The 57,046-nt window shown below is 28.5% G+C and overlaps 9 protein-coding genes and 1 pseudogene across 12 annotated transcripts; all 10 read left to right on the forward strand.

Annotated features, from left to right (window-relative positions):
* The first annotated feature begins 697 nt into the window (after positions 1-697).
* Positions 698-2,442, forward strand: LOC112639135 (annotated as a pseudogene).
* Positions 2,443-10,976: 8,534 nt separating this feature from the next.
* Positions 10,977-15,332, forward strand: LOC105259435. The gene is made up of 4 exons (XM_011271358.3): positions 10,977-11,152; positions 11,602-11,770; positions 12,224-12,437; positions 14,629-15,332. The coding sequence occupies exons 1-3, from the start codon at positions 11,020-11,022 to the stop codon at positions 12,423-12,425; spliced, it is 504 nt and encodes a 167-aa protein (XP_011269660.1). The 5' UTR covers positions 10,977-11,019; the 3' UTR covers positions 12,426-12,437; positions 14,629-15,332.
* Positions 15,333-16,175: 843 nt separating this feature from the next.
* Positions 16,176-18,934, forward strand: LOC105259434. The gene is made up of 4 exons (XM_011271354.3): positions 16,176-16,332; positions 17,504-17,633; positions 17,934-18,162; positions 18,744-18,934. Exons 2-4 carry the CDS (start codon positions 17,552-17,554, stop codon positions 18,793-18,795), a joined length of 363 nt encoding a protein of 120 aa, XP_011269656.1. The 5' UTR covers positions 16,176-16,332; positions 17,504-17,551; the 3' UTR covers positions 18,796-18,934.
* A 7,318-nt stretch (positions 18,935-26,252) lies between these two features.
* Positions 26,253-29,866, forward strand: LOC105259433 (sex-determining region Y protein-like). Of its 3 annotated transcripts, XR_002192933.2 has the most exons (6): positions 26,253-26,539; positions 26,907-27,316; positions 27,539-27,942; positions 28,194-28,262; positions 28,374-28,420; positions 29,646-29,866. XR_002192933.2 is itself a non-coding variant. In XM_025412163.1 (5 exons), the coding sequence occupies exons 1-4, from the start codon at positions 26,449-26,451 to the stop codon at positions 28,225-28,227; spliced, it is 939 nt and encodes a 312-aa protein (XP_025267948.1). In that variant the 5' UTR covers positions 26,253-26,448; the 3' UTR covers positions 28,228-28,262; positions 29,646-29,864. The 3 variants fall into 3 exon arrangements, 2 of the variants coding, with proteins under 2 accessions (XP_025267948.1, XP_011269655.1); XM_025412163.1 differs by lacking the exon at positions 28,374-28,420 and having other exon boundaries at positions 29,646-29,864; XM_011271353.3 differs by lacking the exon at positions 29,646-29,866 and having other exon boundaries at positions 28,374-28,534.
* A 1,653-nt stretch (positions 29,867-31,519) lies between these two features.
* On the forward strand, positions 31,520-32,825 carry LOC105259431 (glycine-rich cell wall structural protein-like). The gene is made up of 3 exons (XM_011271351.3): positions 31,520-31,717; positions 32,225-32,471; positions 32,651-32,825. Exons 1-3 carry the CDS (start codon positions 31,624-31,626, stop codon positions 32,670-32,672), a joined length of 363 nt encoding a protein of 120 aa, XP_011269653.1. The 5' UTR covers positions 31,520-31,623; the 3' UTR covers positions 32,673-32,825.
* Positions 32,826-33,277: 452 nt separating this feature from the next.
* LOC105259430 lies at positions 33,278-35,019 on the forward strand. Its single transcript, XM_011271350.3, has 6 exons — positions 33,278-33,568; positions 33,699-33,741; positions 33,985-34,112; positions 34,237-34,468; positions 34,653-34,779; positions 34,872-35,019. Exons 1-6 carry the CDS (start codon positions 33,374-33,376, stop codon positions 34,957-34,959), a joined length of 813 nt encoding a protein of 270 aa, XP_011269652.2. The 5' UTR covers positions 33,278-33,373; the 3' UTR covers positions 34,960-35,019.
* Positions 35,020-38,509: 3,490 nt separating this feature from the next.
* LOC105259429 (EF-hand calcium-binding domain-containing protein 1) lies at positions 38,510-40,632 on the forward strand. The gene is made up of 4 exons (XM_011271349.3): positions 38,510-38,820; positions 39,334-39,451; positions 39,696-39,949; positions 40,403-40,632. Exons 1-4 carry the CDS (start codon positions 38,510-38,512, stop codon positions 40,623-40,625), a joined length of 906 nt encoding a protein of 301 aa, XP_011269651.1. The 3' UTR covers positions 40,626-40,632.
* A 922-nt stretch (positions 40,633-41,554) lies between these two features.
* LOC112639136 lies at positions 41,555-43,052 on the forward strand. Its single transcript, XM_025412117.1, has 3 exons — positions 41,555-41,605; positions 42,032-42,925; positions 43,044-43,052. The coding sequence occupies exons 1-3, from the start codon at positions 41,555-41,557 to the stop codon at positions 43,050-43,052; spliced, it is 954 nt and encodes a 317-aa protein (XP_025267902.1).
* A 2,640-nt stretch (positions 43,053-45,692) lies between these two features.
* Positions 45,693-47,297, forward strand: LOC105259428. The gene is made up of 3 exons (XM_011271348.2): positions 45,693-45,818; positions 46,318-46,350; positions 46,763-47,297. Exons 1-3 carry the CDS (start codon positions 45,771-45,773, stop codon positions 47,249-47,251), a joined length of 570 nt encoding a protein of 189 aa, XP_011269650.1. The 5' UTR covers positions 45,693-45,770; the 3' UTR covers positions 47,252-47,297.
* A 1,486-nt stretch (positions 47,298-48,783) lies between these two features.
* LOC105259427 (TBC1 domain family member 5 homolog A-like) lies at positions 48,784-49,966 on the forward strand. Of its 2 annotated transcripts, none has more exons than XM_011271347.3 (3): positions 48,784-48,873; positions 49,101-49,289; positions 49,615-49,966. In XM_011271347.3, the coding sequence occupies exons 1-3, from the start codon at positions 48,844-48,846 to the stop codon at positions 49,888-49,890; spliced, it is 495 nt and encodes a 164-aa protein (XP_011269649.1). In that variant the 5' UTR covers positions 48,784-48,843; the 3' UTR covers positions 49,891-49,966. The 2 variants fall into 2 exon arrangements, with proteins under 2 accessions (XP_011269649.1, XP_011269648.1); XM_011271346.3 differs by having other exon boundaries at positions 49,570-49,960.
* Positions 49,967-57,046: the final 7,080 nt, after the last annotated feature.

The following is a 57,046-nucleotide window of genomic DNA, read 5'->3' on the forward strand; positions in this document are numbered from 1 at the left end:
TATAATATAATATTGTATAATATCGGGTGTAATATATTTTAATAATCAATTTTACTACTTGATAGATAGAAGATAGATTAGATAGACTAGATTAGGATAGATAAATAGATTAGAGAGAGAGAGAGAGATCAAAACAAAAACTTATTATATTACAAATTTATTTAAATATAACAAACGTTTGCGTTACTTATGTTATCGACATTTCATGTACGGGCATGGATACAACATCCGAACAATTATGTTACCCATTAAAACATTTCGTAAAGATTTGAATACGTTTAGTTCATGTTTATTATTTTTTTTGTTTATAGATGCATTGCTTTCAGAGAATCGCCTAGAAAAGCAGACTATGTACAAAACAGTGAAAAACTAAAACAATTTGTTGTTGTTTATAGATTTTAAAAAAATTGTCTTGTCGTTATGCTACATATTTGTAGAGTTTGTAAATAATTGATAAAATGTTCAATCTTGTAAACAATGGTAACGCCAAATGAAATATATCATTGTCTCTAAATCATTATATGTAATTAACATATTAATATGTATTTAAAAAATTAATTATCAATTTAATTCTAAATAAAATTGTGAAATTTTTTCAGGTTATATATTATTTTTAATATTGTTTAATTTATTGCTTGTCAGTCATTCACATTTATTAAAAATAGTCACTTTATTAAATAATGTAGAAGAAACTCCTATGTTCTTTGCAAATAGTAAGTTAGAACTTTTATGGATATAGCATTTTAATAATAGTTTATATTTACAGGTAGAAAATAGTTTGTATTTCACTGTGCTTTTGTTCTATAGGACCTGAAGATGAATTATGAAAGGGTGTGACAAGTATCAGTAATGAGCAGGAAGACAGAGGTAGAAGAGTAGTGAAAAGAGAAACCTAAATAAGGAGGCAAAATTATTGGCCATGGGAAGAATTCCGATACAATTTCCTGGTCTTGAACACTTCTGTGTTTAGAGGAAAAGAATTAATTTCAACAAGCTAAAACTGCTTGTAAATCTTGAAAGAAAGCAAAAACTTCTGAAAATTACCACAAAGTTCAGACCAGAACCAATGCAAATAAAATTATCGCCATTGGAATGTGGTTGGAGGAGTGTTACAATGGATGGCAGAAGCATTGAATCAGATCTTATTGGAAAAGGTTAATATTTATGCTATTACTGGATTATAATGATTAAATTACATACACATACAAAAAATCATGTGATACGATGTCTATTTTCAATTTTTTTTTTTGATGTTTCAGTTCTAAATATTAGAATCTTATATAATTAATATCTTTGTTTTCTGCAGATACATTTGAAAGTTTTGAAACCTGAATTTTGGAAAACAAAATAATAACTTGTATGACCAGTAATTTAGCACGTAAGACTAGAATCAATTCATTTATAGTAATTGGGAATGGAAATGGATTGGCTGGATTTGCGTTATCAAAAGCCAAAGCATCCCTAAAGACGATTAAAAATAGGGCTGGTCAAAGATTAATGAATATTCCTACATATAAGGAACACACTGGTAAGAAAATACTTGTCAATACTATATAATATACAATTTATTTCTTCTCTTTTAATATCACTTTGTATTTTTCAGTGTTACATGATTTCTTTACACAGTTTGAGAATATAAAAATATTTGTAAAGAAAATTTATGAAAGATAATGGGCTTGTTTGTCACCATGCGATAAAAGAAGCATGTTGTGAGATAATTGGCATAAAGGATATGTATGCCAAAGTACAAGGAGGAATGTAAAAGCATTCTAAACCGTATTGGTTTATTGCAATAGGTGTGAATATAAAGTATTTAAAGGCATATTATACTTTTTATTTAATTTATATTAGAAAGAAACATTTTTATTTATAAAAATATATATACATATATATATATATATATATATATATATATATATATAAATATATATGTTAGACATAAAGCTAAAAAAACGTTGATTGTGTCAATCAATTAATTAATTGTTTTATTTAATTATCAATTTATATATGTATTATTAACAATGATTTTTTGTTTACTTAAACTTTATAAGGTTGTACATAAGAAACAATCTTTTTTATTTAGTATTTCAAGCATATTTTCATAGAAGTTTAATTTAATTATTATATTATTAAAAATATTGAACAAAATAAAGAATTAAAGCTGGCTTTCTCTGTAGTCTCATGGCAGATTATATCAGTAATCATACTTTAATTATTGCAATATATCATGAAACAAATCAATCTCAAAATAATGGAAATATTTGCAGAAATATCAACAATTTGCAGATGAAAAATGATAGCATTTAGTCAAAGTTAAATCAGAAAATGGGAATTATCCAATAGTACTTGTTTCACCAGCGCAAATCAGAAAACCAGAAGTACCGTCCAATAAGTCTCTCGATTTTATGCAGTATGTAATGGATAAAAGAATGGTGTTGAAAAAGAAGAAATTACTGCCATTCTTTACTAAACTTCCGTCTTACAAAAGAAAATTGGAATGTTGGATTTGAACGAACGAGAAACTCCGATGAAACGAAAATACAATTGTTAGCGAAATTTGGAAAACAGCATTTTCTGACAGAAAAATATCCAGAGGCACAAACATTTTATAAACGAAAACCACGCGAAGATGAAACAATAGAATAAAGAAGCCGTATAATCATTGTACTTTTATGTATAAACGTTTCACAAAATAAAATCTTTATAAATGAAGTGTTACATTAGAAATATTAGTATAAAATTAAATATCCATGTGAGATTTAAAATTTTTTGTCCTTTTTTTTCTTTGGAATTTTTTGTCCTTTTTTTTTGGAATTTTTTGCACTTTTTTTTCTAAAGATTCTTTAAGCGAGAACTGCTTCTTTCGCAAGACTATTGAACAATTTGAATATTTGATGTTTTTTTAGTAGTCTAAATTTCGTGAAAAAATTCGAGAGAAAATTAGATTTTATCGTATTACTGCACATATCGATTAAATGCTATATCAAATATGTAGTGTAAATATTTTAATTTTTTTGTATACGATCTATTTTTTATAATTTTTTCGTACACGATTTATTTTTTATTCTATCGGTTTTCATAGTGATGCACCTTGAACATTTTACTTCATATATTTGCAATAAAAAGATATTAAAGCAAATTATTTTGCATTTATTATTCTAATTTTTATTTAGAAAGAATAAGATTTAAAAAGACGTATGAATTTTTTCAGATTTTTTTACATATTTCTATTGAAAAAAACGCATCAGATAAAACTGACTTTTCTGTACATTTTAAATGTGCCAAAAGATTTGCTATTTATTCCACTTACTGCAATAATGTACATTAAAAATGACAGATCTATATTAAAAATGACAGATTAGTAGTATATTTAATAGTTGGAAAGAAAGAGAGCAGAAATGAAAAGTGCATCTAGAGAATTTAAAAGAATAAAAAACAAATCTAAAAATAATACATAAAGATTAATATTATGTATTTTTTTTCATGAGGAATGTGGAGCGCACATTTATGCATTTATTTATTTAGATGAGATTTACTTTAGAGCACATTCAGTATTCAACTTTAATTTTATTTTCTCTTTCTTACGATATATAAGTATAACATAATTATGCAAATGCTATCATTTTTGTATACTTACAGTGATACAGAAACAACATTACGAGTACTTTATTTACAGATAACATCTGTATAATAAAAAAAGCACGAAAAGTCTAATGGTGAAAAAAGGATAAATATTGTAGACCAGCATAAGTATCAACCAATTATTCCACCGCTCTGTTTCATTAGAGTTGCAATTTTCTTTTATAATATCATGAATATTATAAATAAGATAAAGATTTCAGTACGTTTCAAATAAATTTATATATTTTATGTATGTAATACTGAGCACACATATTAAAAGATGATAATATCGCAGTTATAATAAGATACAATCCTGGCAATGTAGCAATGTTTGGATTCTGAAAATAATTTAATTTGATTTATTTTTGAGAAATGCACACAATACTTGAGAGCAAATTATTTTTGTGCCATGTATTACCTGTGTAAAATTCCACATACAGTATCATATTGTCTGCGATATATGAAAAGCTTCATCGATGACATAAATGATTGAATATGATTGAGATATAAGAAAAGTACTTGTAATGTAGTAATATAGTACTTGTAATGAATAACGTTAATGTGGAATACATAAATATTTTATATTTTAATTTCATGTAATCGAGATGAGATAAGACACTCATGATTACTTTAAAATTGTGTCCACAAATATCATGTAACTTCAATAGCTGCACATTCGTCAAATTAATCCTATTACGTTAAATGAATCACAGCAGCTTGTTTTAATTTAATCTATCCTAACCAATTATATTATATGCTCCTCATTAAAATGTGTAAAACTGTACGTCGCACATTTAATACGATTAATATACTACGTAATAAAATGTAATACACTAATGAAATAATTAAATATTATTTTTGAAAGCATGATACAATCCAGGCAGCATACGCTTGTATTTACATTCGATATCCAAAGACACTGAGAGGTTAGGTTAGGTTAGGTTAGGTTAGATCAAACAAATTTATCGTTTAACAGTTGGCAGCCCTACGAGATAGGCTCTGCAGCACTGCGCGCGCGTACAAAATAAATTTGAAATCGATCTAGCACAACCATCTTCACACGATCGACTTTATTTGAATTGCATCAAATCGAATTATGATGCCGATTTGTCCGAATGTAATTCCGGACATCGCGATGCTGTATAAGCGTCGAATGAGTACAAATTATCACGCAAATATGATAAATCAAATCTACTCACCGGCTGTTCCACAGGCCGCTCCTCCTTGGACAGTTCGCTCGCCTCGGGACGTCCCATTCCGATCTTGATGCACACAAATCCATACGATATCATCAACGCGAACGCGCGATACTTTATTCGGCACTCCTGATATTCGCTTGCATCCGATAATCATCATCAAGGGCGCGAATAACGCGACGCAACTTCGCTCCATCTTCGCAATGACGCCATCACTGAATATCGTCCAAAATCGCTGTCGCGCGTTTCCATCGACACACTATAAAAGTCGCGCGATCATCCTTCGACACTCTCGACGCTCGTTCACTCGCGATATTCGTTTAAAAACGGTTAAAAGATGCAAAAAATGCGGACGTACGTACGATCCGTGTAACTGCGTATGACTCCGATTCACGCTCCAACATGGCGGCCGTATGACGCGTTTGACGTAGCAGTGACGTAGCAGTGACGAAACAGTCACGTGCCAACATGGCGGCCGAACCAGTGCGCATAATGATAAATATATAAAGATGGAATCAATTAATCATATTGGTCGTATATGTAGATTTGCCCGAAGAAATAGAAAAAAAATTGAGATATATTTTTAATTTCTTTTTCTTTTAGTAAAGGATGGAAATGTCTATTCATAGGCTTGTTCTTTTTTTCCTCTTTCGCGCAATTTCGATTCAATATATAACGTAGAAAATTCATAGTATATTATGCTAATGATATGAATTACGAATGATTCGATTGTTTTATCGCGCTTTTCTAAAGTCAAATCTTATAATATTTACTTTTGCATTTTAAAAGACTGAGAGCGAACTAAATAAATAAATAAATAAATAAATATATGATGTTGAGAAAAAGAAAAAGAAGACTCATAAATAAATAAATATATAAATGTATAATAAAGATTGATATTAATATATACATATATATTGTACGAACTTGTATGATCTCAAAATCTTTATCTTTTATTCCGTTACTCGAATACTTGTACGTTAACAGATTTAGGTTACATACATTGCATGAAGCTTCGATATTTTGCAATCTTACCTCATCTCAATTTGGAGAAGCACGTGCATTCTTTTCGATAAATGTCCGAACAAAAATATGTCGCGCTTCAAATTAATAAAAGTCACTCGATACTGTGCACCATTCTAATCATACGAAATATATTCGACGATTTTTTTTGGATCATTGTGTTATCGGAACGTGCGATCAGGACGATTCGAAAACGATTCATATACAGAGTTTGAAGAGATATCCAATGCACGACAAATTATACTTGCGTCGATTAGTATTCATCAATACCGAACTGTTAATCGCGAATACGTACAACACTTTCACACATTTTTTTCGCAAAGAACGATATACGAAATGCAATATTTCGCGCCTCGCGTTTCACTCATGCGGCCATCTTTCCTTGCTGTTTAGTATCGCCATCTGCATTCGCGTTAAACGCCAGAATTACGTAGTCTAGATACTTCGACTGCCGGTAAAGTCATTATTTTGTGCATGTCGGTAAATTGTTAGAATCACGTCGCGCAAGAATGATTTTTTTATTTGTAGTATGATAAAATATGTAATTAAAAATTCATGTAAGAAACGTATTTTTAATCAAATTACATATGCTTATTCCGTTACTCTAATACTTGTACGTTAACAGATTAAGATACACACATTGCATAAACCTTCCAGAGAAAAATATCCAGAAGCACAAATATTTTATAAACGAAAATCATGCGAAGATGAAACAATAGATTAAAGTAGTCGTATAATCATTGTACTTTTATGTATAAACGTTTCATAAAATAAAATCTTTATAAATGAAGTGTTACAATAAAAATATTAGTATAAAATTAAATATCCATGTGAGATTTAAAATTTTTTGTCCTTTCTTTTCCTTTAGAATTTTTTGTACTTTTTTTTCTAAAGATTCTTTAGAAAAGCGAGAACTGCTTCTTTCGCAAGACTATTGAACAATTTGAATATTTGATATTTTTTTAGCAGTTTAAATTTCGTGAAAAAATTCGAGAGAAAATTAGATTTTATCGTATTACTGCACATATCGATTAAATGCTATATCAAATATGTAGTGTAAATATTTTAATTTTTTTGTATACGATCTACTTTTTATTCTATCGATGTTTTCATAGTGATGCACCTTAAGCACTATGCTTCATGTTTGCAATAAAAATATATTAAAGCAAATTAATTTGCAAATTTATTATTCTAATTTTTATTTAGAAAGATTAAGATTTAAAAAGACGTATAAATTTTTTCAGATATTTCTATTGAAAAAAACGCATCAGATAAAACTGACTTTCCTGTACATTTTAAATGTGCCAAAAGATTTGCTCTTTATTCCACTTACTGCAATAATGTACACTAAAAATGACAGATCTATATTAAAAATGATAGATCTATATTTAGTAGTTGGAAAGAAAGAGAGGAGAAATGAAAAGTGCATCTAGAATTTAAAAGAATAAAAAACAAATCTAAAAATAATAATACATAAAGATTAATATTATGTATTTTTTTCATGAGGAATATGGGGCGCACATTTATGCATTTATTTATTTAGATGAGATTTACTTTAGAACACATTCAGTATTCAACTTTAATTTTATTTTCTCTTTCTTACGATATATAAGTATAACATAATTATGCAAATGCTATCATTTTTGTATGTTTACAGTGATACAGAAACAACATTACGAGTACTATATTTACAGATAACATCTGTATAATAAAAAAAGCACGAAAAGTTTAATGGTGAAAAAAGGATAAATATTGTAGACCAGCATAAGTATCAACCAATTATTCCACCGCTCTGTTTCATTAGAGTTGCAATTTTCTTTTATAATATCATGAATATTATAAATAAGATAAAGATTTCAGTACGTTTCAAATAAATTGATATATTTTATGTATGTAATACTGCGCACACATATTAAAAGGTGATAATATCGCAGTTATAATAAGATACAATCCTGGCAATGTAGTGATGTTTGGATTCTGAAAATAATTTAATTTGATTTATTTTTGAGAAATGCACACAATACTTGAGAGCAAATTATTTTTGTGCCATGTATTACCTGTGTAAAATTCCACATACAGTATCATATTGTCTGCGATATATGAAAAGCTTCATCGATGACATAAATGGTTGAATATGATTGAGATATAAGAAAAGTACTTGTAATGTAGTAATATAGTACTTGTAATGAATAAATTAATGTGGAATACATAAATATTTTATATTTTAATTTCATGTAATCGAGATGAGATAAGACACTCATGATTACTTTAAAAATGTGTCCACAAATATTATGTAACTTCAATAGCTGCACATTCGTCAAATTAATCCTATTACGTTAAATGAATCACAGCAGCTTGTTTTAATTTAATCTAACCTAACCAATTATATTATATGCTCCTCATTAAAATGTGTAAAACTGTACGTCACACATTTAATACGATTAATATACTACGTAATAAAATGTAATACACTAATGAAATAATTAAATATTATTTTTGAAAGCATGATAAAATCCAGGCAGTATACGCTTGTATTTACATTCGACATCCAAAGACACTGAAAGGTTAGGTTAGGTTAGATTAGATCGAAAAAATTTATCGTTTAACAGTTGGCAGCCCTACGAGATATGTTGTGCAGCACTGCGCGTATATAAAATAAATTTGAAATCGCTTCTAGCATAACCATCTTCACGCGATCGACTTTATTTGAATTGCACGGCATCGCATCGAATTATGATGCGGCGCCGATTTGTCCGAACGTAATTCGGGACATCGCGATACTGTATAAGCGTCGAATGAGCACGAATTGTCACGCAAATATGATAAATCAAATCTACTCACCGTTCATCGGCTGTTCCACAGGCCGCTCCACTCGCTCGCCTCGGGACGTCTCATTCCGATCTTGACCGCACACGATATCATCAACGCGAACGCGCGACACTTTATTCGGCACTCCCGATATTCGCTTGCATCCGATAATTATCATCAAGGGCGTGAATAACGCGACGCAACTTCGCTCCATCTTCGCGATGACGCCATCATTGAATATCGTCAAAAATCGCTGTCGCTCGTTTCCATCGACACACTATGAAAGTCGCGCGATCATCCTTGGATACTTTGGATGCTCGTTCACTCGCGATATTCGTTTAAAAACGGTTAAAAGACGCGAAAAATGCGGACGTACGACGATCCGTGTAACTGCGTATGACTCCGATCACGCGCCAACATGGCGGCCGTATGACGCGTTTGACGTAGCAGTGACGTAGCAGTGACGACGCAGCACGCGCCAACATGGCGGCCGAACCAGTGCGCATTCGTTTCTGCTCATGGCCATTCCTGCGCGCAACTTTGATTTCTAATATTGTCTACGGCTTTAATTAATAGCACATAATGATAAATATATAAAGATGGAATCAATTAATCATATTGGTCATATATGTAGACTTGCCCGAAGAAAGAGAGAAAAAATTGAGAGGTATTTAAATTTTTTTTTTTTAGTAAAGGATGGAAATGTTTATTCATAGGCTTGTTCTTCTTTTCCTCTTTTGTGCAATTTTGATTCAGTATATAACGTAGAAAATTCATAGTATATTGCATTTATTTTTATATATTCACAACTATAATATTCGCGCGATCATTTTTTGACATTTAATACTCGTGTACCTTGTTCTCGGTGTACACTTTTAAAAGAATAAAGAGAATTATATATAAATGTAAATAAATTGTCCGAAGAGAGAAAAAATTGAGGGATATTTTTAGGTTTTTAGTAAAGGTTGGAAATGTCATGATAGAAATGCAAAGAAAGAATATTTCATATGAAATTATTATGTTTAAAATAATAATTTTATATGAAATACAAAATTAAAAGTTACATTATAGAACCTGACCTTGTAAAAACGTAATAAAACAATCAAATAGCAGACAGAGAAAAGACTAATTGTAAAAGGTTTCATGACCCACTTTTATATATATATATATATTTATATATATATATTAAACAAGAGCAATGATCCATTTTTAAATTCCTGAGAGCGAACCGCTCTCTGTGGACAGAAATGTGAACTACGAAACCACGAATATTCTCAGAGGATAATATATAAGGTGCACAATTCTTGGTTCTGTTCCCTGCTAGGTGAACGAAATCTGGAGTGGCTTCTGCTAGGATGCGCTTCACTGCGCAATCGCGAGAACCTTTCATTACTGAGTTATGAATGGCGAAATAGCAATATCAAATATTATTTTTGAATTTTATAAATAATGTTTTCTAAAATTCTAAACAATATTTCATGCAAATAACTGTAATATAAAAATTATAATATAACCTTTTCTATATTTTATAATATATTTTCTTCTTTACATGTAATTATACAATTATAATAATAGTATTATAAAAAAAGAATAAAATAGAAAATAATGAAATTTCTCAATTTCAAAATTTCTCTTATCTTTTTTAATTTTATTAAATTTAATTTTTTTGTTGTTTTATAGCTCAAATTTAATTTTTATTTCTAAACAAATTTGATATAAGAAAATCATGTAAAAATACTCGATTGACATATAGAGAATTTCAAGATAGAACGATTTATAAGAAAATTTAATAAAAGCAAACTCGTATATGGGCAGTAATTCTATAATGACTAACAGAATAAATATAGAATAAATATAGAAAACTGTATTGATATATCAATTGATATTATAATTACAATTGATATATATATATATATATATATATATATATATTAATAAAATATATTAATAAAATATATCTTATATATATATTAATAAAAAAAAGAGATTAGTTTCTTCTTAGAATACTATGAAAAGCATATATATAACACAACTCTATAAGAGACTGGAGCTGCAATATTTTCAAATGTTTGATCAAAGTCAAACTCTCGCATTAATATCTCTATTAGTATAAAGATTCTATGTCGCATACACGTACATGTATGTTAGTCTCCGGCCTACTTCCGGCCGTCCCTGGAACGGAAGGTCGTCCACTTTATGAAGACCAATGACCATTTTTTAACGCATGGAAATAGTGATATTATGAAACTGTAGGTGACTTCCTTGAATTTTGACAGTGAAAGGATTTCCTATAAAAGCATATGGAATGAAAGAACAGCTTTGAATCGTTTTTAAGACGTTCGACAATTAAGAGTGGTACTTTCGTTTCACGATGAAAAAAAGTCTATTTTTAATAATAGTGCTTGGTGTATTTTTTCTGAAAGAATCTCTCGGCAAACCGATAGAAATGTTAACGAATTCTGATGTGCTAGATCCAATAACTGTGAACAATGTATCTGAAATTGGTTAGTGATTAAAATTTAATTGACAATATTATTCAAGATTTTTTACAATAAGCAGAGTATTTAAATATAATTAATTTACTGAAAATATACTATAATAGTATATTATAAATTATAATAATAAGATTATTTAATTTGTAATGGAGAGATTTCTTTTATATCTTTATATAATGATTATAAATTTATAGTAACACGGAAATGTTTCTTTTTTTAAAAAGAAATTTTATATTTAAAAAATTATTTTAATTATGAAGACAATACACAAATTTATTTAATTTTTCTATGTGATATTTATATAAACTGTAAGGTATGTACATAACGATAAATTTTTGTTAAACAATAATATTTTATTTTTTTAGTTGAAAAAGTTGTGTAATATTAATGATTTTGTTCTGACACTCAGATATTATTTAAATATTAATATAAATAACAAACTATTACATGTTATCTAGTTGCTACGAGAGAACAGAGATCTCCACAATTTGGTTTGTTAAACAATTATGGTGACTATTCTGATTACGATGACAATGTACGTTATTTTCCTTTCGGAAATAAGCGAAAGTTGCATAAACCATATCATCATAGGCCTCATGGATGTCGCCGTTTCGGCTGCGATGGAGGGTATATAAATATTATCGTTTAATAATCACATTTATAATTGTTACTCGTAATTAATACTATAATTATATTTTTTGTCAGTAATTTTTGTAAAAAATAATTACTACAAATTACATACAAATTAAAAATAATTACAAGATATATGTTTTGTTTAAAGTATCTAATTTTATATTTTAGAGAGAGAGAGTTATTTAAACATTTCATGATTTCTTAAAAGCTAATTAATACATCATACATATAATACTTTTTTCAATAAAATTCTACATTATAGATGTTACTTTTGAGAACAATATTTGATTTATATTTTATAGAATATATATCAAGTTGAAACAGCAATAATGAATTCTTTAAATATGATGAGAATTAAATTAACATCTTTACAATTTTCCACAAATGTTTATAATTGAATAATGCAAGAAAAATAATCGTTTGCATCCTACTTTCTGATTCACGCAGATGGCAGCCGAACTATGGTAACCATCATCATACCGGACAAGGAGCATCTTTCGCTTCAGCATCAGCTGGATCTATAAGTGGAGGTGGTCCTTATGGCGGAGGACAGAGCGGGGCTAATGCACAGAGTGCGAGTTTTAACATCGGGCCTTTCTCAGCTTCGTTTAGCGCTGCTCAATCCTCTTCGGGATACAACGGATTTTAAATTTTTGAAAAAGTAAGTATATCTTCGATTATAGAAGTCTTCATCTTAATATACCAAAATATATGTATTTAATTATAAATCCAAATAAATTAATTAAAAATCTACTATATTTATATATGTATAAATATCCTATTAGTATTCAGTATCAATATTTTATGTATTGCATTATACATAAGTAAAGAATTAAATATGTTAATTAAGTAGGATTTCATTTGCGTCTCATCGTGCAACTACATTAATAATCTTTCTTGTCCACAATTAGTTAATCAATTCATATTTCTAGTGTATTACGCTCGTATTATATACAAAAAAAAGAATTATTTTTTATTAGCATATTACATTTATATTATATACTAGAAAAGAATTATATTTTAAAAGACAGAAGAAATTTTTATAAAAAATAACTAATTATTCCATTACAAAAATTTTCGCTATAATTATCAAGATTTTATATCTTGTGTGTGAAACCATTATCTCTCTCTTGCATATCTTTAAAATTATACAATTTATTATTACGAGAACATATGTTAGCTTCTCGTTCAATGACTCTATATCATAGACAGAATAACGGAGATATATTCTCTCTTAATTTTGCATCTTTCGCTTTTTCTGAGAGGGAGCAAAGTCCAAGGATGTGGCCGCATCACTCGTAATATCTGCAAGATTGCGAGGCTGCGCCCGCCTACGAAATTGCGTCAAGCTCGTCTCGGACGAAGGTCAATGAACTCTGGAGCACGGCGGTCGAACTCCGGGAATCCGCGATTCGCATTATATTGCCGCGATCTTGATGCACCCCTAACGACCCGTGCCGCGTTGTTGACCGATCACGAATGAAACATCTGCTCGGCGGGCCTCGAAAAACGCAACAATCCTCGTCGGAGAGTACGGGCGTATTTCACTTTCGGGGTGTATATGCGGCGATTATACGCGCGCGAGCGAGCGAGTTACATGTCGCGTGTTATACATATGCCTGTATGCGTGTGTATGTGCGTTGTATGGGACCTGTCCGGAAAGGCTCCGCGAATGTGAGCTGACGCGGCGTTTGCGTATTGTGCCATTGAAGCATGGCCCTTTCGGGGTACGTGTGAAAAAGAATGAACAAAGGGGAAATGAATCTTCTTGGTTCTCAGGCGATCGGCAGACGGCCAGACAGACGGATTAACTCGTTTTAAAGGGACGCAACCAGACGCCATATTGTTGTTTTGAGGCCCATACGTATAAGACTCTCTCCTCTCGGACGGCGCGTCCGGCGAACCGGTCCGCGTTTTCATCTCTCGAGAGATGCACCTACACGCGAATCGGAGTGTCGATTATGCACACACTTGCGACGCTTGGACATGCAGTAAATGGCCATTGTTCCTTCGAGGGGAGTCAGATAGCCCCAGGACCCGAGTCGCGAGCGAATTTAAATCAGGTCGTCCCGGATTGACGACGTAGAAAATAATCATGGAGAATGATCCCGATTTTGAATTTTAAGTCTGACGATGCATAAATTTTACACATAAAAGTTATTTTCTTACAAAGGGATTTTTTTTAATTTTGAGATATATCTCTAGAGTTATGCTAAATGGTTTTTGTACAATTGTGGTTGCGATACATTTCTGGACTTTATGTTCAGACTTACGCTTACAAATCTATGTCTATTTAATGTTATGTCTATTTAATATTTTTGCATCGCTGTAAACGTTTTATTATGTTGCGGTGTAATCGAGACACAAGAAAAAAATAATATATCCGCTTTTGTCATTTTCAATTTAATTCTAAACATATGTAATCTATGATTGGTATGCCAACGCGACCTTCTCTACGCAATCATTAAATGTAGTTAGCGGATTGTCAGATGTGCTTCTTTTCATTCAAGATGATTCAGCTATCTCCCTGTTAAAAATAAAATCTGCCTTTTTTGCATGATACATTCTTCCTCTTTACATAATACCATTGTCTTTACAATTCTTTTTCTTTCTGAATAAAAATCAATTGATCTATTGTTTTCACTACTTTACATTTAAATTTAATAATTGATAGAAAATCTGAATTTCGTTCAAAATTATATATATTTATTCTATTATATTTTTTCGTATGTTTATAATTTTCGTACATTTATATATTTGTACAAAAGACTGGAATATAAATATGAAATTAGTGGAAAGAAAACACAAAAATATAAAATATATTTTAAATAATTATTTTTTGTCTTTCGCAGACACTAGGAACTGGCCCCGAAGCATCCCTAATATATTTCGTCGCCATCGTTTCTCAGCCATTATTGTGGGCCTATTGTTTACAAACATTCTACGTCACTAGGAACAAGTAAATAAGCTTAACCACGGGCGCGAGACCACCCCCTTGCCTCCTGAGATTTCCTGAGAGAGCAAGTTTCCTTTGTCCGCATGCCAACTACCAGATGTTCTCCAAAATAAAACTGACAAAAATATCGCGATGTAGCGCCGCGATTCGCACACCAACAAGCGAGACGTAGGACAAACCCGATACAAGAAGGGCAAGGATGGAGGAATTGGAAGATGACATAGGGGGGAGAAGACGCCGGGTCGCGAGACGAAGGGTCTTTAGATAAACGGCACAAAGGATAAGAAAGCCAAAGGGAGGAGGAAGACCCTGTAAAAGAGCGAGGACCTGAAATCAAGATCCGAAAAGTCCCGTGCAATGACCGGACGAACAGCATGCATCCTTCGCCGGTGCAGCATCCTCCGCTTTAGGATACTCTCTCCTCTTGTCTTCGCTCTCTTTTCTCAGACAGCCCTATCGAGAACGAATGCGCGAATCTTCAACGAAACGCAAATTATTTATTTATTATTTTATGAAAAATAAAAAATGAAAATTAAACGATTGATATTATGTTTAATGTGTTTATTTAAAATTTTCTTTATATTTTACTTAGAACCATTTGTGTAAATCGCTTACAGAAAAACAATTATAACAAATATATCAGTACGTAAATTGATTATCTATATAAAACAAATATCGTTGCAGTTGTATTTCATATCCGTCATAAGTTTACATATATGTATAAATTAATTAATTTTGTAAATTGTCTCTTTTATATTTCTTCATGATAATCTCAATAAAAATAGTAGAAAATGTGGCAGTCAGAAAAGAGATTAAACATTCAGAATATCATGTTTGTTCATTAATTATTCATGTTAATAATATTTATGGAGCAAAATGCTCCATTATTTTAATAAATTACTGATTAAATTATGCCTTATATGATTATTTAGAATCATACAAAAACTTGTTTGACTTCATCTTTTTTCTAAAAAGAATGAAATGTTTGAAAGTATTGATAGCCCAGAATCAATAATTTAATTTTATCATCATCTCATTAATATAAAATCTACTTAGAAATGAATAATTATTTATATTTCAATTTCTTTGTGTATAAAAAAAGTTATCTTCTTGAAGGATCATCGGGCGATCCTTAGACAATTCTATATCATAGCAATGTCTACTCTAAAGGAATAACATCTACGATACTTGAGATGCGTCAAAGAGAGAGAAGCTCGTTAAAGGTCCATCCTGTCGTTAACCATTATTTAGCCGCTCCTGGGCACCTACGGCCCTGCCAGCCGGTAAACCAGTCCCTCCGTCTGTGTAAAAAGAGAAAGAGTACAAGAATTGCACGACTAAAACGAGAGAAAATCAAAGGGGAGAGAAAGAGAAAGATGGGGAGAATCGAGAGGAAAAAATGAAATAGAAAGTGGTCCGGCCGGTGCAACAAACTACAGTACATGACTCTTTTAAAGCGCCTTCTCCTCGTGGTACCCGTGTTCCTGTTCTCCACGTACTATAGCAAACCCGCGATGTTTTCTTGAAGGCTCCCGCGTCATTGTGCTCGCATTTCTCGTGCGGTTGTCGACTCGGAAAGTATCCTCAACTTATATCGCCGGTAAGTCGTCATGTACGTACTGCTAAGTACTAAGTGTAAGTCCCTGAGGTCCCATTGGGGATACAAATAAGTGAACTTTAGTATAAAGGGATCTCGTTTTCTATCGTTTTACGAGGTCGCAAGTAAGAACGTTACGCGATAAACAGTGATAAGAATCAATCAATTGTAGTGCTAAAGTCGATACGATTTATTTTTTTCGAGATCGATATGAGACTTAATAGATTCCTTCGCTCAGCCTTCTTAAATCGATATCACGACCGAGGTGTAAAATTAAATCGGAAATAATATAAATTCAATTATTATAATTGTGTTCGCTTGATATTTACAAAGAATTCGAAACAGTATACAAAAAGGCTTTACAAATATTATAAATCTTAACGAATGTTATTTAACTTATTCTATAATATCTTTATCTTTTCACGTCTTCATTATTTGTATGTGATCGCGTGAATATGATCTCGATACAATTACTCTTTTTTAATAATCGATGGAAAGACTAGGAAAAGAATATATTATACATCACATTATTTAATTTATTATCTTAAAGATACACATTTTGCATATAAATCTTTTTAAATTCAATTAAAATTAATTGCTGAAATTTTATATAAATCTTTTTAAATTCAATTAAAATTAATTGCTGAAACTTTTCATAAAATATTCTTAGCGAATATTTTTTTAAGAAATATTGATTTTTCTAAATTCTTTTCGTAAGAGATATTTGAACATCACATCCATGTATAAAATGTGTATATTTTGTTCAAGTCAACTTGACCATCCGGTTGCGATAACACTATCGAATTGCATAATCTTGTTGCTTTTACGTAAGATTCTACCAACTCTGATCACTCTGGAAAGTGATTGAATTAGTAATTCTTCGAACTCGTGTTCTTACGGATAGTGATTGCGGAATCGTCGAAGGTCTTTTTAACGCTTCTGTCTAAAGTCAATGGATGCTAAGAATTTCTCATTGCGTAGGCGTAGATACACAAAGAATTATATTAATTAAAAATACTTTTAGTCTAATGTTATTCTATTAGTCTAATTATTAACATATTGATAATAATTTTGTCCATCATTAATAATATGAATGACAACATATTGAAATAATATTTTTATTTTATGTCTTATGTATCTTGTATGTTATTGTTTCTGTTTGTTTACTTTTCAGGATAACAAAAATTTCGATCTTTGGACATATTAAAATTTCCGTCGCAAAATGAAAAAAATTTTAGCCTTCTTGGTACTTAGTTCAATCTGTGTCATAATCAATGCTCAGGAAACAGCATCTAATGAAAAACGTAAGTTTAAAGAAAATGTATTAACTTTACGATTCTTAAAGATTTTTGTTATATCCTTTTATACGTGGATACATATATATATATGAAATATAAAATTATATAAAATGCAAATAATTGAGTCTCTAATAAAATTTACTTTGCCTTCGAAAAAACTGTATGTAATTATTTTAGAATTTATCTGTTTTTCTCATTTTTATCAAAAAAAGATTTATTTGAAATTTTTTAAAATTCAAATATATTAAATTGTACTTTCTTTCAGAGTTTTTTACATTACTTTTAACTTTCTCCATATTTATGCAGCATTTTTCGGCCAGACATTTGATGAAATTGTTGTATCTTCGGACTTAAATGTCAGAAGGAAATCAAAAGAAAATCGTCAGGGCAAAAGATTATTGTCGAACGTGCCATCAGGAACCACTGGCCCACCGGAAAAACCGACCGCAATTGCATCCAGACTCGTTTCTACTGATGGAAGCCGTATAACGCTAGAAAAAAGGGAGAAACGTGGCACTGTTACAGCGCGAAGGAGGTAAATTAATAGAATAAAAGTAATTTCCTTTTTTGAAAAAAGTAATTTATCGATAAAATCTATTTGTATTAATTAGTCTATATATCTGATGCAAAAGATATCAAAGTATTAATGATGATTAAATTATAATTTAAATTATATTAATGTATATATATATATATATATGTGATTACAACTTTCAAAACAAAACTAAAAAGCTTTAATTAAAGACCAACTATCGATATATAATATTTCCAACATTGCTAAATTCTCAGCGAATTCATTTGATTATTGTTTATTTGATAGTTAACATTTATGGTAAAAATAAAATTTGTCAGCGTTTAATTATTGATAACATAAAAAAATATTAATATAGATAAATGCAAAATTCTCTTAAAATAAAATCTGAATTATATACGTACACCAAGATTGGATAGAAATATGTTTTATGCGATTAAAAACAATTATATAGGAACAGAATTAATTAAAATTTATACTTTCAGTACACGTTTATATTATTGAGGCTTTTTACAATTACATTTAATATTAATTATATGTAAGAATGTATGGATTTTCTCTCTTTCTACTTATGTATATTTCAGGTATCTGGATTTGGGCGTCGCGGGATACTTGCTGAAATCTAGGAAACGGTGAAAATTTTACTCTGAGGACAACCGCACGGCCCTCTACACCCTCATCTGTGATCACACCTCTTTCGACGAATTTTTAGGCCACGATTCATGTAACAAAAAAAAACAATAAAATTTTTCTGTGTCATAACACTTCCAGCATCCTCACTTTGCACAATATATTTCTCTTTCTTCCTGAAAACTCTAAAATTTGAATGACCATAAAAAGAAGAAGCGGGCCGAGGCTTGAAAGAATATATTTCTATCTAAAAAAAAGCATAACATATTTATATAAATTATAAACATAATCTTATGTTTCTTTGAGTTGCTAAACATTATATTTTATATCTAAAATCATAGAAAAGTATATGTACAAAATTTGTATTAAAGAAATCAAAATAATTTTCTTTTTAATTAGTGCAGTTAATGTTTTACTCTACTTATTTAATTATTTATAGTTTATACTTATAATTTGCTTTTATTAAAAATTAAGAAAATATTTTTAAATTAAGTACTTAAATTAAGTACTAATAATGCTAAATCTAACATGGCAAAATCAATAAGACAGATAAAATAAAGATGGTTAATTGTTACAGATAAAAATGTTATCATATTTAACAACTTAAAAAGCATAATTTACATTACAAATTGTTTAGGCAAAAATTGTTTTATCATAAAATACTTGAATTGAAAGATTAATAATTTTTTATTTTAATGCAATCAAAAGTCAAAATAGTACAGCTTTTTATTATTAATAGAATATAAGTTCTTTAAAGTAAAATAAAGCAATAAATTTTCGCGAGATGCCAAAGAATATGTCTTTTTACACGCTTTTACATGACGGTACGTCATCATGGTCCCACAATGCGACCGCCGCAATGGCCGGCCAATTATCAAGCATTCCGCGTTCGTATGTGAGCCGAAAAAAAAATCGGTTGCTTGAAATATGGCAACCCGCATTCAAAAGGTAGCCGCTATCACAATTGTTATGCGGCGATACATTGCGTGCATTACACTATGCTATGCATCCACGGCACGTGATCCGCACATCCAAAACATTTTAGCCCTTTACATGTTTAACTACTCATCTTCAGACTCATCTTTGATATTCTCTTTAATTGAAATAATCAGTTACTTGTGTTCAATTTTAATGTTGAAGATAGAAATTAATTGAAGATAGGAAAGCAAAGATCGTAACGACACGTGTCATCTGTTATTTCGCAGATTCTTGATTTTATAAACTTTTTATTCGATCCTAAACTTTTATAGATCCTGATACGCCTTGAATCACAGTTGCTTGCTTCCATCGATTATTAATCCTTTTACAAATTTTTAGTTTGCAGATTTTTAGATTCATGTTTTCTCAAGTGTTTTTAATTTAATTATTTCTTGAATTAATATACTTTATAATTCTTCCCTTCACAAACACGTGTATTATAATGTCTATATTCCATTATTAACCGAACGCAATTTTCACATCACCTTTAATAAGCATGAACAGTAATGATGCAAAATGAGTGGTTGCATGCATTTATCTTCTTTAACAAATGAAATTGTATTTCGTATTCACAGTTTTTCTTAGTACACATAATGCAAAAAAAATCATGACTTTTCTTCGAATCGAATGCGTGCCGGAAGACCTTTAGATTTTGATTTACAGCTAAATTGCAAAAGATCGATTATTTGTTTTTATTATTACGTAGGGAGGAAAATCTCCGAGTATTAAATCGTCATATATCTTATGGTGATTTCATAGAAAGACTGACGCATTTGTTCATTCGTCATACTTTTGCTTTGACGTTACGATACGCAAGCAAATATACAAGCGATGCATGCGATATTGATTTAAAACTACAGGATTAAGAATACATATTATTCTTTTTCTTAGTCTTGTAAATATTTATCTAACTGAAAATAAGACATTTTTTAATGGAGAAAATAAATTACCACAAATGCCATTTCAATAAAATTTAATTTCTATTAAACAGAATATATTTTTTTAACATTAGATAAAAATATATATGTAATTAACTTTATTCCACAACAAAGTTCTGCCATTATTAAATTATATGAAAATATGTCACAGCATTACATTTAGTCACAATATAAAAATAATATTGATATTCATTAGTTATATTCATTATTTACATAGTTTATCACTTTTTGTACATATATTTTTTGTACAATATTTTAATGATTTATATAAATATTTCAATATATTTTTATTTTATAGTACAATAACTTAAAGAATAGGAACAATATTAACAGTTGCACATTATATAAAAAGATTATTTATAGAGACAATGAAGTAAATAATTTCTTAAGTTGAATTTTTATATTAAAAATTTTTAAAGTCGATATGATCTCCATCTCACGGATCGATCCAGGGCGGAAGTAGCATCCCACAAGGTGAATACAAATCCAGTCGATCAATTTCCTCAGGCAATAAAGAGAATGGACCGCGCAGATGTTTCTTCAGTCTTTTCGCATTTGCATCGGATCTCTATCGCGATGCAGGATTCGTAGCGCTCGTCTTGTGTATGTGTATATCGCTAGCACGTATGTACGCGGACATTTATGTCGGCAGACGATGGTACACCTGCGACTATTTTATGTCTTCCTTGGAAAAGCTGAACTCTAAATCCAAAACGGGTATCCGTCGTTGATTCGCTGACTGCTGATTAGTAGTATCAGTGGCGCAGCTAGAAGGCTGATTACGCTTATCAAATTTTACGAAATTGTAAAAATCTCAAGCATCAAAATTTAACAATTTTATTTATAATTTATCGTAATTTCTTTTATTTCCTAATGATTGTTTCATTAATTTAGAAAATTAGTATTTTTTAGGATTATTCATAGCAACGTAAGATTGCTAAAAATTTACAGAAACACATATACATATAATTAAATATTATATGGAATATTATAACTTATATCTGTGAATATGGTATAGATATAAATAATTTTTGAATAAGTTCATAAAAATTATGATCACTTTTATTATTTTTACTAAATTTCCCGATTTTTTTCTCCGCGTTTCATCCTGCCTACGCTACTGAACGGAATATACGTCTAAGACACAATACGATACTATGCCGTGATACAAACACGTGAATCTCTCCTCCGTTTTATTTTGAAAATTTGCAAAATGAACGCAATCCGCAGGCGAAATGTTACGCGGTCTTTCAACTCGTTGTGCTTACCGGACTTACCGGATTACACTTCGTGATTTGCTTCTAAATAAGGTCGTGGGTATCGTTAGTTGTCTGTATATGTACAGGATATGCCTCAAGTTGATGTTTTATGAAAAATGGGTTTATTTATAAATAAACAATATATATACATTTATATAAAATTTAAAAAAATATATATCTTTATATTTAAAAATATACAGCTTATGTACTATTTAAAAGTATTTATCTATATATAATTATATTCCATTAAATTATTATATTTTATGCAAATGCTAATACGTTAAATAGAATAAAAAAAATTCTTAGAAAGTGTCAAGGTTATCATTAAATCAAAGATATGAATTCAAAGAAACCTTCTTGTTAATCGTGAAGATATTCTTAATCTTTTTACTTCGGAATTGACGCACGACAGATTCGCACGTATCGCTTAGTAGATTTGACATGCGTCAAGAATTAATCAGCATCATTTACCAATCGATTGGTCTTCTCGAGTCTCACAATCAGTTAAGCTAGACTATCTACTGGAATATGTAGTACGACCCCAACATGTGTGTCTCACGTTCCTGTCCGCTTGTCGCACGTGAACCGATCGACGTTGCACGCAGCACGTGTAATTCGACATCGGCTAATTTTAATTCAGCCTATGCGATGGTACCAAATGAGATTCCGTCGGCAAGCCTGTTGGCGTAGACATTCGCGAAAACGGGAGTCGTATGTAACGCAAAATCCTGGGAATCTCTCGGCATTTGATTCTGCAACGAATAGGAGATTCCGTCTCGGCTTCGTATACGAGATATGAATTTATTATTTGGACAGAAAATAAATAAATAGTTTACAAAAGTTCCTGATATAAAAAAGTCTGAATCCTGAACACATGCTCCAGCAAAGAAGAAAATTGTATACGATAGGAAAAGTAAAATTATATTGAAATTGTCAATGTGATTGATGGTATTGAATGCAAAATAAATAAATGAGTATAAAATCGTCGAAAATCTTTCATAATATTCCATAAAGTTGACTAAATTATTTTTATAATTAGCTTTAATAGAAAATATAATATATAATAACTTAGACAATTGTATGTAATTGTAATGATAATATTTTAACAACAGAATATAATATTATATTTTGTAGACAATTAAATTTACATGTCAACAAACTCATAAATTACGTCTCATATACCTTAAGAATTTTAAGAGAGTTTGAGATGGATATTGTGATTCTCTGTGACATTAGATTGCTTTCTGTCTTCGTCCAGGAACTTTATTCGCAAATCTGCATCAGATATATTGTAGGATCATTCAATTAATTTTTTATCGTTTTAGATCCCTAGACAGATCATATGTTATTTTAAGTAACATATTAATTAATTTAATCAAAATTTTCCATCAAAAATTCAAATTTTGGATAAAATTGGATTGAATCAGTGAAATAAGAAAATTCTTCTTAAATGGTTATAAATGTTAATATTAAACACAACGATACACACATTTTTTCGCATAGAAACATCTCCGCAAATATATAACTCTCTCTATATATCAAATATATAATAATACTCTAATATCAAGTATATAATAATAAAATTATATACTTGAAGAGTTAAATTACTATTTGTTGCTATCTCTATCAATTAGATAGTTTATCAATTATTGCGCCTATATACCGTTATAGAGGATGTTGCATACGCACATGCCATGATTCCGTGTTGTATCATGAATCAACTCTAAAACGCACCGCTTTTCAAGTCACGCATATCGTATTTTCGAGCGTGACCAGATAGATCAAAAAGCAGCGTGTCTGATGGAAGAAAGAACGATAGATATCGCGGTTGATATCGCAAAATTCGTACTCTGTCCGGAATATTTTTATGCGCCTTTCTTCTCGGAAAGCATCCAAATTAATTTTCGTAGCAATGCGCTCTTCTCTATAGATTCGCATAATTAAAATACGAGATTTTTCTACTTTAAAATCCTCAATTGCCGAATTAATTCGCGAATTTCCAGAAAAAAAGATCTTAAATTCTTGATCCTCGTTGAATTACATGTTATTTTGATAAACTTTAATTTTAGTTTTAATTTTATAAATATGCAGAATAATTATTGAATATTTAATTTAGATTCGCATTATTATGATATGATAAAAAATATTTAAATATTTTCTATTGCAAAGATCTTCTAGTATTTGAAAATTGAAATTTCGAATATTATCGAAGATTATGTGTTATAGAAATTTTTTAAAATAAAATATTAATTTTTCATAAGAAAGGAACCAACAAATTACAATTTGTAAAAATATTACGTTTCTTTCATTTTAATTATGTTAATTTTAATTATATTTTAATTTTATTTATAGGATATATATATAGCTTATAAGCTTTATATATATATATATATATATATATATATATATATATATATATATATAGAATAAAGCTTCTTTCACATCGCAGATTATTTTCTTGACAGCTGGACAAATAGCTTCAAGATAATCCATGATGTATAGAACGCTGTGTCAATCGTACATAGGTAATGACACGCGTTTGACGTAACTTCCTATACGATGTGTGTGATCCCTTAATATTAATATTATGTCATTTATACATGTTCGAACATCGACGGGTGCGACTGGTCAGAGGCAACAATAATTCTTAAGGAACGATCAGAGAATCCATAAGAGCCCAATGATCGTGGCCGGAATCGTAAAACACGCTGTCTAGTTGGATCCGTTGACTGATGTCAGTGTTCTTTCTACCACTCCGTCATCTTCAAAGGTAGCGATGAGGGGCAGAATTATACAGACTACTGGACTCTTCATATATCTCTCTATCTCTATTCATATTTTATGTTTGTGACAGATGCAACCGAGCATTCTGCAATTTTTTCGGATGCATCAGTGTGACTTCCTTGCAGTTGCGCTTCATCATGTACAGTTATTTTGATTCGAATTTAAAAGAATATCCGAATTTTATTATTATTTTGTATTTTTTTCTTTATGCTATGTTATACATAACGTTCCAATTTTTATATTATAAACTTTTTCTCTTGAGTTTCATCAGTTTATACTTTTACATAAGTTTAGAGTAAATAGAATTTATTATAATTTAGAATTATAATATTATTTCTACTTATGTCATATTTGTATTATAATATAGGAATAGGGATATTTTCTTATAAAAATTAATTAATTATATTATTAAATTTTAATTTAAATTAATTTTGAATTAACTTAGGTGAATGCGATGATTAGATTTATTCGCTGCACCGAAATATTTAAGAACTTCTCGTAATCTCTATTTCATCTTTTAAGAAAAAGTTATATAAAAGAAATAAAAAAATAGCAATAAAATGAACATTCTAAAAATGGCGATAGAATAAACATTCTAAAAATTTTCCAAGAAAATACTATTCCAGACAAACAACAGGCAATGAATAGAAAATTCTTCGATTCTCGTGTATTTTTAGAACAATTGAAAATGTATGAATCTTGCGAGTCTACTTGTCTGGGACGTTACATCTCTTTATCGTATGTCTCGATCGAGATGACTCAGTAATTCACGTCGTGAAAGAGGAAAAGCGACTGGTCATCGGCCCTCAGTGACATTCATCAACCGTGACATTGTCCATTCTCGCTGTTTCTCAAGCGAATTCATTATAAACACTTTGTTTCAGAACCAATCTGAAGATTTCTGATCTCAGGATTTACTAGACGTTCAATATATTTTCTCTCTTTCTCTTTGATTAAAAACCTAAATCATAGATTAGAAGAATAATATAGAATTTTTATAAAAATATTAATGTACAAATAATTTATATTTTAAAGCTTAGTTTAAAATTAATCTTTTTTCTCATTTCTTTTTAATTTAGAAGAACCTTAATATATTTATGTTATAAAGATATCCACAGAGTTTGCAAAAAATACATATCATCATTACATAATAATTTCTTCTCCGACAAATAAACATACAATAACGTGTATTAATAATTTCACATTATTTATTTGCATAGAATTTGATCGATATGACTGCCTTCCATTCGATTCGATCCCACGAATTCAGATTGCGATCAGCTCGGATCACAATTAATGCATCAGATCAAGCATTACCACATCAGTCATGACAATCACGTAGCGTTGATGCTTTGCTTTACGGAAATTCTTTGGCCGTACGAGCGACCATTTGACAAAACCTGGAGTGGGAGATCCACATCCCCTGTGTCCACCAATAGGTTCGTCTCATATCCGTGTATTTGCCCATGTATTTGTCTGTGTATCTCATGGTATAAAAGCAATTGTGACAACCAAAACTAGCAGCAGCGTGCAAAAAGTTGGTGCGTCAACTAGATCGGCAAAATCGGTGTAAGTGAATCGCAACTTTCTGTCAAAGATCACATACAATTGCAAAAAGACAAATCAGTGAAGATACTTTCCAAAAGTGATTGGACAGAAAAAAATCGTTGCGTGGAACTTGAAGAAAAATTAAAAATCTGATGAAGATGACTGGCTGGATTAGTTTTATTTTAATTACCACCGCATCGATGATCATAATAGCAGAATCTAAAATGATTCCAACTAAGCCGGGTAAGCATAAATTAAAATTAACGTTTTTTATCTTGAAAAATATATTTACTTTTATTTTTATTATTAAATAATTTATCTTCTAGAAAATTTAGAAAATTATATTATACAGTTATTTTACATTATAAAAAATATAAAATTACTTTATATTTTTTTAAATGTATTTAGCAACTGTTATAATGTATGTAAAAACAAAATAATTAAGCACTCCGAATATATAAGTAATAACAAATATTTCAATATAATTATTCCAATATTAATTCATTAATAAATACAATTTTTTTCAAAATAAAGAAATAATTAACAATAAATATATAAAATTGTTTTAATGATTTTTTATTTCTGAATTAAATATCTACCTTGTTCACAGCTTCCGTCATGATGGATTCTAGCAGTCCTGTGCTATTCTTGAGAGAAAAGAGAACAGTTGCTCATCCATATCCGCACAGGGCGATGATGTTCACCGGATATTACAGACCGATACGTCGTTCAGGTAACGGCGACCATGCAACGGGCCTCTTCGCGCAAGGAAACGCCGTAAGTGGCCAGGCCTTTTTCGGCGGTATGCACGCGCCGCATCTCAAGGATGGTCCGGAACCGATCGAGGAATCGGAAATATCCAGCGCCCATGCACAGGCGGCGCCGATATCCGACGAGGATCATCATCATTATCATCATCAGAACGAAGTGCATCGTCACGAGGAAGATCAATATCACGAGCATCGCCATCACGAAGAGGAGAAGCATCACCATCATCACCAAGATTCTTCTACCTCTCAGGTATGAAACTCATGATGAAATTTATAGATATAATTTAAAGAGCTGTAAAAGAGAGAGAGAGAGAGAGAGAGAGAGATCAGATCATAATTTGTGAAAATTCATGTTAAAAAGATAATACTTCTCGCAAATTATTCTACAATAATTTTTAAATTCTTTAGACATATGAAGTAATCAAAATTCTCTCACCACACAAATATAAAATATTATGTTACACTTATACAGGAGCATCACGAGCCAGAACAGATCCCGCTAACCACAGAGATTGCGCAATCGGAAGAGGAAGAACCGATCGCGGCCAACACAGAAGTATCCATTACTCGACCAAAAGTACATCATACGAAGAAGCCGCCTGTCATTGACGACGACAAAGATGAAGATGAGGAAGATGAGGATGATGAGCAGCCAGTTATACCGTTTGTACCTGTCAAGGGTATCCGACGTCGCCAAGGATTTCCTCATCTGAACAATTTCTTCCCCATGGTCTTTAGTTTCCCTAGAGTGGCCACTCGTGCTGGATCCTCCGGTTCCGTTCCTGGTACCATTACGGCTATTGCGAATAGTTATTCTACCGGAAAGGGTGGAGTCGCTAGTTCAGTGGCCACTGCATACGGCGGATCTCCTGTTGGGTAAATTATATTTTTTTATTAATTTTATAGTTTCTTCTCATAAAAGGACGTTATTTTCTCTTTATATATCAAAAAACATATTTTTACTTTAATTGTCTTGGAAAGAAATTAAAATTCCAAATTATTTAAATTTTAATTTGCATTCATTGTTCATGTGATTTTTAAGATATGTTAAGATATATAATTTTAAAAAAATACAATCAAATTTATAAAAATAAATATAATTTTTTGTACGTGTTTATTTCTACTAGAAAGAAACGACGTCCGCAGCCATACGAAGAATAATTAACTTCTGATAAAAAAAATGATAGATCTTATTGGTAAGTTAAAAAGCTGAGTTTGTTCTGGAAACTATTAGAATAAAATTAAAATCTATACATGATTCTTTCTGCGTTTTTGACGCTGCTGTTTTCTTTTGATCTTCTTTGTAGAATCTTTAAGGAGAATATTTAAGGAGAGGATAACATTTAAGGAGAAGGTAACATTTAGTTAATACGCAAAAATATATTTTTTATGAAAAAACAAAACTAAAATTTAAGAATAATTCTTAAATTGCTAGAGATTATACAATTTATTAGATAAGATATTTTATTGAAATAATAAAAAATAAGTAGACTAAATAACAAATTCACAATATATCTTTATACTTGTAGACTACACTGCTTTAAATTATTATCTATTGTACTGTTTATAATAAGTTTTTGGACAGATTATAATTTTTTAATAATTTGCAATTATTGTTTCAACGTGTTTATGTATTAATTTATATAATATACAAATTTATTTTTAAGAAATTCAATATATATATATTTAGTATTCTTTTGGTGGGATGTAATATTATTATAATTTATAATAGCATATAAGAAATTAATATTAATAACAATTAGTTTACAATAGTAATTATTTCTAATCTATTAAATAAGTAATATTTACGCGCAATGATGAAATATACATTTTTTTTAAATCCGAAAAATTCTAGATTTAAACTTTTATAGCAAAATTTTTATTGGCTTATATGCAATGTTTTGAGATGTATTTTCCCTAAATAAAATTGATTTTCTATAGCAGTTTATATAAATATGTTAGGGATTAATTTAAATATGTTAGGGATTAATTTAAAAAAAATAAAAAATATTAAATTTTAGTTTCGTAATTTCTAAAATTTTGCTTATTTCTATTCGCATATTTTATCCGAGAGAATCCAAATAAGAAAAATGCAAACTACGCAGATACATAATAAGTTACAACAAATATTATATAATCCCAAGTTGACGCATTGATCACGTTACTAATATGCATTTTAAAAGTCATCTACGATTAACCACGCTGCATCTTAAATTTCATTGAAATTTATATATTTTGATCATCCGTAATAAATTAAAAAAAAGCATGTGTCATCATAACGAACAATCGCAAAGATAGAAAATGATTAAACTACATGCTTTGACATTTTCAGTTTTATTTGCGAATTTATGATTAAATTTATGTGTATAACTAAACGAAAAGTCAACAGAGAGTCGAAACAATATATAATATAAAGTTATATATCTCACAATGAATACGTAGTATATAATGCATGGAAACATTCTTTCGATTCTGATTAATTAAGACAAATAATCATTATGATCGTCCGGTTGACGTAATTTTGCATAATATATTTACGCAATTTAAATATGATGACGAAACTATTTCTTATCTTGCAGAGAAGAAAGAATTGATATCATCGAGATTCAATAGATACATCTTCAATATATGGATGATGAAGAAATCTGTTTTTATAAGAATAAAAAAATATCATGCTTCGTTAACAGCTATTTACATATTGAAGTGGTAGAAGAGTCTATCAAATTGTCGGCTTTGCACATCTTATGCTAGGTTTATAATTCATTTGTATTGAGATAATAATATACTAATGTTAACGTATGATCATAGTTCTTCCTTGGTTCCAAATTTAAGTTTTACGTAACTTTTAAAACAATTCTATTTGAATTCGACGCAAAATACTTACAAGTTTAATGTGCGAATATGATTTCATTTTAATTCTAATCTCTAAATAAATTAAGACTCCAAAGCATTGGACGATAAATTTGAAGTAATGCATAAATACATTTCGTAATGTATAAATACGCATGACACTATAACGAGAAATTCATATTACTTATAAATATTGCCATGTTAATAAATTTCTTCTACATTAATTATGAACAATAATGGGGATTTCCATTATTAAAAGAGTTTTTAAAGTACTGCTAATTGAAAAATTGCTCAAAGCAAATATATACATACGATCTATGTACGTCATTTTATAATTTTATCTGTATAATTCTTTGATATTCATTTTTTATTCTATTTAATATTATTGAAAGTTTTTCAACCTTTTTAATAAATATTATATTAATAATTTTAAATACAAGCTTTCCAATCGTTTTTAATCTATTATATATAATATTTAATATTTAGTAATAATTAATAATCGAATATTTAGAGATTATTTCAAAGTATTCATATTCTAAATAATAATTTACATAAATTATAAATATTTAGAGATTATTTCAAAGTTTTATATATTCTAAATAATAATTTACATAAATTATAAATAAATATTAAATAATATATATACATTTAATATGTACATGTATATATGCATCCTTTTTAATTATAAAATATATATAAATTTATTCGTTAATCAAGTTCTATAATCAAGTTTCTATCAAAAAATCGATATGCTTCAATTATAGCATACAAATGTAAAAGTTTAAAAGTTAAAAAAGGCTCGATTAATCTGCGTAATTCGTTCTATGAGCCCTTAATCACTAAATTATGTTTTAGTAGTAATAAGACAAGTATTAATATATCTAGGTGGGAATCCCGAAGGATATTCGTTCAACGACCTAAGACCGTGAAGTCCCAAGAAAAATCAAGGCTACGAATTGACCGTTAATATATCTCTCAAGCAAGCAAGATTACGCGGTTCTTAAAGCGTGCTGGCTATTCTGGGAGTTCTCTCAAGTGTAGGTAATATTGGACGATAAATATCATCTGAAGGCTATTACGTACATATGACGACAACTTGAGAAATAATATTTTAAATATTGAGTTATGCAATGGCCTATGGGTAAAAGGTTTAGGTTAAAAATTAGAATAAATTTTTTCTGAATTTTTGTACATTTATTATAACATAATAAATGACAAACATTTCTCGCAAAAACTTTGTAAAAGAATCATCTGATTTTAATGTTATATATCAAATATTTAATTATAATGACGTATCGTTCTACAAAAGTAAAATTTTCCAAGGAGAAAGAAAACTTATTCTTACACATTATATCTTGTAGACGATATGATTAGACGATCAAAAGATACATGAAAGAGGATTATTTGATTATTTACTCGACTGTCACGAAATAATATTCCATGCAAACAGGAATCGTCTCAGGGACACCTGGGGATGGCGCATCATCTCTAACACTGACAAAGAAGAGACTCGTTTTGTTTTGTTCGCGTTAATGATAGACAACCGATTCGATGCGGCCCGAAAGTGCGTTTTATACCTGCGTAAAACACGTCGGGATATCCCGGAACGCGCGTATGGGTTGCCATATATAAAGACTGCTTAGCCGATTTTCTTGTAGTCATTTAGCATTGGATACTCACGCTTGCAGTACGATCATCATCAGCAGAATGTCAAGGATCGCAATCCTTGTACTTGTTGCGCTACTCGTCGCAGTTGCAGTCGCATTGCCGACTTCGCAATCTTCCGCTTCCCAATCTCAAGGTAAATTTGTGAAAGTGATGAAACGTGCTGAATATCGAATTATGTATGACGTATCGCGACTATTGGATTTTAAGATAATGAAAAATATTTTAATATTTTTAATTAAAATTTAATATAAAATCGAGAGATGTGAAAGGCGCATATAGATTTAATTCCAAAACATATATATTCATACATATACATTTACTAATTTGTATGTTACCTGGCTTCGACTTTTGTTTTTAACAACGTGCGTCACACGCATTAAATGCGGCGTTAAACGCAGAAGTCAACCAGTTTATCTACTTTTTATGGACGCTGTTGATTTCGGATATTTCATGATTTATTCTGTAAAACACATTAAATGCTCGTTAAAAATACATACATCATCTAGTAATCTTTAATATATTGAAATGATATAAAAATTATTATTAATTTCAGAATTTTCAGAATTTACTTTCCAAAATACAGCAATTTCATTTTGTATTTTGTATTTTGAGATTGAAGTCCTTAAAACATTTTATTCAGGTCTTCAAAGAATAATTAGAGCAGCCACGCCAGAGGACCTCGTTCGTTTTAAACGTGGTTTCCGACGTGGATATGGTGGCTACAAACGAGGAGGATACGGAGGATACAGAGGATGTGGAAGATGCGGAGGTGGTGGATACGGTGGTGGATACGGTGGTGGTTCCTTCGCTAATAGCGGAGCCAGCGCCGGTTCAATAAACACGCCATTCGGTGGTGGTTCCTTCGCAAATTCGTACGCTAACTCTGGGTAAATATAAGCAAAGGACAAGTCGAGAATTTTTGAAGTCATTAAAGATACAAAGCGTAAAATATCTCTCGCTATAAATATTTTAGATAAGTTTAATTAATTTTCACTTTAATCTTATCGATTATTATTTATATTGTTATATAATAGTACCGTTAGTTAACATAATGTTTCAATTGCAGTGGATATGGATATGGACGATGAAACTAGGTCTAAAAACACTATAAATATCATTGAAAGTGGATTCACGTAACAATAACATGAAAATATAATAAATTGCACTCGTGTAATTGAAATGTTTCCTTCATGTAATAAATTTATTTAAGAAACTAATAAAGCTCTTGATTTATCCTTTAATCTTCTTAATATGTTAAAATAATTATTTATAATACATTATTTATCAATTTCACAAACTGCAATTGATATTAATAATTTAATGTGTCTCATTGTGTCTTGCAAGCTTTATCCGATACATTATCGAACGCTGATAATTTTTTCTATATTCATTTTATCAGCCTTTAATATACTAATGAATAATTCAGACTATTGATTGTAGTCTTTTTATTATTCAATCATCTATGTTCGTCTGTCTAGTATTCTTGATCGCAATTTTAGACGTTGAAACGCCACGGCCACAAAATTATCATCCCATGCAAATTCGAGAAGAGCAAATAGCGCTCATTTACATTAGCAAATTTAATTACAATACGATTCATTTTCTATTCGCAGAGAAAAAAGTTAATAATTTAATCATTTAAAAAATAATAAAAATATATTGTATTCTTGATAATATAAAATGCAATTATACATGTCTCTTCGTGAAGAGAATAATTGCATTAGAATAATTGCATTCGCATTAATTTCACTATTTTCGAGCAATAGCGATATCGTTTATTCTTCGCCGGATGTTTCCATCGAATGTTTTGAAAAACGTCGCATACGCAAGTACCTTTGTTGATGCATATGGTGCCTATAAAACGGCTTCGTTCATCAGAATGGCCTGTTACAGTTTTACTTACATACCAAAAGTGACTTCGACGAATAATCGAAAAATGGAGATGAAATTTCTTGTGATTGTATTTATTAGCGTCGCGATTGAAGTAAGTTTTACAAATTAATATCCTTTCATTTGTGCTTCATCTATTTTTCATTATTCGAATTCCTTCCTCTTTATATTAAATAAGAGTAAGTGCTAAGTATAGGCAATTATCTTAATAATCTCATTTTTAGGCGCAATGTCGCTCAGTCATGTTCTCGAACACAGGAGACATAAGTAAGGAGATATTTTATTACATATATTTTATTACATATTCCTTTGAAACTTAAGTATTCGAGAATTCGATAATACGAGTGATTACGCAACCAATTTATGTGTATTTTAATTATTTAATTAAAGAACTTAATTATTTAATTATGAAACTGACTGCATAAATTTATACCGAAACTACAACGTCATTCTCGAACTAAAGAGATAAAGATCATTGTATAGAGTAGTAATGTTTTTTAAATTTAATAGGCAAAGAAGCTCCTATAAATATGCCAGAGCAACTGAAAGAGCTAATTATATCATATGAGAAAAATTTTGCGAAGCTCGTTAATTTTGCCATAAAAATAAGCAGAAATAAGAATAATAATAAACAAGAGGTATGTATATTTTATAAAACACGCTTAGATAAATTAATTAAAGGATAATAATTAATTATGTATTAAAACAAGGAATTTATTTATTATATTTAAATTAAATTAGCATGTTTCATTGTTATTTTAGATACAATTTTTGAATCAACTAGGCTTGCTTATCGATCAACTTACTCGAGAACAATCAAAAGTGAGAAGTATGTATATTAAACTTGACAACGGTACAAATTCCACCTTGCAGACACCGAATATCAAATCGACAATGACAAGTGTGAATAATGTAAAAGATTTAATCGATTATATGAAGGAGATTGATATCGTTTATCAAGATGGAGATATTACTGATGAACATATCCGAATTAGTAAGTATTGGAAAATAACTTTAATAGAATATGTTTTTATATATAAAAAATTTATTAATATTAATCAATCGGAATATATCACTAATAAAATTCTAAATATTAAATAACTAATTTACATAAGCTGTTATATCGATGTAAACATTGTTGTAAAATAATAAGTTAATATTTTAAAATTTTAACATAGAGCGTGCTACTGAAGGATACAAAGAAACTGAGTCTTTTGAAATGCTAGAGGAACGAATGACTAATATGTTAATTGATATCCGTCATCAACTGACGCAAATTCAGAAATGCTTAGAAAAGCTATGCAAGTAAGATTGTAACCGAAATAATATTGTGAAGAAAGCAGACTGCGCTATTAATATATTAATTAATTAATAATTAATTTCAATATATTTTTCAGGAAACATCATTTGACAGACACCTCAGAGGAAATATCTGACGATAATATTTTCCCCAAGAGTCAACCAAATAAAGTATCGATTATATAGAATAAATACACTAAAGAAAAAAATGCATATTATCATATTAAAATTCTATACTGACTGACAATAATATATAATATTATACGAAAATAAAAATAATTAAATAATTAGATTTTAATATGCATTTTCTTAATAAAAGAAATTACGATATCTATTTAATGATAATGTATACCATTAAAAACATTTGAATCTTAATTAATTATAGATATATTACATTATGTTATATAATTTCTATCAAATAATGTAAACAAAATAAATCAATAATTTTAATAAAATTTTAAGCAAAGATTTTATGTTATCCAAATTGTTTAATTTTATTATAGCGGTTTGTGTGTCGTTAAATAATAAAGATTTGTCATATATACAATATATGTTTATCCAATCTGTTGCTAGATATTACGTTAAAATGTTTTTTCAATCTCGCTATTTGATATGTTTGATCGATAAAATGTAGTCGCCTCTAACGACAAAGTCCTCATCGCTACGGAAAGAGTCCATTGTCATTAATCGGTAAGTTTTTCCAATTTAATCGAACGTACCCACCATATTAAACACATACTACACAAACAAAAGATAATAAATTCATTTTAATAATCTTTAGCCAAATTCCAACATCTCGAATTACACGGAAAAGATAATGAAAACAGAAAATCTTTTGTGTCTTTGATTGCAGTGATAAATGATTAGTAATAATATTCTTCCAAATAATTAAGTGTACAATTGCTATTGATGATTATTTGTTATTGTATTATATTTCAATGTAGCATTAAATATTTTGTTTAATTTTATTATAAATTATATAACTTTGCATTTATAGTTAATATCTATAAATAAAAATAATAAAAAAATATATCTTGATAGTAATAATTGGTAGCATAATAAGTGGTAGCATAATATTCCTAAAGTATTGTAGATATGTGTTTATTAAAATGAATAACATGATAAGAAAACTAGCGTCTACGAGCCACAGCGGATGGTAATGCCTAAAAATTCTTTTTAATTGTACACGTTAAATTTCGTGTACAATTAAAAAGAATTTTTAGGCATTACCATCCGCTGTGGCTCGTAGACGCTAGTTTTCTTATCATGTTATTTAATATATAACGAGCCTAATTCCTTTCGATTTATTAAAATATATGTATAATCGATTTCTTTTATATAATTTCTAAAAATTTTCTAAAAATCTGAGTATTTTAATAATAAAACAAAATGATTCATCTGACAAAAAATTCTTTAGAATCTGACAAATTAACTGTTATATCAGAAATTATCATATATATGTATGATGGTATATTTTTAACTCGTTTAAAGATTAAATCGAGATTTACATGCATGCAATCTCGTTGTTGGAAAAGTTAAATTGAGGGAATCCATAGCTTTTAGGAATAGAAGTGTCGATCATTATCACCACACGATTTCGTATGCAATCATTCTCAGTTCTCCTGCTGTATTAACCCGAATCCTAAAATAAAATTATACAAAGCTATTAAACTTTCTTTAAAATTTATTTATAATTTATAATTAATGTGTGAGAAAAAAAATAAGAATTTAAACAACTTTTATATCATAATTGTCTTTGATAAAACATTTTTTTTTAAGTATAATTGTATACATGTAAAAATAATATAGTAAATAGAGATGAATCATATGTAATGCAAGGAAATCATAGGATTTTAGCAAGATTAAAATCATGCTTTCAAAATTGCACTTCCGTGTGCTATGAATTGTCTCTTTGCGTTTGCGGGAACGATTCTTGATGCATGCACGTTGTTAGAAATGATTATTGGAAGATAAGACATGCATTACTCCATATAATGGCTCTTTTAAAGAATTGTATCTCATGTTTCAAGCATTTTATTACTCTATTCGCATAAATAAATCTTATGTTTAAAAGTAAGTAATTATTGAAATATAAATATATTAAATAAATATATTAGAATATAAACACTTGATATTAAAGTTTTTAAGTTGTATTATTTTCAAATTAAATACCAATATGTATAAAACATATGTTTTTATAAAATTGTCAAAATAATTAAATATATAAATATATAAATATATAAATAAATTGTAGAAATATATAAATATATAATTTATTTATATATTTAAATATATAAATAAATTGTAGAAATTAAGGTGAAAAGGAGTATGCTCCAAAGTTTGTCGGTTTTTCGTGTTCTACCTGGCACTGCGTGTTCGACTAAAACAAATTCAAAATAATGCACGAGTTTTAAACACAACTTGCGGCGTGAGTTATATTTATTATCTAATGAGAAAAGTTTTTACATTTTATCTCGCAAAATGACAGTAAAACATGAACTCTTTACAATAGTGGTTTTAATATATAATATTTAGGATAAAAAATTAAGATATTTAAGATACACAATATAATATTATATAATATTTTATCCTGAATAAAATATAATATTTTATAATATTCAGGGAAAATAAACACTAAATATATTATTGTTGTTTTAGAATAAAATATAATATCTCTTTAGTATATATATTTATGACATAATTTAAACACACATTTAAAAAATTATGAATTAACTTTTTATATGTACAATATGTAAATTATAATACATTGCACTTTATATCATAAATCTTAATAATTTTTTTTTTCTATATAAATGCAAATCGCATTTACTTTCTTCGTGCACGCAGTCCAAGTTACGCGCATATAAATGCGCGATTTAAGTTCATTAGAATATATTATTCATGCCACGAAAATGCACATAAGCTTCACCAGTAAAATCGACTAACAAGAGAATTACGCAAATGTGATCGTAAATAACAATAATTTGGTTGGACATGAAAAAGAGAGAAAGAGAAAGAGAGAAAAAGATAAAGAGAAGCAATCTCTTGATGAATCAAATCAGCTTTGATTGACAGTTCACAATTTTCGGTTATTGATTAATTTAATAAAAAAGGCTATTTCTGTGATTTATTGCTTATCGATTAATCAACTGGAATGGCTATAGCGGTTCATGGTAACGGTTTCTATTTTCATACTTTTTTTTTCTATTTCTATTAAACAGATTTACATTTTTATTATAATCGCAATGTAATTGCTCCATTTAATGTATACGTACAACTTGCGAGCAGAAAGAAATCTCGGGCATGTACGCTTGTCTACAAATACTCAATATCAAATATCAATATATGCATGATTATTATTTATTACTATTTTAGTACAACATTTTATTTTCTAAATGAATATACAAACTATACACATTGTTATTACTATTTCAGCGATATTATAAAATTATACGCTATTCCTAATTCTATTACACATATTTAAAAACAAAAAACAATTGTCTAAATAATTCAATATTTAATATTCAATATTCAATATTTTAAATCAACCAGTACTATTTATTTTTCTCTTGAATATATAAATACATGTGAAAGGATGTATATATTTTAAAAAATATTACATAATTATTTTACTTCTTCTGACAGAAATTAATCTGTTATTATAGGTCTCTAACAGTGTATTTACAAAATGTGAATTAAAACCAATCAGTTTGAAATTTTCAGTCATTGAACCGGCATGTCCGAGCGACGAAGCGCCACGTCGACAGGGGGAAACCGGTCGGGCGTCGGCGTCGGCGTCGGCGCCGAGCATGCACCCAGCATAAGCATTCGTGCAGGCACGACGCTCATGAAGAGTGTCTCCCTATTCCTGACGAGCGGTCGCAAGGCATCCGTCAACTCAAAACGACAGAATTGCGCCGCATCCGGCAAGAGCGAGTCGCCGAGGAGGAGACGTCGCAGAAGAATGCCGGAGAGCGGGGGCGCGAGAAACTCTGCATACATTGTCAAAGTGATCGAGTCTCTTAAAAAAAAAACGAGGTTCTCCAGGCGAGTTGATTAACAATGCGTCCACTGCCACAATAATTCTAGCATACAGTCGTGTGATTAATTTTCAAGTACCTTATTTTGATTATCAGTTGCATTTTCGAGTCATTTTAATTGTCAATTGCATTTATCTTTCTATTTATTATTCTTCTTTCGTGACTCATGACAAGTATATAATCATAGTTATATCAAAATAAAAAAAACGTAATTATTTGCGTAATAAAAACTGAAAAATTCAATTATGAAAGATTTACAGAAAAGAAGGAAAATTTATAAGAAACATGGAGAATTGATAAAAGAATATACATAAAAATTTATAAAAAAGTAAATTAATGTAAAATTAGATGGTTTACAAATGAGAATTAAACTCTACCATACATTATAATAATTGAATAGTACAATTTTATATAAAAATATATAATATAAAAATATAATAAATATATAAAAATAAACATTATTTCATTATTATCTATTATAACAATTAAATTGTTATTTAATGTATGCTTGGTTTGTTAGAGTGGAGTTAGATAATCTCTGCAAACTTTACAAGAAATTAACTACCAATTTCAATCAACAACATATTGAACAATCGATATCCATCGGTAGAAAGCCACAATCAAGGCCAGTTGTCGAGGTAATTATATCATTTATAATCGAGACTTAATTAACGAAATATGAAGTAATCATTTAATAAATGTAATATGAACTAAATATTTTAATAAACATATTATAAACTAAATATGATTCATTATTATATTAATAATAATTTATTAATTAAAAATTAATAAAATGTTTTAATTATTAGTATATAAAAACATATTATTTGCAATTACTATAAAATGATATTAGAAAATATTTAATTTTCATTATTATTTTAGGGAATCGACAGAAACATTTTCCGAGAACTCCTTCACAATACATTTCACGTGATCACAGAAGACACTTTAGTGGAGCGTCTATTTTGTTGTTGGGATCGAGAAATCGAGGGTGTTATTCGATTAGAACCTTGGATTATGGGACTTGACGTGTTTTTGCGAGGTAGTTTGCGTGACAGAATCACTTTCTGCTTCCGTGTATATGATCTGAATAACGATGGATATATCACGAAGGACGAAATATTTCAATTACTCAAGTAAGATAATCAAAATCTCATTAGAATATATATATATATATATATATATATATATATATTTATTAATTTAACAAAAAGTAATATTATTCCATTAGAAAAACTTACAAAGGTAAAAAAATAAAATCTATTTTATTAAAACATTGATTCATTAAATCATTTATCGATTAATAAGATTTATTTTATCTATACCGATTAGGTTTGTCACTAATTTTTTAATAAAAATAAGATCTATTTAAAATGTTGATTAAAGATTAAATTCGTCATTGATTAGTAAGCTTTATTTTACTTGTGTTTATTAATAGTCACTGATTTCTTATTTTCTTTATGATAAGTTTCGAAGCATTAATAATTTGTTAGGAAGATCAGTATTGCTTCCTTGTTAGCATTTTCTGCTTCCTTTTTGAGAAACATAAATATATTCATACATTAATACATTCATTCGTATATTTATAGAAATTGTCTGATAAAGCAACCTGGTGAAGAGGACCCAGACGAAGGAGTGAAAGATTTATCGGAACTAGCCTTAAAGAAGCTCGATGTCGATCACGATGGCAAAATATCATTCCGTGACTATGAAATGGCGATCAAGGAAGAACCGTTATTATTAGAAGCATTCGGACAATGTTTGCCTACGGAAGAAAACTGCGCAGGCTTTTTGACGACGCTTCAACCCTGAAGATATGCACAACATCTCTAATTTCTTTATATAATAAATGTTTCATTTAATATATATACATTTAATTCATAATATGGGACAATTTTAATAGTCCCGACAATAGTCATTTTCTATGTAAATTATACGTATATTATATATTTTTTTCCTTAAACTATTATTTAAAGTAATAATTATATATTTATAAATGTAAGAATAATTATAAGATACAAAAGCATAATAAAAACAAATCAATCCAATTGAATACTTATATGTGTAATTGAGCAGAAGATATGGAATTGTCGTAACGTGATATTAAAATGTTTATTATATTGCCACTTATCTCGGGAACTTGTTATCGTAATTAATGGTCAATGGAATATAGACGACTATAGTTAACCATTTGTGTGATAAGTTATCAAAAGTAATATATAATTATGTAGAGATAATAACTCTTTTTCAATTAAAATATTAATAAAATTATTTTAATTATTTAATAAAATTATTTTAAAGTTTAATTTATTATTAATTGAAATATTAATAATTTTTTTAATAATGATTAGCATTAAATTATTATTTAACGAATAGAAAATTAATGAAAATTATGCGCTAAAATTTTAATCCTAAAATCTTACATCATAAATTATTTACATTATTTAAAATTCAAATGTTATCTTAGGAATCATGTCATGAAATCATTCCTGGGTTATAAAGTGCTGCTTGATAAACGTTATTTTAATTATCAATCTAAACGATCTGTAAGAAATTACATGCGGACAAAAAAGAGCTGCTGTAAAAGCTTAAATAGTAACAACGAAACCCGATATGCATGAAGACGCATACAAATGCGATATGACAGTCGTTAAAATCGGATAACAATCAGGAATGCTCAATATTAATTATGCGATCATATTTAAGGCAGTTGCGTTTATGTCATTGCAGTAAATGATAAAATGTGGCCAAGCAACACTGTTTTGATCATTATTAACGCGTTGATCCTTGTGGTAAATAAAATTAAATAAGAAATTTAAATAGGTTTTTAGCTTGAACTTAATTAAAATTAATATTTTACCATAAATGAAATATATTTTATTTTAATACATAAAAAATTGTATCTTTATGATGGATCTTTGAGTCCTTGCAGTTCAGTGCAGAATGATACTGACAAAAAATAGTTTTTCGCGATAATTATGATAGAAATAAGTAACAAATGATAATCCAGGTTTTTTGAAATTTGCAAGTACAACATGTCTTCCCTTATTGTTGCTGTTTTTGATCATGTACTTTTCTTGCTCATTGGTTCAATTTAATCATAAACAAATATTTTTAAGATACAATATTATGGCAATAATTTTTTTATAATATATAATAATTTTTATAGACGCACATTCTTACATAAATTTTTACAATAGGTTACTTCTTTTTGTTAGGTTTATTCTTTGCCGTCGAATATTGATTGGAGTAATTTGCAGTATGATCCAGATTCGGTTGCACAAAATGAAAATATTCTGAAGCTTTTTCTACAATTGGCGGTGCATACTGCAAATCGTTTAATGCATTTGAGAAACGAAACTGATAAAGATCATGATTGTAATGGGCTCAATGATAATTTATCATCTCCGATAACTGAAATTTCCATAACTCAACCATTACATCCAAATCTAGAACGACCTGATAAGAGTCAAGACGAAATCCAGAATCATTCGTTCACCATTGATTCTGAAATAAAAAATAATGACCGAGTTTTACTAGAAAATTTGGATCAAAATCAAACCATTCTTTTCAATTCTACGCAATCACAGGGACTGTATAATCCAAATAATTTCCAAGAAGACACTAATGTTGTTGCACGTAATTCAAAGGCAAGCAATTTAATTCCAATGCTTGTAAATATTCATAATGAGTCTGAGATTGTCAGACCTAATTACGATGTCTATAATCCTGATACTTCGCAAAAATCAATTAATTTATATACAACAAGCAATTCGTCAAGTGCAGATGAATTTAGCTTTGAGCAAAATTCTCAAAATGTAATAATAGATGGTATTAGTGAAAGATTATTTAATCCAATCAATTTAATAACAAACATTTCAAGTGCAACGATTATGAATGATTTAACTGAAAATAACTTTACTGTGAATAAGTTGCTTCCAGAATCAGAAAATATACAAGAATCGAAGTCTGAAGTGAGTCAACGATTGTTTGGTGTAGATCTATCAAAAAATGTTGAGAGTACAAAAATTATGAATGATTTACATAAAAATGTGAATCAACCTAACCAATGGTCACAGAATACACAAAAACAGTTAGATAAAAACAATAGTGTAAGTCCGAGGTTTCTTGATTCAATTACAATTACAAATTATGAAAATAATTTAAATCCACAAATAAATAATTTACCTATAGTGAATCAGATTTTGTCAAATGCGAAACATTTCGTAGAATTTATGATTAAGATTTTACCAGAAATGGAAAATGCAAAGACCGATAATAATTTACTAAATCATATTATTTCACAATCTGAAAATGTTACAAATGAACTTTTGAAAGTTATCGAGAAAAATCCTGCAAATTTTGATCAAAAAATTAGGAATGTTAAACAAGTAAGAAGTAAATTTGATGATAATCTAATGCATAATAATCAAAATTTAAATGACAATTCGAGAAATGAGTCAACTGATGCATCTCAAAGAAATAATCAAACAACGGAAAATAATTTATCAATAAACACGGATAATTCAAAAACAGAGAACAGCGATAGCCAATCTGCTCCTATTAATGTTGAAGTAATAAAGCCAGAAATATTTGAAAAGGATAAGATAAGAACGAATTATACAAATGAGCCATTAAATTCGATTTCGAGGAATTTATCTCAAAGAAACGAAACAAATGAATTTTTGAAAGATTTTGCAATTGAGAGGCCACTCAATCATTTGGAATCTGATGTATCGCAAATATTATCAGCTACTGAATATCAAAGCACAAATTCAAGTAGTACGCAGGATTTACAAGATTCTAAAAATATAAACAAATTTAATGTGAAAAAATCAAAGGAACTTCAAGATAACTCATTCATTAATATCAGGATACGTCGATCAATTGGAAATCAAAATACTCGCATTAATAATAATCTGTTAAAGTCTAATAATTATTTTCGTTTTGTTGATAATGTGAAAGATGCGAACTTGCATAGGCGGTTATCTAAAACGAAATTAGAGGTCAGCGACCGATTAATCGAAAAAATTCCTAATAGTAAAAGTCACACGATTGATGATTATAATTAGGATAGCCTAACAAAAGTTTGCCATTGTCAAACGTTGTATCTAGTTCTAATCACGGAGTAAGTATTTAGATATTTAAGAAATATATATAAACAAATTGTATTAAAGATTAGAATAAATATACAATTATATAATACGTGTAACAGTAATTATAAAAAAGTTATATACAATGCTTTTAGTTTCAATAAATGTTGTATGTATCTAGGGAGCATTTTTCGTAAAATTAATTTTATTATCTTGATAACTTTTATGCATGAAAATCAATTAACCGTGGATGACAACTGGAACATATTTTATGCCTTTACACTTTGATCAGTTTTATACACGTGCAACTATAAATGATATACAAAACATTTATCAACTTTTGACCATATTTTCTCAAATAAAAGTTTGCTCTAAAGAAACTTTTTCCGCACACATATTCATAAAATATATGATGGTTTAAAAATCTAAAATTCTATTCCATATGTTAATAATTAATATATTTATTTAATATTTAATACTAATTATATTAATATATTCATTTAATATTTAATACTCATTATATTATTAATAGTTATATCTATTTATAGTAAAAATATTTTTATAGTAAAACGCTTAGTTTGAGAATAATATTTTATATTTCCAAAAATCAAAAAATAATTGAAAAATTTATGACAGGATATATAAAGAATATGTAGAGATAAAATGTATATAAAATATTTAAAAAATTCCACACAATTAATGTACATTTATTTTACAGATTTACACAGCCATAAGAAGCTTTACATAAAATTAACTTAATAATATAGTAATATAATATAATTACAGAATTGTGTTGTATCACTTAAGGAAAATATAAACATTGTGTCTGTCACTACAAAATTCAGTCTAAAATTCTATAGATATATAACATGCTTTTATAAAACAAATTCTTTAATGTAATCAATAAAATTATAATCTTAGTAAAAAATATAATATTGGGAATTTGATAAAAATGCATTGTTATTTTTTAATGTAATATAAAATAAGAGAAAGAGAGAGAGAGAGGTAATAACATAAAATTAACTAAAATAAAAATAAATGAAAATATTATAAAGTAGTATATTTATTGATTGATCATGAATTGTTATTAAAAATGAATCACTATTAAGATTTCATGTATATTTTATTTGAGGAAAACTAGCAATAATTGATGTGATATTATAATGAAAAGATAATTATTAAAAATTATTTGCTTTCTTATAAATATTTATCAAAAATTTACAAATATGAACATGAAAATAATAAAAGACGGGAAATAAATTTATTACACTATTGTAACATTATGTTGAAGTGATAGCTATAAAATAGTAATATGCAAAATGAAACGGTGAAAAGTAAAGATCATCAATAAATTGTTTGTACAACTGATTGCAATTGTTCGTGTATTAATTTATGACAATAATAATGAAGTTGTCTCAAGTAAAATATAAAGATAACAAGTGATCGAAGCAAATTAAATTAAATGATGCAGGTGTTAATTCGGTCTTCGTCACAAATAAATAACCGTAACAGTGTGAAAAGACGCAGAAAATAATAATCATGCTTGTATACGGAATTGATTCACAATCCACTCCAATGCGTTATATCGAACGCGTGCGACAGCTAACTGATTGCCTATATGCGGACAGTCCAAACTTATCACGAAGCAATTACGCGAATTAAACTATCGCTAGAGGTTGCACGAGAGCGATTGACGAGAGCGCAGTTTTTTTAATTTCCGACTCGATATCGTGCGAGCTCCTCGGCGGTGGGTTATTGCATATAAAAAAGTCGGTTTAATATATATGCAATATGTGTATCGGTGTATACCTTCGCCGTTCTAGTACTGAACGAACAATTATACCGGAGATAATTACGTTTAATTATGACGTACTTGCCGATATTGTGCGCCCTAGCGCTGACCAGTGTCCAAGTAAGAATAGCAAAGCAAGTAGGGAAGCAATTAGAGTAGACGATAACATTGCCAGAGCACATTAAAAATTTTTTCGCGTCTCCGTTATGAAAAGAAATTTTTACTTATAAATTATATATATTTTATTATATATTTTTACATAAATTATTATATTAATTTAAAACCATTGTATATTCAAAATAAAAGAAGAATATTAATGTAAGAATATTAATTGTTAAAAATTAAGTGTAAGAATATTAATTGTTAAGAATTAAGTGTAAGAATATTTTATAAGTACAATTGATAATTGATATTGATATTAAAAATTATATTAATTTCAATTCTTCTAATTATCGTCAATATTAATTAACAATCTACCATGTGCATTTTTAAAAATTTTAAAGTATGGATAAAATTATTGAATTATTTTGAGAATAATTTTGTATGCAAGTTTTACAATTTATGTTATATAATTTACCTAATAATTTAATTATAATACATTGTACATACATTTTTCTAGATGTATATGCAGGTGCAAGCTTTAAAAGAAGAGGTAAGAAATTTAAAATAATAAAAGTGGAATTAATTTTTTCGCAATCATTTAAGAATATAGTATATATATTATTTTTTACGAAAATTAATTTTTAAAGAATCATATTATGTGCAATATTGTTGTTGTTCTAAGCACGATTTATTTCACAGTAACGTCAAACCCCATATGTATATATATATATATATATATATATATATATATATAAGATATACATAAGACTCCTTTCTTCACTTACATATTTAAAAATATAATAATGTAATAAAAGCTATTCAAAAAATAAAGATTTATTTCAGTGAAGATCGTCATATTGCCTATTGCTTATTGTCATCTAATATTAATCGTCAATATATTTCTACAAACTTAAAAGTATCTTAAAAATATTCTAAAATAATTTGTAATTAATAATTCATAGGTTTCGTTGATTGAAAACAAGAATATAAATGTCATCATGAATATCATGGATACGCAGGAAATAGCTATGGAATTATGGAAGATGATAGAAGCCCGTCTGAGCAATCGTACCAATCATCTCATTAGTTCGGAGAGTACTATCAAAGAACTCGAAAAGGCTGTGACACCCCTTGTATCGCCTACTAGGAGGGGAACATCACAGAGCGCTTTTCAAGTGGCGAGTCAACTCGATAAGATCACCCGAAGAGTGCTTACCAGAGATACGCCGAACATAGATCTACTGGACGAAGAAATAATGACGAGGGACATCGTGGCGGACATGATGAGTTCCTTAAAGATGAAAACAATCCAGTCGAAAATCGATGAGACGGACGTATCTAGCAGAAGGGCAATTCACAGTCCTATAAAGATACTTAGTGACGAGAAGGACGATTATGTGAATGTCAGAATCAAAATACGCCGAAAGGATATTTTAGATGCAATTCATTAATTTGGCATCATTATATTTCTATCAAAAAGAAAAGCGTATTTGACTTCCGGAAAATATTTGTGGAATTAATTATCGAATTAATCCAATTATATTTAATGTCAAATTTCAAAAGAAAGATATTTAATCTTTGGTCCTTTTTCTCTTCTAAATAAATAATTTAACAAAAACATTACCTGTCTTTAAATTACCTGAAGGCGTTCTCCATAATATCATTATATAAATTTTATGCATTTAACACACACACAGTGTTTTAAATTATATATTATTACAATCAAATCTCAGTTTGTTTATTGTTTTTACTATTTCTAAAGATTTTTCAGATCAAGTGAGATATAGTCGCTAGATAAATTTAGAGATAATTTTACAATTAAATTAAATTAAAATTAAATAACATTTCATTTTTATAATCTTACGAGGATATTTAATCGTTTTTATATTTTTAACGTATATTAATAAAAATAACTTTTAAATATAATTTTTTTGTAGATAATAAAGTATGCTATATTATGAATTAAAATTAACTAAAATATTAAAATATTAACTACTAGTTTAAATACTAATACTAACTGAATAAAAACAATCAATATTTTTAAATATTTATAAGATAATTCATTGTAACGATTTTTTGTGTTTATCTAAATATACTTTGTATATTTAGATTATGTATATATAATATTTAGTATATTTAGATTATATATGTATATATTTGTATATTTAGATTACGTAGATATTTATGTATTTTTTTATATTATAGAGGCAAATACAAATGGTGAAATGTAAATAATTCTTTAAAAAAGGATCTTTTTATTCAGTATCTTTTTTTAATCACTCAAATTAATATTATTATTATTATTCGAACAAAACACCTCAGTTTCAATATCAACTAGATTTTAGATAATTTAAAAAACTTAATTTTAATTAAATAGTTCCATTGTATTTTAATAAAATATTAAACATTAAGCATTGGATTAAAGTTATAATTAAAAGTAATTAAATGCACACAATCTACAAAATATTTGATATTTGAAATGTTTGAGTAATGTAAAATTTAAGAATTAAGTTAAGTTTAAATAAGAAAAAGTATATAAACATAAATGCATTTAAATAATCCTTTTTACAACCTCTTATTTTTAATTTATTTAATTTATTTTACTTTAGTTTAAAATAGGAAAATTCAATGAATTAAATGATATTGAAAGAGAAAATTTTTAATCCTGTTTTTAATTCTATAATTTACAATTAAAAACTCATGTATATTTTTTATTATATACAGATAATATATTTAGTTTGATGAAAGATCAAAGAATTATGAATTTATAACTTTACAATTAACAATACAACGCAATTAACAATATCGCAAAAGTTAAATTGGATTTTATATGTTCACTCAAGCGCACAATAATAATTTGACTGATCGTTTAGATTTGATAAAATGGGCAATTTTCTTTATCCAATACTAATTCATAAGTGACTTTTAAATCTATAACCGTGAAAGGTCATAGATAATTTTATACAACAATCATCTCTATATAATATGTGTTGGTACGATCAATTCAGAAATTGAAACAAACCTCGACCGATCATCTCTCACAATGATTTCACATCGAATACTTGGCTGCTTAGTAAGTGAATTATTCTTTGTTAAAATATTTATCGAATAAAATTGTCAAATTCAATTTATATATTAAATATTATTGCTAGTATTTAATATTGCATAATAATGCTATCTTTATTCTTTTTTTATACATTTTATTTATTCTCCGTTTTTTTGGACTTGTTCTGGAATTGCTTATAAAAAAGTAGAATATATATATATAATTTAATTTTAATCTTTTTCTTCTTTCATGAGTTCCTGATTTTATTATCGCAATATAGTAACGCAAGGAAATCTAATTATGTGGAAACTATTTTGAATTCGTTACAACGCATCGAAAATCTACTTTTCAAACAAAGCACACAACAGACATTGAATTGCCTTGTTCCAGTTGAGAAGTTATTTGCTCTAATATCGGAAGCTTCTAATGATGACAGCAATGAGGTATATCAGTCAAACAATATAAATCTCATATTTTTATTCAATGAGATATATTTTGGATATATCTTGCATTTATACATATGTAATTTTTAAAGTCTAATTTTTATTTGTTATGTGTACATAAACAAATTATTTTATTTTTCTTTTTTTCTTACTCTTTTTCTCTTTTCACAAACATTTTAATAAATAAAGCATAAAATTTAAATTTTATTAGTTTCTATAAATTTATATTAATCTAATTATTCAATACTTAGATAATTTTAAGAACTTGATTGTATTATAGATACCGAAAAACTTGCCTGACTCCAATGTTTTCTTTCTTCAAAAGGACTTAGGTCTCGATAACCAAAAAAATGTTGTACCATTTTTGAAAAAATCGACGGAAAAAAATAGAAATTACATTGACAACAAAAATTACAATGAGAATATAAATACTAATATAAACAAAAACATCGATCGTGCCAGACGTACTTTGGACGACAGCATATTTCATAATTTTAATAAATTACACAATCGAAATTATAATGTAAATATGAATGCAAACAAGAATATAAATAGAAAAGCAACAGATTTCACCGATTTCATCGACGAAAATGAAGCTTAAATATAGAAAAGAGATTCAAGAAAATCATAAAATATATATCCGAATATTAGCTGTAACCTGTAATTTCTGTAAAATTATCAATTATAATGATATAATATAATCAAAATGTTCAACCAATCTTCATGTTAATTAATTAAATAATTAAATAAGTAAATAATTAATTAAATATAAATTAAAAATGTAAATTAAAATTATCATAAGTATTAATAAAATTAATTAATTTACGTTGATATAATTTTGTGTTTTATTCTGAAAAAGTAGATTGATCCATTTAATTTCTCTTCAATACAATTTTACTTTACACTTTACTTAAAATATCTACTAATTTATTGGCATGACAATTATTATCTAACATTTTTAAGTCATATTCTTCTACTATTCTTCATACTATTTTGTGTCGTCATAATTAATTTTTCGAATTTTGAAGATGTATTTTACTTCAGTTATTAATATGAATTACATAATTCATTAACATGGAAATCACTATAAACGCATTTCAGATTGTAATTATAATTTTATATTTCTTATATCTTTTTAAATATTTTATTTCCATTATAATAAATAGAGAATTTTAAAAACAAAAAATAACTACAAATAATTCTGTTTAAAACTGACACAATTTTATAGTTACATCTTCTCTTAGTGCAATCTTCTCTTTTTTCTTTATTCATTAAAAATGTAATGAATATACATACATATATATATATATATATATATATATACATATATATATATATATATATATATATATACAATTATATAATTATATTAATTATTAATAATTATTTAATCATATAATTATATAATAATAAATATTAGTTTTTAATGACATTTTCAAGAAAAGGTATTGTAACTATAAAACTATGTTATTTTTGGAAAGAGAGAGAGAATACTTTCCATAATAAAAATATATGTCTTGTCTAGTAACAAATTGTAATTTTTTTTAGAATGGATTAAATATAGATCTAAAAATAATCGTGCTTTAGCTAATGTAATCATGGCACTTGCCGTTTATTAAAAACAAATTCGATAATAATTGTATAACTACAAACAATAATAATGATGATATAATTATAAAATATGGTCGCTCTAGTATTTTTATAACGCGCTTGTAGAATCAGTCTTAACCCTCGGATTACCAAACATCACTCAGAATGTGTATATTTTTTCATCATCTCCCTTTTCTCTTCTCTCTCTTTTTTTATCTTCTTTTCAATCTCTCAATTTTCTGATCAGAAAAATAAATATATTTGAAGGTACAATTTTTCCTTTCGCGTCTGAGAAAATTTAAACGGATCGATAATCCGAGGGCTAATTAAACTATGAGATGTGCTATGGAGGTATGTTATAGTGTGATGCAGGGGTTTCGTTCACATAATCGAAAAATTGACACATCCCCTCACAGAAACAAAAGCATCGACTGACGACGTTCAAGCGTTTCTATTTTCGAGAACTTCTCGTTTTCACTGCACCACGCATCTCTCAAGGTTCCCCACATTTAGATTTATTATATATATATATATATATATATATATATATATATATAATATATATATATGTGTATGTACACGCACGCGCTGTAGATATAGATATCTATTTATATATTTATCCGTTCGTTTATATTCATTCACATTTATTTATTTTATAATGTATAATTATCATTTTTTATTTGTATTAGGCGCACTCCACAGAAACGAGCTGGCCCTTCTGCGAGTTTGAATAAAAAATAAATGATCCTTCGTTCGTTTCGTCGGAGTGCTGAGATCTGCTAAGGTCTAACGACCTCTAATCTCTCATTTTTGCGACATAAAACTAGTGAAGTTGAATAAAGCGCTGTCACAATTCTTAGTGTGTACTCTAAGCTCCATTTCTACAGAGAAACGTACTTACAAAAATGTGTTGCGTAGAATAAGCTTTTCTTCATTCTGTTCGTCATTATTTATTGCATCTTTTCTTTCTTTGTCTTGCAACATTCGACGCATCATATTGTTTATTCAACCCTCTGATAAACCATCGAATTCGTATAGGGATTTTGATTAATTGTGGCGCACAATATAGCAAATACAGAATGAAAAAGTTGTCATAATAAATTGATATCTTTAAATGAGACTAATGAAAAAATTATATGCATCGTATCAAATTATTAAAAAATGCGTATCAAAGGGTTAATAAATCTATGTATATTGTTCTATGCATTGTATATATTTCCATTTAATAACTTATTAAAGTTTAATGTTATAATGTATGTGATTTAAAAAAATAACAAATATAAGAAAGAAATATAGAAGATTCGTTCGATATACTTAAAAAGCTGATAAAATTGTACAGTCTTCCTTTTAAAATTTTATAACACTATTGCGATATTTTTATACACACAGGTACGGTTGTAGATATTGCAAAAGGCTGCAATATAGACAATTACTCTTGTTTATATATTCTATTCTATTGGAAAATCAAAAAATGTCAATTTATCCTATTTTTATAAGTTGTCCTATCGCATTGCGACGGTAAATCAAATTACATATAAAGGAAATTTATTACACAGCAGATAAGCGCTAGTTTTTATCGTTGTTATCTCAACAAGCAATGTCTTATCCAACCGTAAAAACTAGACAACGAAGGGAATAGATGTGTCTCTGGGTCTTTAGGCACTTAAATGTCGGAAGTTACTGGGAACCTCAAGAACGTGGCTCATTGATCGCCCGATTCCTATTTACAGCCTTAATCGGGGACATAATGTCTCGAAGAAGGATCGGGTTGTGTATTGAATGGTATCCGAACAATTATATTCGTACGTCAGTTCGAGCATCAGGTAAACTGCGAAATTTTTCGTCAAAGAAAACGATTGCCATGAGAGTACTATTACAATTCGAAAACTCTCACTACTGGCCTGTTGAAAATATTCATCAGCTTAAGGAGTAGTATATTGTTGGTTCGCCAAAATTTCATACATTATTTCGTAAACTATTTCGAGCAGAGCTACAGATCAAGTTTCTCGAAATTCATCGATTTCTGGTATACAATTAATATTTGCTCCGTCGAAAGTAATTCCCATAAAAAAATACAGTTCACATTCTAATATCTTTTTGTACAATGTTCGTTAGCCGAAAAATAAATAGGAGAAGAAACGAATGACTCAACGAGACTTCGCATAAAGGTAAAATTCGTTTTGCGATCTTCCGGTCTCGCGCAAACCGGACATATAGAATTATTCATGCCACATTTATTCATACACACAATATAGCATATATATATATATATATATATATATATATATATATATGTTCTATATCAAAATACACTTACGCCTCCTGAAGAATAATCGATCGTGTTTTCCTCTTTGTTTTCTTACAATACATGTATGTATAAAATATTATGTATAAAAATCAAAGCCGCAATTATTACAATTGTAATTTGCTATTACATAATAATAATAATAAACGTTAGCAATATAAAATTAATAATTAATAATCATTATTATTATATAACTTCAAAAATTTAATAATTATTAATTTACAATAGCAATAACGATATCAACATAATAAAATAATAAAGCAATCATTAGTATAATTGTAATTACAATATTTTGTATACATAAAAAAAATGGCAATTTATATTTCGTATTATTATTGTACACTACTCCGTCTTCCGAGTAACTCTATTAATTCGCTTTCTGTATCCGATATGCACGTATACATTCGCGTTGACGGCAGACGAGAATATATGCGCGCACGTCACGGAATTAAAGACTAGTAATTATAGTTTCCACAAAGAGTTCTACATCGATTAATTAGGTAAAATCGCGATAGAGATCGCCGACGCTACGTGGCCAGCGGTTTACGCACCTATACATATACATTATATCGATAAATTTTTTTACTAAAATATAGTATTATGGTATTGTGTATTCGCCAATGATCTTTTCTTTTTAGATTAGAGCGCCCCAACAAAAAGAGAAATATTATAAAATCACCGTCGAAATAAGCCCGTAGAACCGCGACGAATGCGAAATTATATAACATATGGATGCATGTGTAAGAAAATTTTAAATGCGGTATAAATGCATTCTATGGAAAAAGTGTACAGGATATAATAATAGAATTATGTCTTTCGTCAATACTGAAGCAATAATTTAAATATCACTCGAAACAGTCGATAGAGATAAAATTTCTTACACTTATATTAATCCTCGATCATTATGATAGAATTGAAAATTAATATATGCGAGATATAAAATATTGTAAGAAAAGATAATAATCTCTATTGTATTGTTTTTTCCCGATGATAATAAAAATATAATTATCATCGTTTCTCTTCCTCCCCTCATAAATGGCAGATAATAAATTGTTATAACTGATAAATATAGAGTAGAATGCACAATTGTATAAAAAGTCGAGTGTATGTGGCAGTGAAAAACAGCAAGTTTCATCGGACAGTGTCAGTAGGCAGTTCCAGGATACATTTTCGAGAACAAAAATGATATCCTTCGATAAGGTCGGCAGTTTTCGGTTTCGAGACAGTCTTTCAATTTTCGCATATCGTCGTGATTTTACGTTATATAATTAACGGCGAGTGGTCGACAAATAATTCGCGGTACGAAATATCTTATTTAATCGCTGATCGCCCTAATCATTCGGATTAAACGTAACGAAAATTTGTTTGTAACGGACATGATTTCGAGTTTAGACGAAAATCAGATGAATGAGAAAGCATCACGAATTATTTGCCGCCGATTGAGTCAGTATCGGCGCCGCTCGAGAAAGATAAAGATCAAAAAGACTCGATCTCGAGATTCGAGTTATTTTGGCAATTATTGTACTTGTCTATATTTACAAGTATATTATACATACTACGCGCGCGAAATACCGAGAAGCAAAGCACGCTTGCTTATGTATGTACATTTCTTGTTAAAAATTAATAGTTAATAATTATTAATAAATTATATTATTAAAAATAATAACACAGAAAAAAATTATTGTATAATTATACAATTATACATTATCTTATTGTAAAATTATTTATTATAATTATACAATATTATTATTAATTATAGGTATTGTATAATTGTACAATAAAAATCAACAATTTTAAGGTATTAAAAAGAGAATTTTATATCATAAAATATAAATTGCACATAATCAATTCCTTCTATTGTATTCTATTTATTTATATTTCTTTAGATGTAAATTAAACGAAACTAATAATAATATTAAATAAAATAATAATGCAAAAGAAACTAAAAGTGAAGATAAACAAAAATAAACAAACAAAATAAAAACTATTCAATAGACAATTTTTTGGCATTCCAACATATTCAAGATTAAAAAAAAATGTGCTACTCTGTTATAAAATAAAAACTTACTATATCAGAAAATAATTTCAAAATTATGGTGTTTGAAAAAATAGTAAAAAAGTAATTATTTTTTCTATAAATATTGTAGTTAAAATTCATTTTTTTCTTTCATGTCGAGCTTTTCTTTATCGTGGCACAAGACAATGACAAAGTATAACGCGGTACATATATGTCAATTATTTTTAATAAAAATTTACAAATAAAATTCTTGATAAAAAGCATCTACTTGTGCGCGTTTGCATCTCGGTTTTCTGTGTTACTGTCAAAGAGAAAATCGTTACAGTGAGCAGATCGTCATCGTTCTCCGATGAACGGCAACGGAATTCGTTATCATAATTGAAAGAAGTTGATCGACGGAGGAGGAGGGAGAGGGAAAGAGGAAAATTGCATTAATATTATAATTTGTACACTCGGCTATCGCCGTATCTGCGCAAATTGTACATCCTACACAATCGATGTGAGATTTAAAAAATATTTCCGACTAATCAAACGGCGACAAATTACAATATACTCTATACGATATATTATACGTATACATATGTGTGTATATATATATATATATATATATATATATACACATATATATATATACATATATAGAGAACGGTAATCAACTATGCATATTATATGAGTTATTAATTAGCGTAATCTCTTGAATGTTTCTCTCTCAAGAGCTTGATTTTGATCATCGAGGTGCTTCGATACGGGCATTAAAAAAGCGCTCAACTCACAGATACTCAATTTGAAAGTACTGATTTGATAAGCACTCTTTGTGTATTTAAATTTACACACATCCCTGATTATAATCAGATATAATCCCCATATCGCCATGCCGTGTCGCACAGTGCTGTGGTATTTTTTTGTTTAAAATATATAGATTATGCGATTTTTTTCGCGGATATACAAAAATACACGATTCTCGGTTGCGGCCAGCAGCACTGCACAAATGATTATTCAGTACAATAGTATTGATCCGTGACATACAAATCGAGAATAATGAATATCGTTCAATAATGCGAAGTTGAAAATATTAACTAGCTTCGCGTCAATTTTGTAAATGCAATCTTGATAACTTTAAAGTCCATTTAAAGCTTATAAGATACGAATACATTTTGAAGCTTTCAAGTTTGCACCATTTGAAAACGCACGACTATGTATACATGTCTTTTTAATTATATAACGATATTAATTATTCTGATTTCACGAACCGCTTATTTCAATTAATGCATTCAATTTATGCATCGCTAATTATAAAAAAGCAGTTACGCTGCTTGCTTGTACCGACTAATAAAATTACGTATCGCTCTTCGCGCTTTTAAAACGAGATTGCTTAATTCCACTGATAAATGCGCGAAGAAGGATAATTAATCACTTTAAAGTCAAACTTGTAATTTAATTAGAATTATAATTTCGTTTCATTATATTCGAGATTATTAGTAAATAGATTAATATAAGTAGTAAAATAATATTGTACAATAATAATTATATATATATGTGTGTGTATATATATCTATATATATATACACACACACACACACACACATACACACACACACACACACACACACACACACATATATATATATATATATATATATATATATGTATGTTGATTCTCGGCTTTCTCAACTATCTTCATTTTCACATAAAACAGCGTATCCAAAGCCTGTTTTCGTGCCTCGTGGACGACATTCCGGTTCTCGGGATCAATAGAAAAGTACACACATAACTGCCTAAACATAAAATTCTCCAAAAATATATTTCCCGTTTATCATGCTAAACTGCAAAGTTCAAGTGAGTTAA

The sequence above is a fragment of the Camponotus floridanus genome, unplaced genomic scaffold, assembly GCF_003227725.1.
Source record: "Camponotus floridanus strain SB8 unplaced genomic scaffold, Cflo_v7.5 scaffold48, whole genome shotgun sequence".
Taxonomy (NCBI): domain Eukaryota; kingdom Metazoa; phylum Arthropoda; class Insecta; order Hymenoptera; family Formicidae; genus Camponotus; species Camponotus floridanus.

Coding starts and splice junctions, on each gene's coding strand:
- LOC105259435 (XM_011271358.3), top strand. CDS start 11,020: ATGAAAAAAAGTCTATTTTTAATAATAGTGCTTGGTGTATTTTTTCTG. Junction 11,153..11,601: donor GAACAATGTATCTGAAATTG/GTTAGTGATTAA, acceptor CATGTTATCTAG/TTGCTACGAGAGAACAGAGA. Junction 11,771..12,223: donor CGTTTCGGCTGCGATGGAGG/GTATATAAATAT, acceptor TGATTCACGCAG/ATGGCAGCCGAACTATGGTA.
- LOC105259434 (XM_011271354.3), top strand. CDS start 17,552: ATGAAAAAAATTTTAGCCTTCTTGGTACTTAGTTCAATCTGTGTCATA. Junction 17,634..17,933: donor AACAGCATCTAATGAAAAAC/GTAAGTTTAAAG, acceptor ATATTTATGCAG/CATTTTTCGGCCAGACATTT. Junction 18,163..18,743: donor ACTGTTACAGCGCGAAGGAG/GTAAATTAATAG, acceptor TGTATATTTCAG/GTATCTGGATTTGGGCGTCG.
- LOC105259433 (XM_025412163.1), top strand. CDS start 26,449: ATGAAGATGACTGGCTGGATTAGTTTTATTTTAATTACCACCGCATCG. Junction 26,540..26,906: donor AATGATTCCAACTAAGCCGG/GTAAGCATAAAT, acceptor CCTTGTTCACAG/CTTCCGTCATGATGGATTCT. Junction 27,943..28,193: donor TACGGCGGATCTCCTGTTGG/GTAAATTATATT, acceptor TATTTCTACTAG/AAAGAAACGACGTCCGCAGC.
- LOC105259431 (XM_011271351.3), top strand. CDS start 31,624: ATGTCAAGGATCGCAATCCTTGTACTTGTTGCGCTACTCGTCGCAGTT. Junction 31,718..32,224: donor TTCCGCTTCCCAATCTCAAG/GTAAATTTGTGA, acceptor CATTTTATTCAG/GTCTTCAAAGAATAATTAGA. Junction 32,472..32,650: donor AATTCGTACGCTAACTCTGG/GTAAATATAAGC, acceptor TTTCAATTGCAG/TGGATATGGATATGGACGAT.
- LOC105259430 (XM_011271350.3), top strand. CDS start 33,374: ATGTTTCCATCGAATGTTTTGAAAAACGTCGCATACGCAAGTACCTTT. Junction 34,113..34,236: donor AGAATAATAATAAACAAGAG/GTATGTATATTT, acceptor TTGTTATTTTAG/ATACAATTTTTGAATCAACT. Junction 34,780..34,871: donor TGCTTAGAAAAGCTATGCAA/GTAAGATTGTAA, acceptor TATATTTTTCAG/GAAACATCATTTGACAGACA.
- LOC105259429 (XM_011271349.3), top strand. CDS start 38,510: ATGTCCGAGCGACGAAGCGCCACGTCGACAGGGGGAAACCGGTCGGGC. Junction 39,452..39,695: donor AATCAAGGCCAGTTGTCGAG/GTAATTATATCA, acceptor TTATTATTTTAG/GGAATCGACAGAAACATTTT. Junction 39,950..40,402: donor GAAATATTTCAATTACTCAA/GTAAGATAATCA, acceptor GTATATTTATAG/AAATTGTCTGATAAAGCAAC.
- LOC112639136 (XM_025412117.1), top strand. CDS start 41,555: ATGTGGCCAAGCAACACTGTTTTGATCATTATTAACGCGTTGATCCTT. Junction 41,606..42,031: donor TTAACGCGTTGATCCTTGTG/GTAAATAAAATT, acceptor TCTTTTTGTTAG/GTTTATTCTTTGCCGTCGAA.
- LOC105259428 (XM_011271348.2), top strand. CDS start 45,771: ATGACGTACTTGCCGATATTGTGCGCCCTAGCGCTGACCAGTGTCCAA. Junction 45,819..46,317: donor TAGCGCTGACCAGTGTCCAA/GTAAGAATAGCA, acceptor ACATTTTTCTAG/ATGTATATGCAGGTGCAAGC. Junction 46,351..46,762: donor TGCAAGCTTTAAAAGAAGAG/GTAAGAAATTTA, acceptor AATAATTCATAG/GTTTCGTTGATTGAAAACAA.
- LOC105259427 (XM_011271346.3), top strand. CDS start 48,844: ATGATTTCACATCGAATACTTGGCTGCTTA. Junction 48,874..49,100: donor ATCGAATACTTGGCTGCTTA/GTAAGTGAATTA, acceptor TTCTTTCATGAG/TTCCTGATTTTATTATCGCA. Junction 49,290..49,569: donor CTAATGATGACAGCAATGAG/GTATATCAGTCA, acceptor ATTGTATTATAG/ATACCGAAAAACTTGCCTGA.